The following is a 72,089-nucleotide window of genomic DNA, read 5'->3' on the forward strand; positions in this document are numbered from 1 at the left end:
CATTTTGTCAAAAATAAACCTTATCTGAAGCTTGAGTGAGCCGTGCTAAAGGAGAATGTGGTTAGGGAAATTCCTACCATTAAAACTTTCCTAAGTTTCAATGGTGATGTTTAGATGCCATCCATACCATTAATAACATCATTCCTATTGGGATGAATTGGAAACAAAAATATTAGCATAAATCAAAACTTATGTGGCCCCACAAATATTTTAACTGTGAATGTTTAATTATCATGTTTTCGGCTCACTTGAGCTTTGGATACGGTTCATTTTTGGTAACATGTCTTAAAATGAACTCACAAAAGAGATGGAGGGAGAGGATTTCTCACAAACATCACAGAAGGTCCCGCCTAATTTCCCAATGGAGAAACTTTCTGTGAAAGGCTTTCATAGGAAATCTGCGTCCTGCTTGTCCGGAGCAGCGGCCATGATGTATAGGTTTTATCCACCTGCATTCATGTTACCATATCAGTTTAGAGTATAAGCTCAAAAATGAGGAAAATCAAAGGCTCAAGTGAACCACCATGATTAAACACTAGTAATTAAAAACTTATTTAGGGTCACAAAAGTTTTATATCCAGGTACTTTATATTTTTCCTTCATCTAAGCCTACGTGGCATTATGAACAAGTTGGATAGTAAATAAAAATAATGGTGGGCCTAAAAAAAAGTTTCAACAATGGGCGTCATCACTACTTACTGTGGTGTGGTCCACTTGAGCTTTAGATCTATACCTCATTTTTGGTCTTATACCCTAAAATAATATGATGAACAATATAGATAAAACATATACATGATAATGGCCCCCTTAGACCCCCTTGCCTGTGCCTAGCTAGGGATACGGCGGGGCGCGGATTAGCTACTAACAGGTTGAGTAGCGAGACTCGCTGCTAAAGTGATGTCACCAAGTTTCGTAGGTCTTACTACGATGTATGTTTTGTATCCACATCTTTCATCCATTTGGAGAGATCATTTTAGGGCAATATTGTCACGCCCCAGACTTGGTAATCGGGTTCACAAGGAACCCGATAGCCGGTTCTGGCCGCAACAACCTCCATAATGCCCCATTCTTGGCTCCTAAAGCAGGTTCTGATCTTGGGATCATACAAAGAGGATTTTCATAACAATATAATCATTCCAATAAGAGTGTATCCAAGATCACAGCAAGTAAATCTCGAAAATAACAAAAGGACACATCACAAAATTCACTATAAATTTGAACTTTTACAAGTATCCATAAGGTCCAAAAGGACATACATAAGATGATAGAAAAAGGAAAGGAAGGTCCGCAACATTAGGATCTTCAAACTCAACTCTACTCCACACTCTACCGCTACGACGCCTGCCTATAATTTCCTACACGCATCAATCGTGCATAAGCTTATAGAAGCTTAAGGGTGGTGAAGGTGTGTGATAATAGTGCACAGAAGAATAATAGGAGATACATAAAGGAAACATGATCAAAGCCAACACCACTAGCCTTACCAAGGCTGTCATGAACGCAAGAAGTTATACCAAGGTAGTACAATAATACAGGAAGTCATACCAAGGCTATATAATACAATGAGTACTATAATGCAATGAGTACTGGGCGTCATGCCAAAACTTAACATGAATACTATGCAATATGCATGAGGCTTACACAGACGATGCAAACGCAATGTGAAGTAATGTCAGTGCTCATGTCCAATCCACATATCAAGTGCATTTCCATCATAAGAAAATCACCAGGGTCCGTTACACTGTTGGATGACTTCCGCTCTACAGACCCCGTACAGTCAAACGAGCGTAAGAGACCTCACTACTCGCCTGTGGACAACCAATCACCAACAAGGCCTGACGGTAGCAAACTCATTCACGAGTTGGTCAGACTCAACGTAGCAATGCCTCCTTATATCAGGTGAGTAAGGTCACACTCTTATCTAACCGACTACACGACAGTGGGAGTCGCGACCTAACGGTATAAGGCTCTCGTGCGCTCATATATTCCACCCAGTCACGGCGTTAGAGCATATCCTTGGTACCATGGAAGTTTTGAGAATTTCACCCATAGGCATCCTATATACCCTATATGCTCAGATAACATTTTCGGTGTCCAATCATAGCCATCCACGATATAACTGTGGAGGCTACAGCCCTGATGAAGAAAGGGCGGTAATTGTTCATATGCTATGCAATGCTAGATGCATGAATCACACAATCAACCATGCATCAATTTCAAGCATCCAACGTGCTCAAGAGGGAATACTGCGTCCCTCGGAGAAGGTAACATGCAATGCCTAATGGCACAATATAACCACACACACACACAGTATCAACCAAGCATACAATGATGTACATGGGTCATGAGGATGAATTTAATCACACTATATGGCGATATACAATGTATATTACATTCCTCCTTTCCAAGAAGGAACCAAGACTAGGTACTTAGACAATATCCTTAAGGAATCCAACTTCCAGTGAGGGCCCATTTACCTGGGGTAGCCCACGAGACTAAGTATACAAGCTACAGGTTTAAGTAATATAGAAATGAGCCTAACAAGAGTCTAAGATGAGTATCCAATCACTCTTAAATACAACCGAGCCTAGAGGGGTCCATAATGGGGACATTTAACCACCATTCCACAAAAAGGCATATTAACTATGAACTATATGGATAGCAAGTCCAAGGCCTACATTTAAGATAAAAATAAAAGTAACCACATACATATATTACCCATAATAGGCCATAAAAAGATATAATACTACTTTTAACAACATGGGCTCCAAAAGGGGAATTAAGGCCCAAGGCTCAATTCTCAATGGCCATAGAATCCATGAATTAAGTTGGACTTGGTGGGCAGCCCGCGTACACAATATATGACCCAAAAAAATAAGTTTAAGTTTGGATGAAATGGGACCAACTACATCAGCCCAATAACTAGCAATTTAAGTGGGCAATCAAGGGCCCAATACTATCCTTATCTCAACCCATAAGTCCATCAAAATTGTGAAAGTCAGCCCAATATATGGTTGGGCCAAACTAGGACGTCCCAACCCACTCTGGGCCCATGGGATGCCCCAAAAATCTGATATAAGATGGGGTCCTCATGTGATCACTAAAAGAAACTCAAAAGAATGCACTGATTAAGCCCAAAGATTATAAGAAAATATAAGCATGTAACACGTACACAAGTTTTCAATATGGTAGGCCACGCAACCAAAAAAGTTTTAATCATAAAATTGTACATCTAAGGCCCTTTGATAAACTTTTGGCCCGTTTGACTTCCTGGCCGGACCTGCTAAGGTCTAGAAATTAGTTAACTATGTAGAAATAATCTCATGAAGGTCAACTATATTCATTGGGGGATCCCACCAGATGGAGAGTGTGTATATATCATGAAAAGATCAAGTAGACCTGCTACTAGATTGTGAGTCCAGCCGCAACCCAAGGCAGAGAGTACTTCCATGATCAGGCAATCCAAGGCTTGAATGGCCTGGACCAACATACGTTGAGGTAGGCTCTACATACATCTATATTTAGCCTCAAATAAACGGCTCAGGGTCTATGGTGGGCCTTTAACCATCCATAAAAAAATCCATGGGCCTACTTTAGGATCACCCAGTAGGACATCCAACCTCAACTGGGTCCCAAAAGGTAGCCCGCTACGCAAATAAAGTAAGGTTTAAGGCCCAAGCAATACGTGGTCTAATGGGCTATACACGAGCCCAACTCATAGACAGTATGGTGGGCCCTCAAGCAAGGTTTGGGCCTAACCATCATAAGTCCACATATTGTGGTGGGCCTCATGGGCGGCCCAATAGTTCATCCACATGGGCAAATTTCATATTTAGCACAAGTGAGTTGGGCCTCACCTTTTAACCCAAGTGCAAGGTCAATTTAATGGGCAACCAATGGCCCAACTACTTGTATATTATAACCCTTAAATCTATCATAATAAATAAGAAAGTATAGGCCCAAGATCAATGGACCTATCTAAAAGGATTTAGTCTACAAGGCCTAAAGAACTAGTCTATCAATCACATGCAACATTCCTTTAAAACTCAACTTGGGTGGGCCTGATATGGGCCTTAATTACACTCAATAATACTGTAGAAAAATGGTAAGATAATTGATTTAAATTTTCCTCAAATCTAGTGGGCCGTACTGCCCTGAAACAATATTTATAGGCAACAATTATTAGGCTTATTACCAAATTCCAACCCACCTAAATTTCTGGGTTAATTGGAGTCCAACAATAAAAGTATTTCTTAGTATATTTAATCTTTGATGGCCCACACACATCACTGTGAGCCTCACCAGATGAGAGAGGATATGCAGCACATATGTCAAGTAGGCCAGGCCGTTGGAATGTAAGCCCAACAGTAGCCTAAGGCAGGGATGTCCCATGTGTAGGTAGCTCTATGGGCCCGAGGTATCTGGCCTAAAAATCCACCTAGTGGGCCCCAATTGAATATTAAAATAAAAAGGAGAGGATGATAAATCCCCTAAGGACCCCACATGGATGGATGGTGAGATATACAACACATCAAGGTGGGCCCACTCCCAACTGCACCACGGTCAGCTCAAATGTCCGTTGGGTCTGAAATTTTTTAGGGTAATATTTTCATAGGTGGGACACATCTCCAAAAAATTTTAAGATTTTTGCACACTCATAAGTATTTTAATTTATTTACAGAAAATGGTCTGCTCAAAAATTCTGATAATCCTAGATGTCCCAATATGGTGGGCCGGTCCGGCCCTCACCACGGTGTGCACAAGGGTCCATTGGCCCCAAAAATTTATAGGTGGATCCTACCATGAGTGGGCCACCTCTATGCAAAATTTCAGGATTTTTAGACAACTAAAAATATTTTATTTCATTTTAAGAAAATAATTTGTCTTGAGATTCTGCCTGATCTGGACACTACAATATAGTGGGTCGGTTCAGCTATTTTCATGGTGTGTACAGGTGTCTATTGGCCCTGAAATTTTGTAGGTGTGTCCTACTAGATATGAGTCATTTCCCTGAAAAATTTTAGAATTTTTAAAATGGTAGAAGTATTTTATTTAATTGATACAAATTCCGGACAGCAATGTTTTTCAAAAAAAATCTGCTACTGCACAATGTCGTTGTCCCAATGATTGGCACCTCATGGGGTGGGCATAGGTCTCTCAAATCACTGGGAAAATAGGTGGGTTTGGTACTCCCATGTATGGACAGCATGTGGGGTCCACTGGAGCGGCCCACTTCCCCAAATTCAAGGTACAATGGGTTCCTCTCCAACATGCAACATTGCTGGACTGTCCAGAAATTTCTAGACATTTAGCCTACTTTGGCCCATCCCATAGGCCTCAATCAAGGGTTAAATGATGTGAGGCCCATCCTACATCAAGGTGGGGTCCATACCTTAGAAAAAAACTCAAAGAAATCAGGAATAAAAAGTCCCACAAATGGGCCTAAAAACAATGCCTAAAAACCATGCAGCAAATGGGCATGAAATTTGGACAGCAGCATATACTGTTCATTTCCAGTCCATGGAAAAATATCCAGAGGGATAAATGGTCAGATACATCAAGTGGAGTCCACCTAGATGGATCACAAAAATTTCAGACCCAAATCCATCCAAGAATCTCCAAGAAATCATGCCTTATGGGGCCATCCAACCCATGCATTATACATGCATATGGACGTCCAGCCTAGTGGGCCTGGGCGTCCCAAAATCTGATGGGTCTGGGACTTTTTTTTTTATCACATCAATGGGCCACTAATATTAGGAGAAAAATAGGGAAAAGAGATAAAAGGGAGAGAGAGAGAGAGAGAGAGAGAGGGGTGGTCAACGGTCAGGGAGGATTCCGACACTATGAATACTCCACCATTACAATCACACCTACATCTTACATGAATCATGCATGCATGTGATTTATACAAATTCATGAAATTCTGAGGTGGGGATACTATCCCCACCATGCACCTCAGGTCTAAATGACTCAAATAATCTACATTTAAAGAGAAAATCCATCATGGTGGGTCCATGGAGAAAGGCCCACCATGGAAACGTACATGCATGTAGCGGGCTTTGGTCTCACTTCATGGAGCTATGTAGGACCTCCACCATTGATTGGTGGGTCCTACATACTCTCAAGTGTGTAGAGAAGAACATGCAAGAAGAAGAAAGAAGGAAATAATTTCAATGCATCACCCACCTTAATGGATCTTCAAGATTTTCCTATCTCTATGCTCCTTAAGCTCCAAGGGCTATAGATCTATGGTTGAGATCACTTTTCAAAGGTTAGATTGAGAGGTTTTTAAGAGAAAATGGGCTGGAGTTGCTAAAATATGGAGGAGAGGTGGAATGAGAGAAATGAGAGGGGAGAGAGAGGAAGGGTTGTAGGAGAGTCATCATTGCTCTCTCCTTGGTTAGAGAAAGCAATCATAACCTATGGTGAAAATAACAAAGTTGCTAGGCTTAGACTAGGCTTGGTGGTGTTTAGAGTGGGTGGTGTCCAATCCATGCAATTTTGTAGTGTGTGTGTGGTGTGCATGAGAAATTGTGCCATGGAAATGGCCCATGTACAAAAAGTGGGCCATATGATGAAATGTTCATAACTTTTGATCCATAGGTCGGATGGACGCACAAGATATGTCGTTGGAACCACAACGACGATACGATCGACATGACATAGGTCTAGGGTCGATCTGAGTCGGGTCTACGTGACTGGACTCAAGAATGACCGCAAACACAATCCGAGGGTCGCGGGTCGCCGGAATTTGACCAGTAGGATCGCAGAACCAAAATGGATGGAATGCATACTCACACACACGCATGCATATAAGTAAACTAGGGTCAGAAATCACAAATCTACAAAGAATGAGTTAAATCCAAAGCTCCAGTGGACCCCAGCACAGAAAACAATAGGGACAGTGACACCCACCATTAAAAACTTCTAAAGGCCATAAAAGTTTTAGATCAAGCTAATGTCTGTGCGTTCCCTTATTTCATGGATTTTTTAACCTTTGAAGAGGTTGGATTTCTAATAAACATTATGGTAGACCTTAGGATAGTTTCCACTGTTTCCCACTCTCTCCATTGTTTTCTGTGGTGGGGTCCACTACAGATTTTTATCTACTCGTTCTTTGAATCATGCCCTAAAATAAATTCTCAAAATGGATGGACGGTGTGGATACAACATGTACATCATAGTGGGTGCACAGGACTTAGTGACGTACCTTCAGTAGTAGCCGACTCGCTACTCAACCTGTCAGTATCCGCATCCTACGCCGGTGTAGTTTCCAATCCGCTTCCACAAATAACTTGCCACTTGTAAGAGGCCTAAATCACACTGTCTTTGAAAAAGGAAGGGATTCGCAGGTGACCCTGCCACCATCCCTAGTGACAAGGCGAAGTGGGGCCACCATGATATATGTCTTTTACATCCATGTTGTACATCCATTTTATCAACTCATTTTAAGGCATAAGCCCAAAAGTAAAGAATATCAAAAGCTCAAGAAGACCACACTATCAAAATTGAAATTCTCTTATGGTCGGCTGTAATGTTTATTTGCCATCCAATTTGTTCATAAGGTTGCATAGACACGCATGAAGGGAAAACACAGATATGGCCTTGGTCCAAAACTTTTGTGGCCCTCAAGAAATTTTTGATGGTTCTTATTCAATCATCATTATTTTGTATGATGTGGTCTACTTGAGCTTTGGATCTGCTTCATTATTGGACTAATATCCTAAAATGAGCTGGCAAAATAGATACATGGCATGGGTAACATGCGGAAATCACAATTAGCTCCACAGCACCTATCACCAATCAATGGGCTTCCCTTTAAAAGAAGCCTCCAATATAATTAGGGGTCCTTTGGCACCGTGGATTGGAGGGGGTTTTAAATCCTCTTAGATTACACCTAAAATCATTTCAATAGTTGCCGGTGTAACATGTGTGTCAGTATACACTATCATTCTATTGGGCACATGGCCCACTAATGACCAAACATTGTCCATATTAATCAACGATTAGAAATCGTTGGTTAGTTACTCATAAATTATCTTGTGTTTATGATCCATCCAAGACTTAGAATTTGATCATTTTTAGGCAAAACATATATTACAGTGGGCTTATCACAACCATAGTGTCAAAAATTATATATCTCACTAATTAGGGATATTAAAGTTGATTTAGTAATTAAATTCAAACTCCTATAAATATACCATGCATAGGTATTTTTGAATTAAAATTGATTCACACTCCAGGGGTGCCAAACACACCAGGAGGATTGTCATCCAGGGGGTCTCCAATCCTGGGGTTCTGAATCAAGGGGGTCCAAATCCATGCTCCCAAACATGCCCTTAATCCATTCCTAATGTTTCCTGTGGTGTGGTCCAATTGAGTTTTGGATCATGCACTAACATGAGTAATAGAAATTATGAGAAGGGTGGATTTCTCATGGACATCTTGGTGGACCCCACATAGTTTGTGCCTATGGAAATTTCCTTAGTGAAGTGTACACGTGGCATATATAAGATCAAAATAAACCGACTAGGTTGTGCATCCCACTAGCCCACAGTTGCCAAGTCAAAATGCAGGATTTGATGAGCAATCTTATCCTCTGATCCGTGGATACTTGTTTATAGAAATAAGACCTTTAAATATTATTCATTTTTAACCGTTGAATAAATGTCCACCAATCTCATAATGAGATGATCAAATAAACCTTATATCTTGCTTATATTAAATTGGACAGTTTAAGTTGACTATTTATATGACACGTGTACAATTTTTCGAAATATTTCATAGTGCGTCTCGGATGCGGATTGCGTCCTATCCCACCCATCTCTAGCCTTTAATGGGCAGTTCTGTGTGCAGGCCCACTGTGATGTATTTGTTTATCCAGGCCGTTTATTTTTTTCTCATATCATTTTAAGGTATGTGCACAAAAATAAGGTAGATGTGTGGTCTAGTTGAGTGTTGGATATACCTATTTTTTGTGCACATACCTTAAAATGATCTGAGAAAAATAATGAACGGCATGGATAAACAGATACATCACGTTGGGCCCACCCACAGAACAGCCCCGTGGTGCGGGTAGGCCGCAATACGCGTCCGTGCATCTCACGCTGACAGATTACGATGGTTTTTCTTTTATAAAACATGCTGCATGTGATGGCTGAAGATGAGCGATTTATTTTATTTCATTTTATTCATTTCATTTTATTCCTATTGGTGGTCGGTGAAAAGCTCTTCTAAATAAATGTATAGGGTCAATTGGTGGGATGAGAGCGGCGTTTGTACATAAATGCACGAACATAGCTTATTGAGAGACGTCTTCTTTCCTCCTGCCCGCGATTCCATTCACATCATCTCTATGTCACGTCCGATGGATGCGGATTAGATAGTGACAGGTTGACAGGGTGAACAGCGAGTCGGTTAGTAAAGTGGAGCCACCAAGTTCCGTGGGCCTCGTTATAATATATGTATTGTATCGGCACCGTTAACTCATTTTAAGATATCATTTCAGGGGCATGAGCCAAACAATGAGTCAGATAAATAGGTACACGGACCCAACACAAAAAATGGTGGGGAGAGTGATTCCCACCACCCTTGTGTTTATTTAAAATCTAATCTGTTCAAAAGTTTTAAAAAAACATTAAATAAGGGAAAACGCATATATCAGCTTGATCTAAAACTTTGGTGGCCTTTAGAAGTTTTTAATGGTGTGCGTCACTATCCCCGCTGTTTTTTGTGCCGAGGTCCACTGGAGCTTTGGATTTAACTCTGTCTTTGGATAGTGCTCTAAAATGATCTCTTTAAATGGATGGAAGATATGGATACAAAACATATATCATGGTGGGCCATCGGAACTGATTGACATCACTTCAGTAGGAGTCTCCCTACTCAACTTGTCAGTAGCTAATTTGTGCCAATTCCATTCCATTGGCCCCACATCTAAAGATGCTACAATGATTAGTGACGTGGATTGCCTGCAGGCACCGCAAGAGGCTCTCCAAGTTCCGTGGGCCTCATTATAATATATGTGTTTTACACATGTTGTGAATTGATTTTTCCATCTCTATTGTTGGCTTGAGTCCAAAAATGAAACGGATCCAAATCTCTACGTTATAGGAAACAATGGTGATTGAATGACCAACTTCTTGGGAGCCACAAAAGTTTTGGATCAAGCTAATATTTGCGTTTACATTTTCATCTTAGTTTATATGATTTTATTGGCAAGTTGGATAAAGATAAAATTGACAATGGGCCTAGGAAGCATTTAATGGTGGGCGTTCAATCACTACTATTTTCCTATAATATAATCCATATGAGATTTGAATCTACCTTTTTTTTTTATTTTTTTTGGGTGAAGCCATTAATTGAAACAAAAAAATATGGATAATGTGGATAAATCACATACATCATGGTAAACCCCACAGGGCACTATCTAGGCAATCTGCATCCCATTATCATATTCGTCATAGACACTCGAGTTAAGAGGAGAGAGAAGAGGAGGAGGAGGAGGGTGATGGTGGTGGGTGGTGAGGATAACCACTCTGAATCCACGGAGCTTCTCTGGACTCCTCACAGAGACTTCTCGAATCCACGAGGAAAGAAAGCAGAAAATAGAAATAAATTCGAAATTGATTAATTGATTAATAAAAACAAGTTCACAACCCTTTAAATAGGGGTACCAAGCAATGTGAAAGAAATCAGAATCAAACTATAACTAAAACTCCTAGAATCCGCGACTTACTATAAATTGTAAACTTACTATTTATAGACGGTCGTGATGTCTACTAGTGCGCAAGGTTTTCGGCCAAAAATAGTAAGTGTCCTATTTAGCTTCACCAAACCGTTCTCCTAATTATTCTAAGCTCTTTTCACGTTGGGCGCAACTCCTAAAGCCCGACGGATGAAGAGTTATAATCAAACTAAAACTTATTATTTATAGTAAAAACAAAATTAAAATAGGGAAACGACCGTCGATCCAGGGGTTTTTCATAATTCCGGGTTGCACAACCCGATGTAGCGGGTTGGTTGGCTAAAGTAGTTCGTTCTACCCCAAAATCATATATTTTACGTCAGATAACTCATTCTGGATTGCGAGATATGCCCAATCTAAAGTCCGACGGTCCGGATCACTTCTGTCGTCGACCGGGCCTTTTCTGATCCATTTTGGCCATGAAACTGCCCGCGACCCACTCTACATCAATGAGGGAGGAAAGAGCGAGAGAGAGAGAGAGAGAGGTTGGGATTAGGTAGGCGTAGGGTTAGAGAGTCGGGTAGAGTTAGGTTTCGAATTAAGTTGAGTCTAATCGGATTGAGTTTCGGGTTGAGTTAAGTAGAGTTACTGGGTAACTCAAACTCGACTCGGTTTGAGTTCGTATTAGGCGAAGCTTACTCGGTTCGGACTGACTCACCCATTCAGTTCAGGTCTAGTCGGATCGGAACGAGTTGGATGAGTCGAGTTAGACGGATCAAGTTGTCCTGTGCCCACCTCTCGATGCGGTGACGCTACCACTAGCCAGGTAGCTAGTGGTCAGTGTTATATGGACCCCGCCATGATGTATGTGTTTTATCCACGCCATTCATTCATTTTGAAAGATAATTTTATGGCTTGATCTCAAAAATGAGGTAGATATAAATCTCAGGTGGACAAAACCAGGGGAAAACAATAGTGATTAAATGTTCACCATTAAAAACCTCCTAGGGCCCACTTTCATGATTATTTGACATCTAACCTATTGATTAAGTCACAGAGACTTGGAAGAAGGGAAAAAATATATATCGGCTTGATCCAAAACTTTCGTGGCCCTCAAGAAGTTTTTAACGGTGTGCGGTGTGCGTTCAATCAACACTGTGGGTCCACTTGAGATTTGGATCAACCTTATTTTTGGGTACAAGATCCACTCCATTCATCAGGTCGGCATCACCGTAAAACCTCCGAGGGATAACATGGACCGTTCATCAGATTTCTAAGACGATCTATTTCTACCATCGCGTGTGGACTATTTGATGACTGTAGCAGCATGATATTTGACAAGCACCTAACCTGATGTATTCCACCGCTTGCACATTTTCCACATCGTTCCGTGTGCTATCCCCTGAATTAATTACATGACACGCTATGCGCGTCTTTGAATACTTATACACGGCTTTTCAAATCTCACAAGTGGTACCCATGGATCGTTAATCTAGACCATTAATTAGCTGATTACTACTGTGGATGAACCATGTAATATAATTTTTTTCTTAATATTGAAATCCTAGCCATTAGATTTGCAGCTATACATCGAAGGTTAAGAAGTGAAATACAACAACGGTCCACTTTCAACTATAAAACGTCTTAGGATTGGTTGATGACATATTGCATGGGACCTTCACACCAATGGAGACGGATTGGCTAGTCGAGCCCCATAGCTGATGGTCGGTGCTCTGTGGACCCCACCATGATGTATGTGTTTCATCCATTTCTACATGTCATTTTATGGCTGGATCCAAAAAATTACAAGGATAAAAATCTTAGGTAGACCACACCAAAGGAAAAAAAAATAATGATTGGATATCCACCATTAAAATCCTCCTAAGGCCCACTGTATCGTATATTTGACATCCAATCCGTTGATTAGGTCATAAAGACCTAGATGAACCGAAACAATGAGTATCAACTTGATCCAAAACTTTTATGGCCCCCAAAACATTTTTAATAGTCAACATTCATTCAACACTGTTTCATGTGATGTAGTGATGTGGTCCACTTGAGATTGAGATATACCTTTTTTTTCTTTCATACCACAAAATGATCTATAAAAATAAATGAACAACATGGATAAAGCACATACATCATGATGGGGCCGACAGAGCATCGACCACTAGCCAATGGCTGGTGGCAGGGAAGCAGCCAATCCGTTACCCACACCAATGGCCTACGTTGCCCAAAAATGTCCCTAACTTGTCATGATTGGAACAGATAAAAAAAAGAAAGACAAACGATACAATACAGCGGCTGTACTTGTATCTTAGTTATGGCACATCCTTTTTTCTGAAAACTGCCATATGTAGAACATACGACCACTGGAAAAGGTGGGCCGCACCATGATGATCCTTGGACTCGGATTCTTGGGCGCCGATTAGCTACTGACATGTTGAGTAGCCAGACTAGCTACCGAAGTGAAGTGACGTCACCAAGTTCCGTGGGCCTCACCATGATGTATGTTTCGTATCCACGCCTTCCATCCATTTGGAGAGATCATTTTACTGCGGTATTCAAAGAATGAGTTAAATTCAAAGCTCCATTGGACCCCATCACAGAAAACAGTGGGGACAGCGAAGCTCACCATTAAAAACTTCTAAATGCGGCAAAAGTTTTAGATCAAGCAGATTTTTGTGTTTTCCTTTAATTCATGTCTTTTTTAACTTTTGAATAAGTTGGATTTCAAATAAATACTATGTTGGGCCTTAGGATAGTTTCAATAATGGGAATTACTCTCCTCACTGTTTTCTGTGGTGGGTCTGCTACACTTTTTTATTTGCCTCATGCTTTAAAATTATATTTCAAAACAGATGAACTATGTGTGGATACAACACATACATCATAGTGAGTTCTACGTAACTTGGTGACGTCAGATCATAGCTGCATCATGTATTCTTCTTGGGAATAAGGTTTACTTGTCAGTATAAGGTTTACTTGCCATACAACCTTATCTGATCCGCGTCCCAGAGTCTTCATGGGAGTTAGGTTTACTTGTGAGTAAGGTTTACTTGCCATACAACCTTATCTAATCCGCGTCCCAAAGTCTTCATGGGAATAAGGTTTACTTGTCAGTAAGGTTTACTTGCCATATAACCTTATCTAATCGGCGTCCCAAATCCTTCTCGGTAAGGTTTACTTGTCAATAAAAGGTTTACTTGCCATACAACCTTATCTAATCCACTCGCTATTCAACCTGTCAGTATCTAATCCGCGTCCCGGATTCTTCATAGGAATAAGGTTTACTTGCCATACAACCTATTGATTAGGTCAAACAGCCTTAAATGAAGTAAAAACATGAATATCAACTTGATTTACAAGTTTTGTGGCCCCGTGAAGGTTTACTAGTCGGTATAAGGTTTACTTGCCATACAACCTAATCTAATCCACGTCCCGGATTCTTCTTGGGAATAAGGATTACTTGTCAGTATAAGGTTTACTTGCCATACAACCTTATCGAATCCACTCGGTGTTCAACCTGTCAGTATCTCATCCGCGTCTTGGATTTTTCATGGGAATAAGGTGTACTTGCCATACAACCTATTGAGTAGGTCAGACAGCCTTGAATAAAGGGAAAACACGAATATCAACTTGATTTACAAGTTTTGTGGCCCCGTGAAGTTTTTAATTTAGGCAGTCAATCAACACCATTTCTTGTGGTGTGGTCCACCTGAGATTTGGATTTGTCTCGCTTTTGGGCTCATGATCTAAAATGAGCTGAAAAAATAAATGGATGGAGTGGATAAAATGCACACATTATGGTAGAGCCTAGAGGGCTTTTACAGCACCAACTGCACCAAAGTGGGTAATGAAGGGTCACCACGAATAGGATCCCGATGATCGTTTGACATTAAAATCGGCTAATCAATTCATGGGTCAGGAGTACAGCACCTTAAATCCAATAGACAGCCAATAGTACAACTCGCTTTATTGCTTAGGAATGTGTCACTTAGAGGTGGGCATGTTGGACCCGATCCGACCCGACTCGGTACCGCTCCTGTCACGCCCCAAACCCAGAAATCGGATTCGCAGGAATCCCGATCACCGAATCCGGTGCCGACAGCCTCCGTAGTACCCCATTCTCGGCTCCTAGCGTCCATACGCCAGATTCCGATCCTGGGATCCTACAAGGAGGATTTTTTATTTTTTTTTTATATTTAACTCATAATAAGCATAACCACAAGATTACCCAATTCACAAAGGCAATATCGTCATCACATATCCACTAATATAATCATTTGAGTACAATGCGGAAAGGAAAATACATATATCGAAATCAAAGCTCCAGAAGACAACTGCACGCTCCAAGCTGAACGCTACTGCAACCTAATAACACCTGCACGCATCTATCGTGCATAAGCTTATAGAAAGCTTAGAGGGTGGTGTGTGTGCACAAGGTAAGTGCCAAGTATTCAACGTAATGACATAATCATACAATGTCGAAATAGGCGCAAGGTCATGAATCATACGTTATCAGAGTAAGCGAAAATACTAACAAGTCCATAAGTCAAACAATATCAGAATACACAATACGGATCAACTATACAAGTGAGGAACAATATCAGAATACATGATGTAGATCAACTATACAAATGAGGAACAATATCAGAATACGCGACATAGATCAACTATACAAATGAGGAACAATATCAGAATACGCGATATAGATCAACTATACAAATGAGGAGTCATAAAGATTCAAATATCAGATGCTGAATTTAAACCATATAATCGCAGAAACACAGGTAACCCAAAATGTCATATGCCACGAATGTAATGTAATATGCGGTGCGAATGGAATGACCATGCTGGAGGGTGAAGTCGGGATGGTAGTACGTAGTATCGCAGGCTATGGGGTCCATCACAATGGACTTCTATCCAAACTAGTCCCATACCTAAATTGGATAGTCAGACCCAATGTGGTAAACTCCTGATCTCAGGTTAGTCGCGCGCCCCAACCGAAATCCTGGCCATTGCGAAGGTATACGTAATAAATAGTTGCGCACCACCAGCCCGAGTGGATAGTGAATGAATGAATGAATGAGTATGTAACTCCTGATCAATAAGTCCACATATCAGTACAGTTCCTTTCTGGGATCATCACCGGGGTCTATTACACTCCAAACCAGATTGCCGCCCCATCGCGCGCAACAAGGTGAGTGGAAGAGACCTCACTATCCGCCTGCCAATATCGGGCCCGGCTCGTCGATAGCGGACCCATTCCTCGAGCTGGTCAGACTCAGCCTAGCATTGCCCCCTCCTCTCGGGCAGGTAAGGCCGCACCCCCTTCCAACCGACCACGACACAGTGGGAGACGCGGCCTAATGGTATACGGCCCTCATGCGCTCATGCATCCACTCGGTCTAGACGTTGGAGCAACCTCTGGAACCAAGAGGGTTTAGGGACTTTCACCCAGGGATATCTATAGCACCCCATGTAGAACAAATTTTCGGTGTCCCATCTAGCCATCCACGATATACCTGTGGAGGCTACGACCCTGATGTCGCTAGGGCATACAGTAATCATAATGCAAGATGCATGAGTCATACAATCCAGTCATGCATCAATCTTGCGTACACCGTACGCTCATGTGAGATAACCTCCGCCTATCAGGGAGTCTTATAACAACATGTTCAATGACATATGCAAAGATCAACCACACCTCATAACAAACATGCAGATGATGCGTATGGATAGGTTTCATGATGTTATGCTGTCACATACTCATAATCGGTATCAATAACTGGCACCGATTGGCCTCGAAAATGTAGACATTTAACCAACATTACCCCCAAGGAATGGACTACATAGAGCCTCACATATAGTGGACCCACGCCTTACAAAGGGCCCGATATACAATGCCATGGGCCACACTCAAGAGCTTAATACGTATCACAATTGGCCTTTCACACGAGCCTAACATACATCACAATGGGCTCCATCGCCTGACCCTCAAATGCATCACAGTGGGCCTCATCACATAGACCTCGACGATCGGCCTCGACAAATGAAATCGGCCTCAACACTCGATCTCGACAAACAAAATCGGCCTATACAATCAGCCTCGATAAATCAGAATCGGCAAATTAGTCATGACAATCGGAATCGGTCAGAATGGGCTTAACAAGGCGGTCACGACAATCGGGATCGATCGATAATCAGAATCGGCAAATCGGTCATGACAATCGGATCGGTCGATAATCAGAATCGGCAAATCGGTCATGACAATCGGATCGGCCGATAATCAGAATCGGCAAATCGGTCATGACAATCGGATCGGTCGATAATCAGAATCGGCAAATCGGTCATGACAATCGGATCGGCCGATAATCAGAATCGGCAAATCGGTCATGACAATCGGATCAATCGATAATCAGAATCGGCAAATCAGTCATGACAATCGGATCGGTCGATAATCAGAATCGGCAAATCGGTCATGACAATCGGATCAATCGATAATCAGAATCGGCAAATCAGTCATGACAATCGAATCGGCCGATAATCAGAATCGGCAAATCGGTCACGACAATCGGCCGAACAAGGCCTAAGAGAAGGTCGCAACGTGGACATTAAACCATCATTGCCCAACAATGCGGACATTTAACCATCATTGCTCTCAAGGAGCGGTCCTCATAGGGCCAACATATAGTGGGCCCATGGTGTCACACAAGGGACTAATACACATCATCATGGGCCTCGCTTATGGGGCATATACACATCACATTGGGCCTCACTCATGGGCCAATGTATATAACATCGGGCCGCATCAACAGGTCGAATTAAATGGGCCAAGTCAAATGGGCCGATACAAATGGGCTAAGTCGAATGGGCTGGAAATACATCTTAATGGGCCTCACCATATGGGCCATAAGCACATCACGTCTAACCTTGCCCATGGGCCTCGAATACCTCACAACAGGCCATAACCCATGGGCTTCAAATACACAATAGGTGGGTCTCACAGGTGGGCCATGAAATACATCAAAGTGGGCCCGACAAATGGGCCACAAAATACCTCAAAGTGGGCCTACGTATATTCTTCATCCAATCTGATCATGTGGTCACAAAGACCTGGATTAAGAGGGAAAACAAATTTCGTATAGATCCAAAACTTTCGTGACCCCAGAAAGGGTTTCAATGGTGGACGCTCAACCTCCACTGTCTTCTGCAGTGTGGCCCACCTGATATATAGCATGGATATAGAATAAATACATCAAGAGTGGGTTCCACCATTCTAAACAGATGGACGACGTGGAACAAATCACATGTAGCACAACAGGATCAGTCCAAACAGTTCAGCGCCGTCCAACACTTCTGAACGATGTGGATGGAATAAAAACATCAAGGAGTGGCCCACATGGCAACGTCCAGAGATGGACGATGCATGTACAAAATACATAAAACAAGGTAGGCCCCATCGTCCAGCCGTTACTGGATGGTGCCGAAACACATATCTTCAAGGTGGGTCCCACGAAACTTATTGAAGTCAATACATCATATATGGCACGTGTAAAGTGCCTCAGCCAATCCATCCAGCAGGTGGGTCCCACATGGGGCCCACCACATATAATATTATTTTATTACTACTATTATTATATCTGCCAGCATATGGCTCTGGACAGATGGCATGACTATGCAATGCATAATCAAGGTGGGTCCCACCTATCCACACGTGTAGGATGGGCCCACCCCACAAATAAGTGGACGGTATGGATTACATCCATACCAGATGGGCCCAGAACATGCTGACGTCAACACACCAGCCGTATGCTGCTGGGATCCCCAAATGGACGGTACAAATAAAAGGGGTTTCCACCTGAGATTTGCATCTGATCCAGTGGATGGACGGTGTGGATACAAACAGGTGGACGGCATGGGTGTAGGACAGATGGACAGCGTTGATAGAGCACATCTACACGTGGTTTCCACATGCGTGTGGGTCCCACGGTAGCTGTCCAGCTGCAGATGGGTGGTTTGAATAAAAACATACCTTATGTTGGGATCCACGGATCTGGATGGCGTCACTGGGTGGGATGGTCCACCATCCAGATGATGGACTGTGTAAATATAACAAATACATCACAGTGGCCCTGGACAGCACCGTCCAAATAGACGGTGTAGATAAATACATCAAGGTAGGATGCCATTGCTCCCGAAATAGATGAACGGCTTGGATCAAAACACCGCTCAAGGTGCATGGTATCCATCGTCCCATGCATCAGGTGGATTTCCACCGTATGGACGGTGAAAAGAAAAGAAAAAAATAAAATAAAAATAAAAATACAAACATTAAAGGGGCCCCACCGTCCAGTAGAATGGACGGTGGATGATACATTCAGGTCAGTGGGTCCCACCGTCATTGGTGGACGGTTTGGATGGAATACATCCGCACGTGAGACCCACAAAATTGCTGTCGTCAGATCCTAGTAAGGTAGGGTCCACTTGCTGTTTGAAATGCAGCAGCAACTGCATTAAGTGCTCCACCCGATTCACGTCCACCGTCCATAAGTTGCACGGTGTACATGAAACACGTCCGGTCAAGGTGGCCCCCCACACGCTGCCATGGTAGGGTCCACGTTCTGATGATGGACAAACAGGATTAAATGCATACATCATGATGGGGTCCATGCAGTGGACGGTGTAGATAAATCCCATACAGCATGGTGTACTCCCATGTCCATGAAATGGACGGTTGGGTGGAAGATATTCACGGCAGTGGGCCCTTCAACTACTGGACATAGTCCAGCAGCGTCCCGGGCTGCTGGCCTAAACAAAGGACAGTGTGGACCTTCCACTCCCATGGTGGTCACAAGACTTGCTGGCCAACCAGAAGGACGGATAGGGTGGATAAGATCCGCACATCAAGTGCATCTCACTGTCCAGATCTGCTGGACGGTGTGGATTTCTCACACACACAAAGGTAAGCTCCATATGATGGATGGCATACACACATCAGGTAGGCCACACATACCATCAACACCACAAAAATAATTTAGAAACAAAAAAGAGAGAGGGAAAAGAAGAGAGGGATCGGTTGTGGGAGGGGCCCCGCCACTATGGGCCCCTCATTGCAATGCATACATCAAGATGGGTCCCACCATAAGTGGGCCCTCAAACCATTAAAATCACACAAATTAATTCCTAAAAAAACACCCACCTTTAGATCTCCACCTCCTTCTTCCGCCAACGCATCCTAGAGCTCCGATGGTTGAGATTCAACGGTCAAGATGTTCTTTGGATGGTAGAGATGGGAGGTAGGAAGTGGGCCACAAATGGCTTCTCATGGAGAGGCTTGCTTGGACGATTCTTGCTTGGAGAATGAGAGAGAGAGAGAGAGAGAGAGAGAGAGAGAGAGAGGGAATGAAAGAGAAGTGATGGGAGAGGGATGGATGAAAGGTGATGGGTGTACTTGTTGTAAGGGAAAGTTGACTTTGGAGGTTGCTTGGGGATGGGGTTGTACTTTGACATGTGAGGTGATGTGTGATTGATTGACGAGATTGATGGGATTTGATGTGATGTTCTCTTGGGTTTACAACAGCGCGGTGTTTTCCTCGAGCTAAATGCGGGCCCACATCTTCTGTCCTGGGTATCACCTCGGCGGGCGAGACGCGACATCGGAACCGCGGCGACGGCGCGGTCGCTAGGGTACAAGTCTCGGGTCGAACCGACTCTAAAATACAGGGTACAACTCAGGATCACGCACCACTGCTATTTACAGGTCGTGGATCACCAAAATTCGACCGGGAGGACCGCGAAAGCCTACGGAACGGTACGAGCTAGGACACGGGTCTTACAGCTCCAAACAGAACCGATGGCCTAAATCGGCCCTGATCGAGTTTGTCAATTCAGATCCGATCATTTTCGGGTCGGGTTCGGATAGAGGTCTATCCGGACAGAACCGATCCGAAAACTCGAACCGAAATGGTCCGAACCGACCTGACCCGAATGTAAATATATCTCTAAATAAAAATTTCATCGCCTAGGCTTTTCATACGGCGCCAAAAAGTCCTGCCCAACTCTATCTCTATATCTGTCTATCTCTCTCTATATTTGCCTCTCTGTCTCTGTTGAAGAAAAAAGTAAGAAGAAGGCTAATTAGATATTCTTTGATAGACCAAATCCTCTTTTTTTTTTGCTGTTTGGTTTTGTAGCTTCATGGTATTTCTCTGTTGGAGAGAAATGTATACAGAGAAATGGTGTATAATTTAATTCAAAAGAGACAGAGTCGTACTCGTAGCAAGTTGACGGTCACACCCGAAGTTGACGGAAGCAGATTGGTTGGATCGGCCGGTGTAATGGGTCTGATCACGAGGTATGTGTTATATCCAAACCGTCCATCCATTTGGTCAGCTCATTTTAAGGCTTGAGACAAAAAATAAGACAGATCTAACCATCAACTAGACCACACTTCAAAAATTAGTAGGTGATTGAATGTCTGCCATTGAAACCCTTTTTAGGGTCACATAAATTTTGGATCAATATGAAATTTGTTTTTCCTCTTCATTTGGTACTTAAGACCTTATGAAATTTATTTTTCCTATTCATTCAGTTACTTGTGACCTTATAAACAGATTGGATGTAAAATAAACGTTATAATAGGCCCTCAAATTTTTTAACGGTGAAAATCATTATCTGTATTGCTATTTGTGGTGTGGTTCAGATGATCTTTGGATATGATTCATTTTTTTGGATAATGCTCTGAAATCATCTCTAAAAATAGATGAACGGTGTAGATATAATAAATACATCACTGTGGGGCCCACGTAAGATGTAACTTTGATCTCCTTTGAACCGTTCTCACAACTCGGAGATCGAGGAGCGTCAGTGCTGTCTTCGCACAACACGTACCAAGAGCAGCTATAGCCTATAAGCTAGGGAAGCGGACTGCATACTAAGTAACTCAGTACAGTAAGTGTACTGAGTAAACTCCGTGGGACTGTGTCACTCGTGCATTGTATCCACTCCGTCCATTTCTTTTAACACATAATTTTAGGTCTCTATACCAAAAATGGATTATATCCAAACCTCAAATGGACCACACCACCGGAAACTGTGTGAATTGAACATGTACTGTTGAAATTTTCTTGGGGACAACAGAGGTTTTAGATCAAGCCGATATTTGTGTTTTCCATTCATCCATGTCCTTCTCATCTTATGAACAAGTTGGATGAAAAATAAACATACTGGGGGCCTTAAAAAATTTTCAACGGTTGAAATCAATAGTTCCACTTTTTCAAGTGGTATGGCCCACTTAAACTTTGTGTATGCATCAATTTTGGGTTGAACCCATAAAATGATCTAGAAAAATGAATGGACGGCGTGGAAAAACCACATGCATTCGCAGTGGGCCCAACTAAGTTTACTCGGCACGATAAGAGCATACTACACGAACCAATTTCATAGGCTAGCTGGTGCTAGCTACAGATAGCAATTATAAAGCTTCTCCAAGAAGCTATATCACCGATGTAAAGCTTCTTCAAGAAGCTACATACCAGTAGCTTTTATTCAACTGAGTAAATTATGTGGGCCCATCGTGATTTTTTTTTGGTTTATCTACATCGTCCATCAATTTTTTCAGATCATTTAAAGAGTTGATACTAAATTTTGAGTGAATTCAATAATCAAGTAGATCGCACCATATGAAACACTGATATAATAATTTTCATGCCGTTGGAAAAAACGAACGATTCAAGCTTTGTCCAATCCGATCCGACTCGATTTTCCTGACCGGGTCGGACTCGGATCGATTCAGGTCAACAGACGTTTGAATCTTTTCGAGTTAGATGATTTAGACTCGGTCCCAGATCGGAACAAGTTCAGATCAGGCTCTACAAATTTCGAATCTGGTCGGGTTGGGCCGAATCCAATCCGACTCGGTCCGATGCCCACCTCTAGTGTCACTCATGGACCCCCACATGAATAGATGGTCCAATAATAAGAACGTCCATGTTTCAGATGCAATGGTATTCGTTCCCATAACCAGACTAAAATTATGATATTGAATATGAATCATTGAGATGTCTTTTCAATTGTCCGTGCAGTTCAATGGTTAGAATCATCCTTCCTGTGTACGTTTCTAGCTAGGTTTCTAGCGTGGACCGTCTGATGTAAGGGACCCGGAATGGGTACTACCCTGACTAGAGACTGACATTCCTATAAGGGCTTCGCAGGACCACCATGACGTTTATGTTTTATTCACGCTGTTCATTCATTTTTTGACCAATCATTTTAGAGTATATTCCAAAAAAAGAAAAAAACTAAAGTCTCAGTGTGAATTATACCAGTTAAATTTTTTTTAAGAACTATATAAATTTTAGTTCAAGGTGATATTTATGTTTTTTCTACATAAATGTATTTCTAACCTTATGAACAAGTTAGATGGCAAATAAACATTATAATAAATCTTAAGAAGCTTTTAAACATTAAGGGCATGTTTGGCCACCTGCATTAGGTAGGATTAGATGAGATTGTATTCATCGTCCCATCTAATCTACTATACGAGTGTGTTTGGAGAAGACTTTTTGAACTGGGATAGGTGTCTTTCTGTCTCCTACCCAAACTGCGGATCAAGGGGAAGGATTTAGCAATCCTTCATGGATTGGGAGAATCCTGCAGTTATTTACCTAAAGGCATGCGTGGTTTGCATTATACATTGGTGAATGAAAAGGGCCGGCTCCGTGTGGTCCTATCATGATGGTAATGGTGGAATCCATGCCGTCCAAAATGATATTCGGGTCATTTCAGGGCATCTACCTAAAATTGAAGTCAGGTAAGGAATGAAATGGATCACAATCGGGAATGAACCATTGCATCCTCTAGTGTGGTCCAGTGAATTTGTGACCTGTCTCATTTTTTGGGATCGTGTCGTCAAAAGACTTTTGCAAGCTCATGGTATCTTTCCCAAACATGACTTTACTCCAATCCCGTGGGTTAAAAGATACTCCCATATCTTCCAAACATGACATTAAAAAACATGCGAAAAACTAAATCCATAAACAATATCTTACACATATATTAATTACTACCTTTTCAATTCCATCCACTTTAATCCCACCTAATGCAAAGTGGTCAAACGGGCCCTAAGAGTTCAATCTCCATTACTTCATGCAATGTGGTCATTTGAGCCTTTAACATGCCTCCGTTTTAAACTAATACTCAAAATTATTTGTCAAAACAAATGGGACGTATACATCATGGTTAGCCTGACAGAGAATTTTGTATGGACTTTGATTTGAAAGCCCAAGCAAATAAGTAAAGAGTAAGCGCCCCTATCCAGTCTGAAGCCCGACTCTTTGGAATCTGGTAACACCCAGCAGAAAAGAAGATTAAAAAGTAGAATCTCAGCCCATTCAGTCCTGTGTCCCACTTGTTGAAATTTCAATGATTTTAGCAAAAGTGGAGACTTGACTGTAGAATCTTGGCCCAAGCCATCCTCTCTCAAGCTCCCCACGCCTTAAAATCTCTCACATATGGGGATGGAATATTTGTATATTGTTTTCAATGTTGTGGCTCTCACAATGAATGCGTAAGCTTGACCTGACATCCCCTTATCATATTGCCAGTCCAGTTACCTTCAGGCCCCACTCCTCAAAATCTCCCTCTTATTTGGGGATAGTTGTATTTTGTTTTCAATCATGTAGCTCTCATGATGAATGCATGAGCCTGACTTTCGGGGCATTCCCTTATTATATTTGCCGGTCACCTTTAGATGAAATATACATGCCACACCATAGAAAGATGTGGACAACCATTCAAAATCTGCCACAAATTCATGTGTCACTAGAGAGAGAGAGAGAGAGAGAGAGAGAGAGAGAGAGAGAGAGAGAGAGAGAGAGAGAGAGACCAAAACCATGCATTTACTTAATGGCTCTTACTAAGTTTTATGTGATTAGGGAATTAAAACCTTCTATATATTAAAATCTGGGCTCAAACCCAGTCTCAATCCCCACTCCTTGGATTCTAGAAACATCCCAAAAAAAGTATACTTCAATGTAAAAGTAGAATCTGTTCCCAAATTCATCTAGTCCCATGCCCCACTCCTTGAAATTTTGATGCTCTTAATAAAGGAGGAGACAGTGACATTAGAATTTAAGCTCAAACTCATCTTGTCTCAGGCCCCACTTCTAAAAATCTCCCTCTCATCTATGGATGGTTATACATCGTCTTCAATGTTGTGGCTCTCGTAATGAATGCATGAGCTTGACTTTCTAGGCATCCTCTTATCATGTTGTTCGTCACCTTCAGATAAAATACACATGCCACACCATAAAAAAATGGACAACCATTCAATTCATGTGGTGAACCATGTGAAGGTTGCATCAGCCTATTGACATCAAATTTTGAATACATCGTGGCCTTTTAGACAAGTTTGTGCTGTGTTCACACTTCAGTGGCATACCTGTCACCACACCTTTTGGGGGTGTTTGGCGCATGGGTTAAATGGGATTAGGTGGGAGTGGGTTTTAAGATCCCGTGGATGGTTGCAATGTCCTGTTTGGGACTCACATGAGATATGAGTTGTGAAGCCTCTTCTTAGAATTAGCGTCAGGGCAAGAGTTTCTGCAATCCTACCTTAGGTTTCGTGTGGCTAGTCATCAGTGCCATGTGGACCCCACCATGATGTATGTGTTTTATCCATGCCGTCCATCCATTTTGAAATATAATTTTAGGGCTTGATCCCAAAAATGAGGTAGCTATAAATCTCAGGTGGACCACGCCATGGGAAAACAGTAGTGATTGAATTACACCATTAAAAACCTTCTACGGCCAACTGTCCGATCCACTTGAGATTTGGATCAAACTCATTTTTGGCTTCATATTATAAAATGACATGGAAGAATGGCTGGACAGCATGGATGAAACACATACATCATGGTGGGGCCCACAGAGCAACGACCGATAGTGGCAAGATGAGTAGCCAATCCGCTTCCCAAACATGAAGTGGGATGGCCTCCAAGCCATGGGATTAGCCGACAATTCCTGACACAATGTAATCATTACATTTTGGTAATTCCATCCCACTTAAACCCATCTAATATTTGGTCCTAATTACCAAGATATAGACTGATAGCTCTTCATCCTCTTCAATTGGAATAGATCTAGGAGAGATTCCCTTGTTTGTGAGATCAAAAGCAACATTCAATCGATGGGTCATCATGAGGTATATCTAAACAAAATAATTTTTTTAAATAAAAATGACTAGATCTAAATGGGCATCCTAACTAATTAATTAATTGTATTAGAATTTTTTTAAAAGCGTAATGCTCATACACAACTAGTTGGACATTGCATTTTCGTCCAACTAGCTGTGCATTTAATTAAAAAAAACAAATTCCTCTTTTATATAATATATATGCTTACATTGAGGGATTTTAGAATGCCTGTCATAGTTATGTAAAGTGACACATGTTAAAGATCTAGGCCACTCATCACTTACCACTCATTAAAGAGAAATTATGTACCAAAAACTACCAAACTACACTTGCAAGGAAAGTATAAGTGAAAGTATGTATGCATGTTAAATCTGGATTGTTGGACTGTTTTATTAGCAACCAACACTTTTCATAAGTATTTGACATGATTGATCATGAGATCATCAAATTCTTTTTTGTCCTGGCATGTTGACGTGTAATCATCTAATGCATGGATCTGATTTTGAGTTGGATGGTCCAAATCTTTAATAACATACAACCCATCTTACATTTACCCTACCTTCACACGTCTCCTCTTCCTAAATATTAGTATAAAGTTTGCATGAGCTTACAAAGGATAATTGGGCATTGCTTTCGCAAGCCTAGAAGGAAAGAATTCATGTGGAATAGATCCATCCCATCCATCATGTGGGCCACCTCATGTTTGGACAAGGGCTTAAAAATAAGGTAAATTCAACACTCGTTAGGCTACACCATGGTAAATAGTTAAGTTAGCATTCCCACCATTAAAATCAACCAAATTGTGTTTAGCCTGCTGGTGTTATATATATATATATATATATATATATGGTTGTTGTGATGTTTTACAAAAAGTAATGCTTGTGATGGACCAACCTATCAGACGGGTTGGATGTCATATTTACATAGAAGGTTGGATGGTACGTGCTAGCTGGACATTAAACAATACTCTAACCTGGACTTTTATTGGAAAAAAGAGTTTCAGCGGACGCACTATCTTAATTTTTTATGGGGCTCACCTTGATATGTGTGTGATCCACTCCAACCATTAGATGTGTAATCTTATGTTGGGTACATAACCTAAAAATCAATACCACTTGTGATTCAGTTGGACGTCCACCAAGGAAAATAGTTGGAATAGAGACGTCCGCCATTGATTATTGTAGGGCCCATCACATAGATTATATCAAATCCATTCCAATCATCATATGCCACCCTAAAACTTAAGCCTAGGGCCTAAATACAAGTCCATTTATCTTTGAAGTAGGCCACATAGACATAAATAGTTTAGAGGGTGAGCTTTTCTTTATCAACTATTTCCAGCTGCGTGGTCCATCTGAAACAAGGATGGATCTGCTTTTTGAAAATTAGGTGTAAGGTGAAGTCACCCGCCTGATGTTTGGGGTAGATTTAAAATTAACACATGGTGGGATGATCCGAACGTTTCACGCTTTTCCAGAGTTAGTTTAAATCACTTCTCTACCGGCATCACGAGGATTAATTACCAGGACGCGGATTGCGTCCTACCCCCGCCCTGGCGGTAATCCGTCTGTGCAGGTTCTGTGGGGCCCACCGTGATGTAAGTGTTTTATTCACACCGTTCAACACTTTTTTCAGATAATTTTAATATATGAACAAAAAAATGAGGAAGATCTAAACTTAAGTGGACCACAAAGTGGGGATTGAACGTCCACCGTTAAAAACTTCTTGGGAGCCAGAGAAGTTGCGGATCAAGCTGATATTTGTGTTTTCACTTCATTCACGTCTACATGACCCTATGAATAGGTTGTATGGTAACAAAAAAATAACGTTGGCCCTTAGAAAGGTTTGGATGGTGGGTGTCATTATCAGTGCAGGTTCCTTTAGTGTGGTCGGCTTAAGCCTTGGACTTGCCTATTTTTTGGTTTATGTATTAAAATTTTCTGAAAAAATCATTGAACGGCGTGGATAAAACACTTACATCATGGTGGGCCTCATGGAGCCCTGATCGAACGGATTATTGAATCTGTAATCCATCCGGCCAGGGGTAGTACGCAATCCGCGTCCTAATTACCAAAATCACGCCACTTCTCTTCTCTGGCAAGCATTACGAGTATTAATTATCATCTTAAATTACTCCAAACGGTAGTGTGTTGGGAACAGGTACCACATGGACTCCCACATCTGATTTTCTATGGGCCCACTCTGAAATGTATTGAGATCCACTCTGACCATTATATTTAAAATTCAGTTTAAGATATAGAAACAAGAAATTAGGCTAACCTGTGATTTAGATGGGCCACACCGATGGGAACATTTAGGAAAGAGAAATCCACCCTCGATTTTTACAGGCCCTTCACGATGTAACTATGGAATCCATTCCATCTATTAGATGCCACACAAAAACTAAGCTTGGTTTCCAAAAATCAGCTCCATACATGATTCACGTAGCCGCACCAAAGGAAATAATTTAGTGGGTGAACCGTTCTATGTACAATGTTTCCAATCGTGTGGTTGATCTGAACTAAGGATGGGGATGAAATTTGATACCTTGATCTAATATTAGGTGACATACTTAATGGTTGGGGTTGATTTTACATTAACACAACGAAGGGGCCCACTCAAGCCGTGGCCCCTTTCCATGTCAAAATGAAATTAGTATGCTGTGGAACATTTACTTTCATTAATTAAGTGGGATTTTTTTCATTAAATGCATGGCTAGTTGGACGAAAATGCAATGGGCGCCGATTAGATAGTGACAAGGTCAGTGGCCAAATCGCTACTGAAGTGACGTCACCAAGCTCTATGGACCCCACCATGATACATATGTTGTATCCATACCATCCAGCCATCCGTAGAGATCGTTTTATGGCATTAAAAAAAGAAGAGATAGATTTAAAGTTCAAGCAGGCCCACCACCGAAAACTGTGGGATCAATCACACCCACTGTTGAAACATTTATAGGGCCCACTATGATGTATTTTTTAGATTCAACCTATTCATAAATTAAAATAGAGATAAATGAAGTGAAAAAAAAAATATTAGCTTAATCGGAAACTTCTGTGAATCCTAAGAAGTTTTGAACAGTGAATGTCACTGTCCCCACTACTTTTTATAGTGGGGTTCACTTGAATTTTAGATCTATCTCATTATTTCTATCATGCCATAAAACGATCTCTCCAAATGGATGGATGGTATGGATATAACACATGCATCATGGTGGAGCTCATAGAGCTTGGTGAGGTCACTTCATTAGTCATTTGGTATCTAATGCACACCCTAATGCAATGTCCAACTAATTGTGTGTGCGCATTACTCTTTTTTTAAAATATTTCATTGCATTTTAAAAATATGCCTAACAAAGTCCATATCCACGTGATAGGAGTCCCTCATCTCTCGATCTAACTTGACCCGACTCGGTACTTCTGATTGGATCAAATTCAATCTGAATCAGTCAAGTCAGGCATGCTAGACTCGGGTGCCTCGGTGTTGAGTTGGATCGAGTTCGGGTCAGGCCTATTTCAAAATTGAAACGATTCGAGTCAGGTATAACTCGGTCCGACTGGACTCGATGCTGAGCTCTATCTCTATCCTACCTGTTGACACTTATCCAGGAGGTTCCTATCTCAAAATTTACTCGCGCGATTCCTATATCTTACGTCCCGGCCACGTGATACCGCCGCATTTGGGAATATACATGAATTCGGGATACTGACGGAAACGACAAGCGGCAGCATTCTCCATTTGTCGCGACTCGACCGATCGTCCAATCCAAGTTGATCTCTACTGTCGATTAACTTCTACTTAAATGGTGCGATTATCTCCATCGTGGCATAATCCAAGCCGTTAAGATTGTATAGAAGTTGATAATCCATGCACGGACCCAAAAATTGACAGCTAGGATTATATGTCTTCGTAGTCAGGGTAGGGAACCCTCGAGTACCGAGGTCGGTACTCGTCAGTGCTTTTTAGGCCCCGTAATGATGTATGTGTTTTATCCACGCCGTCCATCCATTTTATCAGCTAATTTTAGTGCAATAACCACAAAAGATGCAATCGAAATATCCGGTGGACCGCAGAGCAGAAAATAGTGATGATTGAATACCCACCGTTAAAAAATCCATATACGCCACAAAAGTTTTGGATCAAGTTGATATTTGTGATTTCATTTAATCCATGTCCGTGCGACCTAATCAACAGTATGGATGGTAAAGAAACATTACAGTTGACCCTAATAAGTTTTCAATGGTGGTCGTTCAATCACCATTGTTTCCTGTGGTGTGGTTCACTTGAGTCGTGGATCTACCTCAGTTTTGGGATCATGCATTAAAATAATATCTAAAAATGGATGGACGGCGTTGATAAAATAAATGCATCATGCTGGGTCCCACATAGCACCGACCAGTAGGGATCACACCCGAATCCGAATCTCATTCGGGGATACTTCGTATAATCCATGCGACGGATTTGTCAGTGGCGATGAACCAAAATGTCTCTACGTATTTCCGTCACGAGGGTTCTTATTTACACTTTTCCACACGCGTGTCGACTGCTGCCCATCAAACAGACACACACGTGCCAATATCTGAAGGTTGTGAAGATTTATCTTTCCATGTGATTGGACCGAAAAAGAGAATCAGTCAGATTCACAGCCTAAGCAGGCCAAAATGTAGAAAGTAAATCCTACCCGTCCATTTATTTTGTAATTCTATAGTTCATCTGAGGGGTAAAATGTCATAATTATTATAATCAAATATGGAAACACCGTTTCTAATCTTATGGAAGGTTCAGATTAATCATACATGTTACAAGTTCACACGTGTATCCGCGCGTGGATGTGAAAAGCTACAGACGCGTGTAGATTTGGAATTAGACGTCCGCCGCTGTCTGGCGAACTCCTCAAAGCTTTGAAGCTGCTCCTATAATTTTCTTCTCATTCTCTTCCTTTCTCTGAAACAGGAAAAAATGAAAGAACAATCTCTAGAAATGGAGTCCACACCAGAATCCCCAACCCTAGTCATCTCAGAGCAGATCCGTGTTAACGGAACCATAACGGCAGCATCGCTCTCCACAGACGGCAAGTTACGGTGGAAGACGGAAACCGGCACGGACCGGTGCTTGAATGTCGAGAGCGAGGTTCTAGGGTTTTCAGCTGAAGGTTCTGGAATCAGGGTTAGGGTTTTTGCGGAGATGGAGCGCGGGTTTTACTGCAGCGGGTCGCGAGGCGATCGAGCTAGGAAGGATTTTGTGCTCGAGCCGTTGACGGAGGAATCGAAGCGGGTTTGGTGTGAGAAGTTGACGGAATTCATCGAATCGCTCGGTGAGTTTCTTATTTAATGATTTATTTTCTTGAGGAATTGGGTTTTTCATTGGTTTTGGCATTTTGGGGTAAATTATGAATTTTTTAAATGTGAAATGTGTTTTTTTTTTTTTTTTTTCAAAATTTTCAGAGAGCTGCTTTAACAGAAATAAAAAATGTTTAAACACACGTTGATGTTTGAATTATGAATTGAAGTGTTCTGAAAATTTCATTTTTCTAACATTATGAAATATTTGATTATTTTTTGTCTGTTTTTTGGGGCAGAAATTAGTATCAATTTTTTTTTACTCATGCTCTGCATTATTCATTTTTATTTTTAATTTACTGGTTGTTTCATCATTTCTTGAATTGTATTCTCCCGTTGTTTTTTTTCGAAATTTCTCTCATTTGTAAACACCCCCCACTATTGTTTTCTTGAAATGTTTTGAATTTCTTAAAATTTGGAAATATTTGTTTTTACTGAATTGTCTTTGTTCCTGATAGCATCCGAAGATCCTAATTTTTGCACTTAACAAGAGCTGTATTTTGATTTCTAAAAATTTCTAGAATTGTCTGTTTTTTTTTTCCCTGGTGCTGAGCTGTATGCTTTTGTATTCTTCCTTCTTTTTCATTGGCATTTTAGTATTTGATCTCTCTCTCTCTCTCTCTCTCTCTCTCTCTCTCATTCTTAAGTCAATTATGTAGGGACCTCTAAGCGTTTGTCGGATTAAAAATTCAAGTGTCTTGAATTTCTTTCCTAATGAGATTATTACACTGCACTGTATGTGCTCCTTATTTTGAGCTCTCAAAAACAAGAACCGTGCTAGTGTACCTCGCACTAGATTACTCACTAGGTTACTTTCGCTAACTGAGAGCCATGTGGGTGGAACTTTCACAAGATCCATCGCGTCCATCAGGTACGCTCACTCTTTTTCTCCATGGAGCCCCAAAAATTATGATGACCTTCAGGTGGGCCACACCATAGGAAACAGTTGGGATGAGACACCCACCATTAGTTTTGTGTGCTGCCCACTGTGTTGTTTATATGTCATCCAAGCCATTCATCTGATGTGCTTCATTAGGATGCAGGAATTACCCAAAAATCGGAATATTCTAAAACTCAGGTGGGCCATACCACGTGAATTTAGTGGTTTTAAGTATAATTTTATGGGGTGGACCACCTGAGTGTTGGTACCTGATTTTTGGGATTAAGGCCAAACAAGGGTGGTGCACCTGATGGATGGGGTGGATTTGATGCACATTAAGTCATTTCCCCCATGTTAGAGAAAGTAGGGGGTGGCCACACTTAAATGTCTTATCAATTAGACAATCTTAACCATTCAATCAACTACTGGAAAAGAATATTGCCATCAGTCAGCATCAAACAAGAAAAGGTCCACCAATTAGATAGGCATGGGAGTCCAATAAGTGCGGTCTGTGGGAAGTGGTGCATCCATGGAGGGATGCACCCGATGGGTTGTCCAGATCAACGAAATGCACCAGATGAGGAATTTGATTTCTTGTACTCAGGGTTGATTTCCCTTTGAAGGTAGCTATTATTTCAATTTCTTCCGGAACCATTTCGATGTCTAGAATCATAAGATCATCTAATGTCTGTTTTCGTGATAGATTCTGTCCTTTACTAATTGTAGTTCCACCTCTGTTTTTGTAACAGGGCGGCCAAAAAGGTTGTTTATTCTTGTGAATCCTTTTGGTGGAAAGAAATGCGCATTGAAGGTTTTTCATAGTGAAGTTCAACCATTATTGGAAGCTGCTGATATCCACTATATATTGCAAGGTATGTAAAATTCAACTGTTTTTTTTTTTTTTTTGTTTTTGTTTTCAACATTTTCTTAAAGTATTTTCTTTTACACATTTTCTTGTTTGCATTTGATGATTGTGTCTTTTTTTTTGGTCATTTTTTTTTTTTTTTTTTCCGTTTTTCACTCCTTAAACATTTTCCTATCCAATGCTATTATTCAGAAACTCAATATCAGCTTCATGCAAAAGAAATTGCCAATTCTTTGGATCTTTCAAAGTATGATGGGATTGTCTGTGTCAGTGGAGACGGTGTCCTGGTTGAGGTAAGTGATCTATTCTGAAGTTCCAAGAGTTATAATTGATTCTGAAATCAAAAGATTCATCAAAGTCTATGGAAACTCTAGATTCTTAATGAGATTGGAGTTTTGGATTCGGTAACTAAAGCATAGCCAAACTGATCAACTTGGTCCAGATCCAGCTCATGATATTTATCATTTTCTCTCATTCTCTTTCCTTTTCTTATACACTGCACATTGTGTAGTAGGTGGTAAATGGTTTGCTCCAAAGAGAAGATTGGGAGGCTGCTATAAAAATGCCCCTTGGGGTAGTTCCAGCAGGTTTTGCTAGCTTATCCTCATCAAGACTTTAAAACTTTCAAATTCACATAAAAGTGATTATTCTTTGCATATGCATATTGTCAGTTATTCTTGACATACACTGCCATTGTAATTTTGAAACTGATCATGTAAATGCCTTGTTATGCAACTGATGTCACTGTCACTGGTATTGTGACTAGGGTTACTTTGGGATTTAAAAAAAAAAAGTAAAGTCAAATTCATTTGGCTTTCTTGTTTGGAATATATAATATTTCAATTTATTAGAGATGAGGCAAAGTGATTCTATGAAGCTAATGTTGTTTTCTGAAATTGCAATGACAACTTTGTTCAAACCAAAATGATTTTATGAAGCTAATATTTGATATATTAAATAATGAGAAATGCTCCAGTGCTCGCAGACAAGGTAGTCCATAACATTAATGGTGGTGGTAATGGCCACTGTTGTTACTGTTACGATACGGGGCGTAATGGCCTTTTTTAAAGGAAAAAAAGGTTTCATCCCTGTTGCAGACCGTTACGGGCCATTTTTTCTGTAATGGCTGTTGTAACTGTTTCAGCCCCGTAATGCATAACGGTTGCCACTGCTACCATTCGGGTCATTAAGTAAGCATACCTTGCTCTCAGTTATGGTGCTGTTAGTTGCATTGGGACACAGTCTAATTGATCAATTTGAATTGTCAATTAAATCAAGAGCACATTTCATAGGCTACTATGCAAAATCACACTGCTCAAATGATCCGATTGATCCTTGATTTGGCCTTATTTTGTACAACCATCATTTTCCCAAGCAAGGGACGGGATTGTTACAGTCGTGTAACAAAAAAAAATCTTTAGAATCATAAGGTATTGTTTGGCACCTTGTAATCAGTGGTAATTGTACCTTTTTGGTGTGTTTGGTACCATGTAATCGGTAGTAAATGAAAAGTTGCTTTTAGGTGTGTTTTGAAATTCCTTTGTTTTGCTGTGAATCCATTCGGTTTGTGTGAAATACCTTTGCTCGTTGCTCTCTTTTTAAAGGCAGGAGAGTCGCACGAATGACAAAGGTGTCGCTAAGCTATTAATTTGCTGCACAAGTGGAAGGTATCCCAAAATGATTACGTGATGATAATGACTGTAACTGTTATACATTACTAGTTCATAATGGCCGTAATGGCTGTTATGGAAAAAATGCCTCATAAAAACCCTGTAACGGTACGTTAAGCGGCCAAAATAGGTTTTTTATTATTGTTTTTTATTTTAAAGCTATAAGGACCGTTATGGCCCATATCTATAATGGTGATGAAGGTGGCCGTTATGGCCACTATTGTTGTTATGAAATACCTTACACACTTGGCACATTGATGATACCCCGAAATAATCCAATTATCAGGCGCATCACTAAAATCCACCAATAGAATGATCCAAAATGTCCAAACACTGGCCATCTAATGGACGGTTAAAAACCATGACAAGTTGGGATCCTTATGTTTGTGGTCCACCCAAGGTTTCGGATTTCCTCATTTTTTGGCCAAAATATATATTTTAATGGGTTTTTACAATCTTTCTATGAAATGCCACATATGTACACTAATTTGGGGTATTAAAGTTGTATTACTTAATCAAATTGATATTCCTGTCAATATACTTCAAAATTCCAATGCATTTCAAATACAGGTTTCCAAACACAATTTTTGTATTCCAATTACAGGCTGCCAAACACAAGTGAGGGTTCCAATTCACATTGATTACATGACAGTTGTGATTTGGATTCCAATTCACATTGATTCCATGATAATTCTAATTTGGATTTCACTTCATACTAAATACAAGCTACCAAACGAGCCCTAAGAAAGTATTCAATAATGGTAATGGTGGTGGTAACCAGTGTTCGAAATGTCGGTATCGTATTACGTATCACATCCTTGGGTTACAGATATGTATCGGTTATCGCATGGGATATATCGTTTGTATTGGGTAATTTATCACACTTTTTGGGAAACATGGGGAAACATTGGGAAAATGGTTGAATTTTTCAATGAAAATTCCGGGATTGTTAGAAAAGACCTTAATACACACTTTTAAATTATAACATCTCAAAGAAAAGTGCACATAATAGGTTTCCTTTGTATAGGGTCTTAAGTTATGCGTTGTTTGATTGAACTATATTGAATGCATAATATTTAGAGTGTATGTGATGATCATTTCATCAAACACTCATAAATACTTCAAAATTAGTCTCAATTGGCAGTTGGTTGAAGAGAAATTTAAAAAAAAATATATTTTAATAATTTTAATTAAAAAATGATTTGTATTTTTCGAAAATTGACAAGGACTTGACAAATTAGTAGATCAGCCCTCATACATGCTTGATTTCATGTTTGGTGCAACCTTGCAAATAATTTCGGAGAAATTGGGAAAATTTCAAAATTTCCCCAAACAAGACCACCTACACTTAAATTTCAAAATTAGAGTGTATGTGATGATCATTTCATCAAATACTCCTAAATACTTCTAAGTTAGTCTCAATTGACAGCTGGTTGAAGGAAAATTTTGAGGAAAAAAAAAAAAACATGGAGAACATGAAGAACCAATGAATATCGAAATCAAAGCTCCAATGCCATGATTTTTTATGCAAAACATGACGAAGCAACAAATTTGTAACCATTTGATACTGATTTAACATAATTTCAACAAAAAAAAAAGGGATCGGAAATTGAAAATGCTCACTGTATCGAACATGTGGGATATATCGGCACTACTTATGCGTTTCGTATTGCGCAGGTGGGATACAAGATATATCGTGGGATATATTGGCTGATATCATCGATATTTAAAACATTGGTGGTAACAACCAGTCTTATGGCCGTATGGCTATTACAATACGGGCCATAATGACTGCTACGACCCCATAACAGCTGTTATGCCCCGGTAATGGTCGATTTTTTTGTTTCTATTTTAAGGAAACGATGCATCGGCTCTATATCAGCCCATTACAGGCCTGTATATGTCTGTTATGGCCCCATATCAGCCTGTAATGGGCCCATAACAGCCGTTATAGGCCCATTACAGGCCTTTTTTTTTATCCCCTTCAAATTGGGTGTTCTGGTTCTATATCGCATGACGGTTACCACTGTTACTGTTACGTAACGGCTCTTACAGCTGTAATGTAACCATTTTTTAATATCATGATCATAACCACTCCATGATGGGCCCTAATAAATAGATGGATCAAATTGTTGATTGGACCTATTTTCTTGTAAACAATCTTGAACATCCATACGCAAGACCATTGATCAAATGGTTAATACTTTTTACATCTGTGTGATGTTTGCATGATAGTCCATTAAACATGTGCTGGACCTAACCAATAGTCCAGTTCAATGGATCATATTGGCCAAGTGTCCCAATGTGACTAGGAGCACTACAACTTATAGTGCTCTAAGAGCACTGGAACATTTCTCTTAAATGACTATCTTAGTGAAGTGATTATTTATCTCACCATTGGTTTCATGGCTCAGTTACACTATTTTGAGTGCAGGTACGGGAAATGGCATGGTGAAGTCACTGCTGGATTCAGTTGATGATCCTTGTACTGTGTCAAATGCTACTTTTGCTATTATTCGAGGTAAGCTCTTAATGCTTAGTTGGATCCTTTTAAATATTGCTATGTCACTTATGGTACATCTAGTTGGGTGTTTTTCTATATTTAGGTTTCAATTTTGTAATGCTTTGATAGAATATCTTTTTCTTCCTAAGTGGCATGGTTGGATTCCAATAGCTGATTTCTTTCCTCATATTTCCCTGCATTATGCTTGGATTATTTATTTATTTTTTTTATTATTTTTTCTTACTTTTGTTCTGTATTGATACAGGCCACAAACGTTCTCTGGACGTTTCTACTGTCTTACAACGGCAGACAAGGTTTTTTAGTGTCTTGATGCTTGCATGGGGTATGCACTCAAACTTTCATATCGGTTTTCAATATTAAGTGTTTGATATATGAATCAAATGAAAGGCTATGTCTAAGCTGCCGCCAGTCCTTTTTGCATTACATGTTATGTTCTTAGATGCATATATCTCCATTTACTCAATTGGTTTTCACATGAACTTGTTTATTATTGGAACCAGACTAACAAATGGTTACTTGTTCTTCTAGGTTTTGTGGCGGATGTTGATATTGAATCTGAGAAGTATAGATGGATGGGAAGTGCTCGTTTAGACTTCTATGTATGTATATGATTTCAGATCTTATCTTCTATTACCAGTTTTTTAGTTCTTTATTTTTGGGTTAGGTTTGTTAGAGCTATATGCCTATTAGAACTCAGCAGTTTCATGGTAGCATATGATCTTGTCGATTTTTCAAGTAGGCAATCATATACTGAGCATTCATAGTATGGTTTTGGATGATGGGAGTGTTATATAATGTGCATAAATTGTCAAATGTTTGAATAGTTTGTGCACTCTTTTCATGGGAATCTCCTAACGTTCTTGCTATTTTAATTCGTCTACCATGATGCTTGCTTGATCTTTTGTGCGTGACTAGGGACAACCTACTCAGCAGCATTTTAAATTTCAACATGTGCTTGACCAATGTTATACTTGATTTCACATACAGAGCATTTTGCGGGTGATACGCTTGCGAAAGTACCACGGTTGCATTTCTTTTATTCCTGCACTGGGCTATGAAAATTATGGGGACCCTATCAACCAAAATGATGGGGCCGGTAGCAATTTCGTAACATGGAATCAAAACCAAGAGGATAATGATAAAGTTCAGCTTCGAGGCTATCAGGGGCCTCTTTCTTGCTCAGAGGATCTGGAGTGGAGGACTATCGAAGGACCTTTTATTTCAGTCTGGCTTCATAACGTGCCTTGGGCAAGTGAAGATGCCATGCCCGCACCTGAAGCCAAGGTTGTCTTTCTTTCTCAAAAGCATCCATACTACTTTTTCCTCTTTGCTCCCTGTTTTGTTTACGTATTAGAGGGTATTCTCTGCTATCAATTTAGACCTTTTGGGGAGCTGATATTACTTGGACATGGCTCAAGTGTTAGTGTTGGACAGGCATACAAGTCAGGCGTTGCTAGGGCTACCAATGGGCCAGGCTTGGGCTGAGCAAAATAAACAATTTGAATAGGTCTGGCCTGAACAATTCAAAATCCAAGCCCAAACCCACCTGGCCCATCCATTCATGCCCCTACTTGCCGTTTGTCTGCCAAAACAATCATTACAAATGCACATGAACATATCCCAACAATGTTGTAATCATCATCATCATCGTCATCATAATCATCTTAGATTGTCTCTGAAAAGTTTGCGATTGACTTTTAAATGCTGGATTAGCAGAAGTTTATGAGTGGCTTCCCAGTAGAAAAATTATTTTTATGGGCAATTCCCACTAGATACCAACCTTCCTCAAATACCTGTTCTCTTGGAAGTGGCCATGAGAGAGGCTCATATTGACACCATTCACATGCCAACACAGTCATGCCTATTTTTGTACTGTAGTGCAATTATTACACGCACAGCCCAGATGATGAGCAAGAAATGTTAGAGTCATTTTAGGAAATATATTTAAAGGGATCTGTTATGATCAGGGTGTCCCAAATCGGTTACGTATCGGCCGTAACGGCCGATACATAACGGTAACGGTGGGACCCGTTACGCGATAAGGGGTCGAAACGGCCGTTATGGAATTCTGTGACCGTAACGGCCGTTACGGGGACGTTACGGGCCATAACGGCCGTTACAGACCCGTAACGGCTGTTACGGGCCCTGAAAAAAAAAAAAAAAACAAAAAACAAAAAAAAAAAACCTTACCTTTTTTTTTCCTTTCTTTTCTTCTTCTTCTTCTCTTTCTTCTTCTTCTTCTTCTTCTTCTCGAGCAGCTGCGGCTGCTTCCTTTCTTCTTCTTCTTCTTCCTCTCTCTCTCACTCTCTCTCTGTCTCTCTCTCAATCTCTTCTTTCCCGTTTCCCTCTTTTTTCTTTTCTTTCTTTCCCTCTTTTTTTCTTTTCGTTTCCCTCTCTCTCTGTTTTTTTTTATTTGCCGCAGCTGACTGCGATACGTGTCACGCAAAGACGAACGCTGACACTCCTCGAGCTCCAAGTTGTATGAACGGTTCAAAGGAGATCAAAGTTATATGGGCTCCACGGTGATGTATTTATTACATCTACACCGTTCACCTATTTTCAGAGATCATTTTAGAGCACCGGCCAAAAAATGAATTATATCCAGAGATCATCTGGACCACACCAAAAACAGCAGCAGGGATAATGATTTTCACGGTTAAAAAATTTAGGGCGCACGTAACGTTTATTTTCCATTCAATCATATCAGAACCGAGTGGGCCTCACCATAATGTATATATTTTATCCATATCATCCATCCATTTTACATCGTCATTTTAAGGCAGGATTCAAAAAATTAGTAATATCCAAATATCAGGTGGACCACACCATAGGAAATAGTGGTTATAGAATGCTCACCATTAAAAATTTCCTAAAGTCCACTGTAATGTTTATTTTCAATCTAACCTGTTAATTGGGTCACATTGACGTGGATGAAAGGAAAACACACATGTCTTGATCTAAAACTTTTCTAGCCCTCAATAAATTTTTAATGGTGAACGTTTAATTATTATTGTTTCTTATGGTGCAATCCACTCGAGCTTTGGATGTGCCTCATTTTTGGGTTCATGCCCTAAAATTATTTGGCAAAATGGATGAATGGTGTAGATATAACACATTCATCACGGGTGAGGCCCAAAAAACTTTGACACGTGTGCTGCACTTTACATCCGAGTCCCTCCTAATTTAAACCTTAAAAAATTGTACAAGAGACATATATTAACTTGAAATTTGACAATTAAATTATGGACTGCAATTGCTAACTCACAATGCCAAAATCAAATTATTTGAATAGTTTTAATTGTTAATTTGTGAACTTTTATTTTTTAAAATAAGGCCTTTTGATTTTTATTTTTATTTTTATTTTATGATTCACTATCCAATAAATGTCCACCAATTTATAAGTGGGATAATGACAATAAATGGCATGAATTTGAGGCTAATTTGGAGAATAAATTGGTCCTCCAAGTCAGCCCCAAATTGGCAACGCCATCTACCTGAATTTAATTTAATTTTTTTAAAGAACTATTGGGAGAAATGATATCAAGATGTTAAGTATATAAATTACATATTTAAAAAATTAAATATATGAATTTTGTAGTCAAATTCAAGTTACCTGGTTAAAAAATTAATCAAACAGTCCGATACAACTTCTCACCAAAGAGTGGACCGTTACACCACCATAAACATGTTCCAATTTATAAATGAATGCATATTTGGAATGCTTAGAATATTCTGGATTTAATCCATATTTTTTCATATTTTTTTGGCAAAAAAAAAATTTGCGCCGTTACAGGCCGTTACGCCCCTGTATCGCCGTTACGCCCCCGTATCCGTATCGGTTTCGGAGGGCACTGTTACGCCAACCGATACCGATACGGGACACCTTGGTTATGATGCTGAACACAAATATGGATTATCATATGTATGAATCAACCACTGACTAATTATACAACCCCTGAAAAATTCAAACAAGAACAGTTAACTGAATTTTTATAATGGTTGGAATTCTTAAATCTATGGGTGGTGGAATTACACATATGGTTAGTATATACTGGTGTTTCACTCCATCACAAGGTCCTCATTTAAAGTATAAAATGGAAAAGCAACAGTCAAGGACACCAATTCAATTGGGATTGGGAATGCGTAATTTCATTATTCTTTAAGTCCTCTGTGAGGAACTTTTCAAGAAGACACTCCCGAACATGTTTAACTTGGGCTCTACTTTCTGTTGTTCTTTTTGGGTTTGAGTTGGTCATCAGGCATTTTTCTTGGTTATTGTGCAGTTCTCAGATGGTTATTTGGATTTGATCATTATCAGAGATTGCCCGAAGACAGCCTTTCTAGGATTGTTGACAAAGATGAACGATGGAGGCCATGTCAAATCACCCTATGTCATGTATCTCAAGGTGCGCTTAATTAGAATTAATTAAGTACTTGGTAATTACATTTGTTATAGAATCACTAATTACCTTGAAATGACACGATCTTTGGTTATGGGGTTATCGCCATTATTTTATATATTGTATCAGTAGCGATTTCAAGGCTGGTTTTAGAACATTTCTTACCATTTGCTATTGTAATGTTTTGTTAGAAAGAAAAAGGGCCAGAAATGCGAAATTGTTCTATGCAATTCCAGCAACTTTTTGCCTTGATTTCCACGAGCTTACAACATTATACCTTCTACTATTCTATTTCTATGCTTAGTTGTGTGATCCTTCTAACTAGGCGCCACTACCGCTTCAGGTTGCACTTTAGACTCATGCTCCACTTCCAACCTGAAAACACTTTTAAACAGACGCATCCTGGCTCCCGCATCTGAATCTGTTGGCGTTTTGCTCCACGCATCATGAGCTTTTAGTCCTAATGTCTGTGCATTTAAAGAAATTCAGACCTTTTCTTTCAGCCAACAAATAATGTTTTGCACATTGGCTAGAAATATCAACTGTGTCACGATATTTGGTCATTGATTTGTGACAAATGTATGGCCAATATTGTTAATTTGGTTACTTCTTTCAAAATCATTCTTAGGCATTTCACACTTCTTTGCTTAATAACACTCTTTTTGATGTATTTTCTTAAGATTTGTGAGGAAGAAAAAGTTTGACTGAGGCAACCATCAAATATGGGGTCCATTATCATAAAAACTCACAAGTTTCTAATTGATTCAGCAGAGTCAAACTCTGGATTGGAAAGATGAATTTGATCTCCGAGTTGACTCTAGAAGTCTTCACAATTTCTTTGACTAGGTTCTAAAATACTTATTGGTTGACTTGGAACTGATGTGAGTTGACTCAGTTTCCCCAGTCATCATGGATCATGTTTAATGAAAGTTGGTGAGCTTTCAATTGACTGTTTTGGTTCAAATTGGAAATCAAAATACTGGTTTCAGGTTAAGTCTTGAGTTTCTCAACTCTCAAGTGAAAATTATCTTAGTCAGGTAACCATTTTAGCATCAAGGGTTTCAACCTGTAGCTCAATGGTGGACAGAATGTTTTTCAATATTGAGGTCTTAGGTTCAATCCCAGTTTACCTATCAAAAATAAAATGAGGGTTCGTTTGTGGAATTTCGTTTTCTTTCAGTAAAAGAGGGGAAAATAAAAAAATAAAAAATCTTCGTCCCAATCAAAGCCAGCAAGAGATTTGAGCAAGTACTCTGTTTCATATTTGGGTCTCTCTAGCATTTGAAGCATAGGTGCTTTATTCTTTCTCCTTGTGTTAAAATTGCAGGTGAAAGCATTTAGATTGGAGCCAGGTCAACAGGCTGGGGACCCAACCAAAGGGGGTATCATAGACTCCGATGGGGAAGTTTTGGCTAGAGGGGAAGGGACATACAAGAGTGAGCAAAGGGATCTCATGGACTATGGCCCCATCCAAATGACTGTCGATAAAGGTTTAGCTTCCTTGTTCTCTCCTAGATGATGAAAATGTGATCTTGGCTCTCACTTTAACTATTTATTCATTTTCTTCCTCAGAAGTATTTGTTTTCATGTATTCATTAATGTACTATTGAAATCTGTATATACAATGAATGCATTAAAGCTAAAAGAGGATAAAAAGAAATATATCAAACAAATAAGACTTTATTTTTTTTAAAAAAATTATTGGTGAGTAAGAATTTTATTAGAAAAAGGGGTCCCAAAGGCTATTACACCAAAAACGTACAGCTGATCAGATGAGATGGGTGAAACCACCTGAAGAAGGTCATACAAAACCTGGCCCATCTCCAATGCAGGACGTCTTCCTTCCCTTGATCAATGACTGCTAAAGCTAGCAGTTGCATCAGATTTGAAATCTTCCTCGGTGAAATGCCTTGTAAAAGTTGGACTCCGCACTATATTGCTTTCCACCCTTCCATAGCAGTCTACTCTTCATTCCTCGTGTGTGGCCAGTGAATGATTAATGGGACGCAGTTTGTTATGCTTCATCACCGCACCAAACATTGTAGCAAAATCTGTTGTCCCTTCCAACGCCTATATCAATTGAATCTCCTTGATGAACCTTGGTTACCATTGTCAAAATTCCTTTCCAACAACTTGAAGCTCTGTATCTACTGGATGAAAGCGTGTATCAACCAAAACCAAAACCTGCTTCCATAAGGCATCAAACAAATAAGAAACTTCTTTTATAAGTTGCCAAATCCGTCTTTCAGGACTTTATAACTGTAATTATATTTAAGACGCTGCTGAAAATGTAGCTCGTCATGTGCTGCTAGGTAAACATGTCAAGATGCATGCCTGCATGGATGCACTTGTGGGAGAGACTTTTTTTTTTTCATTTTCCTTTTATATGAATAACTATGGTTGTATATGGAATGCAATTTTTGTAATAGTAAGAGTGGTGATAAGGAATTGGTTATGATTGCTGATGAAAAAGTAGCCAAAATGACCACTTTTCACATCTTGGGTTGATAATTCATGAGAGCATAGAGATTGAGAAGGATGTTACTCATACAATTCAAGTTGGGTGCAAGAAGTGGAGATGTGCCCTGGAGTTCCATGTGGTTGCTTGCAGTGTTCGAAATATCGATACTATCGGCCGATATATCGGCCGATATTATCGGTATTGCACCACGGCGAGACGAAACACCCCCGATAACACCCGAAAGATACAAAAAATCCAAAACTTTAGATATCGTACGATATTATCATCGATATCGTGCGATATATCGTCGATATCGTACGATACATTGTCGACATCGCCGATACAACCCACCCCGATTTAGATATCGTGGTATTTCCGCCTCCATTATTGTCGGAAATCGACAAACAGAGTCACGGACAGTCACGGGTGCGTTTGCAGGGGACTCACAAGTCCCACTGTAGCCAACAACCCACGACGATAAAAAGCCGATGCCGTAGGTGGTGGAGAATAAAAAAAAATTTTGAATTAGGAAAAAAAAAAAAAAAGAGGGAGAGAGAAATCGGAGACATACCTGTAGCCGTAGGTTGTAGCAGTGATCGGAGGTGGGCCATTCGACAGGTAAGTAGCCTTCTCCCTCTTTCTTCGAATTTTTCTTGATATTTTCTTCAATTTCTCGGTTCCTTCGCTGATTGGAGCGTGCCTGTGCGGATTTCTCGGTGATTCGGCGAGAAATCAGGCCGGATTTGAGGAAACGGAAGAGAAATCCTCTCCGGAACCCTCGCTGCGTGAAGGAGAGGGAAGGCTCTCGCGACGGATGGGGAAAATGAAGGAGACGTGCGGGAGGGGTGAAACAGGGATCGGCGCATCCTGTGGTTTACTGAGCACGTTCTTATCGTACTCAGTAAACTCAGTTGGGCCCACCTGTAAAGTATGTGGTCTATCCACGCCATCCATCTGTTTTCCCATCTAAATTTAGGGGTTTATCCCAAAACTTAGAGAGGGGCAGTGGATCATACCACATGAAACAGAGGTGACACCGATTTCCACCGTTGAAACCTTTCTGGACCATACAGTGATGCTTATCAGTCATCTAAACCGTTAATAAGATTATATAAATGTGGATGAAGGGAAAATATGAATTTAAGATGGATCCAATCATCCAAGACTTCTGTGGCCAAAAAGGGTGTTTTAACGGTGGATGTTCAATTCAACTGTTTTGTAAGGTGTGGCCCATTTAAACATTATATATGGTTTATTTTTGGGCTAAAGCCCTGAAATTATCTAGTAAAATGGATGGACGGAGCAGATAATATACATAAATCGTGGTGGACCTCAAGAAATTTTTAATGGTGAATGTCACTCTCTCCACTGTTTTCTGTGGTGGGGTCCACTCGAGCGCTGGATCTGACTTATTTTTTGGCTCACGCCCTAAAATGATCTATTGAAATGGATGGACGGTGTGGATAGAAAAAATACATCGTGGTGGGACCCACGTAACTTGGTGATGTCACTTGAAAAAATATTTCAACTGTGGAAGTTCAGTCCTCACGTTTTCGGCCCACTTGAATATTAGATCCTGCTCATTTGTGGTCTCATGTCCTAAAATGAACTCACAAAATGGATGAACGGTATGGATTTCTCATGAACATCATGGTGGGCCCCACTTAGGTTCCCGCGCAGGACGAAATCGAATTGCGTGCTGAGTTACTCAGTACGCTTTTATCGTACTGAGTAAACTCAGTTGGGCCCACTGTTAATGTATATGGTTTATCTACACCGTCCATCCATTTTTACTGATAATTTTAGGGGTTAATACCAAAATTGAAGTGAATCCAAAGCTCAAGGGGACCATTACACGGGAAACATTGTGGAATAATGATTTCCACCGTTGAAATCTTCCTAGGGTCCAAATTAATTTTTATTTGTCATACAACCTGTTCATTAGATCTCAAAGACATGGATGAAAAGAAAACACAAACATCAGCTTGATCCAAAACTTCTTTGGCCTCCAAAAAATTTCCAATGGTAGAGGTTCAATCAAACTGTTTCCTGTAGTGTGGTCCACTTGAGATTTTAATTTGCTTCATTTTTGGGCTCTAGCTCTAAAATTATCTGTTAATATGAATTAACGGAGTGGATAAAATAAATAAATAATAGTGGACCCCACACAGTTTACTCAGTACGCTAAGGGTACTGAGTTACTCAGTACGCAATCCGCTTCCGCGCAGGACTTTGCTGTAAAGAAATCGGATTGCGTGTACGCTATTATCGTACTGAGTAACTTCGTTGGGCCCACCGTGAATGTATCTGGTCTATCCACGCCGTCCATACATTTTTTCATCTTATTTTAGGGGTTGAGACAAACATTTAAGCATACCCAAAGATCAAGTGGACCATATCACAGGAAATAGTTGGAATAATGATTTCCACCGTTGAAACCTTTATAGCAAGGTGTCCCGTATCGGTATCGGTTGGCGTAACGGTGACCTCCAAAACCGATACGGATACGGGGGCGTAACGGCTCGTAACGGCGCAAAATTTTTTTTTTTGCCAAAAAAATATAAAAAAATATAGATTAAATCCGGAATATTCTAAGCATTCCAAATATGCATTCATTTATAAATTGGAACATGTTTATGGTGGTGTAACGGTCCACTCTTTGGTGAGAAGTTGTATCGGACTGTCTAATGAATTTATGAACCAGATAACCTGAATTTGACTACAAAATTCATATATTTAATTTTCTAACTATCTACTATCAATGGTATATATATTAGAATGAATGTAATATGAAAATATCTTACATTTAGGTGTTTGCAATTATTTTTGAGGGCCAAAATTCATGCGTAAATAGAAAAAAATATAAAAAAAAAATATAAAATGGCACTCCAAATATGTAAAATGCACATTAACATGTTCTACTATGATTAACACATCATATGACATCATTAAAACAGCAAAAGAGTCATTAAAAAATGATTTTTCGAATTTTCAAAAAAAGGGCCGAAATAAATGCGTAAATATAAAAAAATATAAAAAAAATATAAAATGGCATCCCAAATATGTAAAATGCACATTAGCATGTTCTACTATGATTAACATATCATATGACATCATTAAAACAGCAAAAGAATCATTAAAAAATGATTTTTCGAATTTTCAAAAAAAGGGCCGAAATAAATGCGTAAATAGAAAAAAATATAAAATGGCACCCCAAATCTGTAAAATGCATATTAACATGTTCTACTATGATTAACACATCATATGGCATCATTAAAACAGCAAAAGAATCATTAAAAAATGATTTTTCGAATTTTCAAAAAAAGGGCCAAAATAAATGCGTAAATAGAAAAAAATATAAAAAATATATAAAATGGTACCCCAAATCTGTAAAATTCACATTAACATGTTCTACTATGATTAACACATAATATGACGTCATTAAAACAGCAAAAGAATCATTAAAAAATGATTTTTCGAATTTTCAAAAAAAGGGCCAAAATAAATGCGTAAATAGAAAAAAATATTAAAAAAATATAAAATGGCACCCCAAATCTGTAAAATGCACATTAACATGTTCTACTATGATTAACACATCAAATGGCATGATTAAAACAGCAAAACAACCATTAAAATTTGATTTTTCGAATTTTAAAAAAAGGGGCCAAAATTCATGCGTAAATAGAAAAAAATATTAAAAAATTATTAAATGGCACCCCAAATCTGTAAAATGTACATTAACATGTTCTGCAATGATTAACACATCATATGACATGATTAAAACAGCAAAACATATTACAAAAAGTATAAATACCTATTTTTGACGAATTTCTGAAAAATGGCCCACCGAGCTTTGATTCAAAAAAATCTGTAATATAATGTGTTTTTATTTCAAATACCTAGCTAAGGTTGGTCGAAATTAGTAGTAGAAGGAGTGAAAAACAGTTTGGAAGCAAGAGGTTTCAAAAAAACAGCAAAAAATGAGCTAAAAATGAAAAAAAAAAAGTTACCGTTACGGCCGTTACACCCCATAACGGGCTCGTATTGGCCGATACGGGTACAAAAAATCGTATCGGCCGATATGGCCCCGAAACGGGTAACGGTTCGCACCGTTACCGTTACGTATCGGCCGATACGTAACCGATTTGGCACACCCTGCTTTATAGGGCCCACAGTGATGTTTATTTCTCGTCCAACCTGTTCATAAGATCACAAAAACATGGATGAAGGGAAATCACAAATACAAGCTTGATCCAAAACTTCTGTGGCCCCCAAGAAATTTTCAATGGTAGATGTTCAATTCACACTGTTTCCGGTGGTGTGGTCCAATTGAGGTTTGGATATACTTAATTTTTTGGTTAAAGCCCTAACATTATTAGGTAAAATGGATGGACGGAGTGGATAAAATACATAAATCAAGGTGGACCCCACAGAGTTTACTCAGTATGCTTAGCGTACTGAGTTACTCAGTACACAATCTGCTTCCTGCTGTAAAAGGCGAGCACTGATGCTCCTCGAGCTCCAGTTGTACGAACGGTTCAAAGGAGATCAAAGTTACATGGCGCCAAAGTGATGTATTTATTATATCTACACCGTTCATCTTTTTTTTAAAAGCCCAAACCATCTGTTTTTCAAACTATAAATGCATTTGATCGGTCCGGTCCATCTTAAATATCCAATTCCATCCGTTGGTTTGGACTCCAATGTTGTTTCTGATCATCTGACGGCCACATTTTTTCAATGTTCAGATCATCAAATCAATGAGAATTTTTCACTATGGTCATCCACAATGGGGCCCACAGTGTGGACGGTCCAGATTGTTGTTTAAGCTTGCCAACTACAGATGCCTTCCAAAAGTAACCAAGGGCATATACCATAGTATAATCCATTTCATGATGCGAGATATATCAACTTTTTATATTAAATACGGTTACCTTCGGAAAAAAAAGGAAAAAGAAAAAAAAGAAAAAAAAAAGAAAACAAGTTTTTCCCATCTATTTTGAAAAAAATGCTCCAGCGCCTTCGGAGTACTGTAAGTTATAGTACTTCTAGTTGCACCATGATACTTGAATAGTCCAATCTATTGATCTGTACCGTCCATTAGATGCACAATACATGTCATTGAATACCATGTAAAAATCACACCAATCGGGCAAATCTAAGCGTCTAATGCCATGTACATGTGTATGGTGCTCTATGGACTATTCCTTAAAATAATCTAACAAAATGGATGAGTGTCATGGATATACAGCACATGCCCCAAGGTGGGCCATAACAAGTACTAATATAATATTATTTTACAGATAAAATATGTCGGGAGGTAGAGGAGGTAGGCAACCTGATATAGGGTGGACGTACGGTCGGCCCATTCCCGATAATCGATTCGGGAGTATATGTAATTTGTGTGGCCATGTATCGAGGAGTGGTGGGGTAACCCGCTTAAAGGAGCATTTAGCGGGAGGGTATCGCAATATTGTGGATTGCCCGAAGTGCCCACAGGATGTGCGAGAACAGATGAGGACCATATTGAAAAAAAATGTGAAGACAAAAGATGAACGACATGCACGGGAGAGGGAGATTAGGGAGGAGTTGGGGCGGCCACCATATGCAGGTGAGGATGATGTAGTGGATCTCGATAATGATGATGATCCCGAATACAGACGTGCAATTCAAGAGTCCATACGGGATCAGTGGGAGAGGGATCAGGATAGGAGGTGGGACACAAGTAGGCCTAGATTTGAGGGGTCTATCCATGAGCGTGGTGGGGGGAGTGGAGCAGGGGAGAGTGTTAAGGGTGGATCAGGGGAGGGTACTAGGCGGGGAGGAATATGGGGCATGGGCAGGAGTAGTAGCATGCGAGTACCGGATCTACCTTCAGATCCGAAGATGTACAAAGAGGTAGGAGGGACACAAAAGAAAATAAAGGAGATGTTTAGTGGAGGGGATGTGAGGAAAAAAGTTGAAAAATTCATAGCAAAATTTTTTATATACGATCAAATCCCTGCAAATGTTGCAGCAAGCTCGCACTTTAAAAATATGATAAGTGAAGTGCAGCGTGGGGGTGAGGGTGTGCAGCCTCCCACACCCGCCCAGATCATGGGAAAATACTTGGATGATGAACATGCAGAAATGAAGACATACGTTGATTCGTATCGGCAGTCATGGGAGATGTATGGCTGCACCGTCATGTGTGACGGTTGGACCGGACCGACGAAGATGTCGATTATAAATTTTATGGTCTATTCCAGGGGAGGGGCGGTGTTCCTAAAGAGTATAGATGCGAGTAGTAAGATCAAGGATTTTAACTACATTTACAAACTAATGCACAACGTCATGCAAGATGTTGGGAGGAGAAATATTGTGCAGTTTGTTATGGATAATGGGAGTGCATTTGTTAAGGCGGGGAAGGATATTCAGAGCAAGTATCATATGTATTGGACCCCCTGCGCAGCCCATTGCATCGATCTCATGCTGGAGGCGATCGGGGATAGGCCATCGGTGAAGACTGTAATTACTGATGCACGGCTCATCACAAACTTTGTATACAACCACAGCTGGTTATTAGCCGCAATGCGCGAGAGGTGTGGTGGGGATATAGTGCGCCCCGGAGCGACGCGGTTTGCCACAAATTATATTGCCTTAAGTAGCCTTCTCAAACACAAACAGGGGTTATGAGAGCTTTTCGCTTCTCATGGTTATGTAGAATGGAAAAAGAGGTTGACAAAAGTAACCTATAGAGTTGAGGAGTTGGTGCTGGGAAATTCATTTTGGGATAAAGTGCGTTGTGTTGTGGGTATTATAGAGCCTATTTATGTGGTGTTGAGGATGGTGGATAATGAGACAAATCCGTCGATGGGGTCGTTGTATCCGTCTATACAGCTGATGAAAGAGGCTATCATGGTTAAAGCTCCCAATGCATATTAGTGGGTGCATGCAATATTAGACGATCGTTGGGAAAGGACGCTTTCTCACCCACTACATCAGGCCGGTAAGTACCTATATGGATTTTTTTTCCCATATGCAATAATAAATGAGGGTTGTATTGATGTGTATATGTTGGTTTTCAGCATATTTCCTAAATCCCAAATACCACTACAGTCGGAACCTCTTCGATGATAATTCATTAAAAAGGGCTGTGCATGAGGTGTACAATCACTTATTCCCCGACTGTCCAGGGAAAGACACATTTGGTAGTGAGGTAAATATGTTCCGCACTTACATTCTCCTTATCTTCATCTCAATCATTAAACACTTATTCTAATTGCTATACACCATCAACAGATTATTAAATTCCGCGATGCAGTTGGGATGTTTGGATGTCACTCTGCAGTGAAGTCAAGGAACGCCATGATGCCATGTGAGTCACTGTAGTAAATTTAACTTTTATATTATTTTGGAAAATCTAAGATAATGAAAGAATCTTATGATATGCAGGCGAATGGTGGTGCATGTATGGGACTGACTGTGAGGTTTTACAACGATTGGCTGTCCGTGTGCTTGCACAGACGGTGTCCTCGTCACCCTGTGAAAGGAATTGGAGTACATTCTCCCTCATACATACAAATAAACGTAATAGAATAGGGTATGAGATGCTTCAAAAAGCTAGTGTATTGTCACTACAATATGAAGTTACGAGAGAGGTTGCTCCGCTCGGAAAGAAGAAGAAAAGCACAGGAAGACCCACTGGACCTGATGATGGTCGGACAGTATGCATATGCTGAGGATGCGGAGGATGACCTAGTTTACCAGTGGGTTAGGTCGGATGACTTAGATACCTCGGATGGGCTACCAGAGCCACATATTGCTGCAGAAGCAGAGACATAAGGGATTAATGTTGACAAACATGTGGAGCAGCAGAGGTCTCCTGATGAAACATTCGACCCATTAACGAGGAGTCCGGAGGGCAGCCCGCGGCAGTCACTATCACGCGGGACATGTGGCGGGGAAACATTATCTGACACCGAGACTGAGTCAGAGAGTGATGCAGGAAATGAGTCCGGTGATGATGATGGCGGCGATAAGGGTGACGATGACTCTGATGACAGTAAGGATGATGATGATGATGGTGGTGGTGGCAACGAGGATGGTGGCGACACGGGTGGGAGTCAGGATAAGAGGCCTCTTAGCCCTTGTACCGGGGAGGAGAATTTCGATCATTCCACGCAGGACCCTGACCATGGTTCTCGTCCAGGAGAACTACGACCTCGTCTTGTTTACAATAAAACATACACGCGTCAAAAGCTACTGCAGAAAAAGAAGACTCATAAACTTTCAGATTTTGAGGAGGAACTGCTAGCAAAATGCATGAGGGACACAAGCGTTCGTGGCAAGCGAGGTGGCTCTAGATTTGGATCACGGACGAGGGAGGGGAGCTCGAGTTACAGGCCACAACATGAATCTGGATCACAAACACTGGAGAGTAGCTCGAGTTCTGTGCCACAGTATGGGCATGGATATGGACCTAGTGGATATGCGACGAGTGATTCTAGCAGTTACGGCACATCATTTTTCAACCCTGGTCAGGAGTTCACTTCTACATATGGGCAAGGATATGAGCAGCAGTATGGATATGGCCAACAATATGGATACCAAGGAGCTTCATATGTGCCCTTCCCAGATCCATATCAGTTACAGCCTGTGACGATTACACAGTACCCACGAATGGGCGTATTGATTCAGTTTGGAGAGGATGAGTACCAGCGTTATGTAAGGGAGTATCTTAACTGGTACCACTCTACTATGACTTGGGCACAATATTGTCGAATTGTGGAGCAGCAGTACTATGCCCAGCCTCGTCGAGATGGAGATGATGATTACGAGCCACCACGCAACTCTATGTGGGTCTAGACCACAACTAGTCCCCATCATTGATATGTATATTTATCAAATTTTACTTCTTCAGTTCTTATTTTGCTTTTCAATGAATTGGTTGTGTTTTCATACATGACTATGATATATTTATAAATATCATTCATTCAATTTAAATATAGTTGCATTAGTTCAGTTAAACACCGCATAACTTAGGACCCTATACAAAGGAAATTTATTATGTGCATCTTTTTTTTGAGATGTTATGATTTAAAAGTGTGTATTAAGGGCCTTTTTAACAATCTCCAAAGTTCCATTAAAAAATTCAACCATTTTCCCAATGTATCCCCATGTTTCCGAAAAAGTGCGATAAACTATGCGATACAAACGATATATCCCGTGCGATAACCGATACGGATCTGTATCTCAAGGGTGCGATACATTGTGCGATACCGATATTTCGAACACTGGTTGCTTGTACTAATCAAATTGAAGAGGAAATATTTTAGGATAGCTAAAAGACCAATCATACTTTATGGGTAGAATGTTGGGCAATTAAAGAACAAATGTTTATAGGATGACTTGAACTACATATTTATAGGATGCGTGGCTAAAATGAGGATGCTGAGATGGAGAGTTGTAAAACTAGGCAGGACAGAATTAGAAATGAATGCATGTCAAGGAACTTGGGAATAGTACCAATTGGTGGGGATGCAAAGTCGGACAGGTTGGGTCAAGTTGAGGGTCAACCCAGGCCCTGCCCTGCCAGATTCAAGAGGAGTTAGCCCATGGCCCAAGCCAACCCTAGACCCAACCTAAGCTACCCAATCCAAGTTATTAAATACTCAAACCTATCCAAATTCTGGTTGGGCTGGGTTAGATCAGGTTAACACCTGTAACTGGTAAATTAACACATAAAATGAATTATATAACACCAATAACAACATTAAAGTGACACATTAACTATCAAAATATCACTTAAAAATTGCATAACAGGATATCCTATCAGGGGTTATAGGCAATTCACGTCCACTTCTAACATGCTCACATGACGCTTTTTCATTTAGTCTTGTTAGGATTACAGGATATTCTTGTAACCTGGTTATATAGAGCAATCACATCCAATCTTACATTGAGATATGTTGAGAATTAGACATGAGTTTCCTCAACAGCTATTACACCGGGTTCTATCTGCAAGACAGGCTTGTGATGGCCATCGTGATTTTCGTGTGAAATCCACTCTGCCCAGTGGTTTCGCAACATGATTAGAGCTAAAAAATGAACCAGATCCAATATTCAAGTAGGACACACCACAAGAAACAGTACAGAGTCAATGCCCACCATTGAAACTGTATTGGAGCCGACATAAGTTTTGGTTAGGTTGACATTTGTGTTTTCCATTCATCTTGGTGGTAATCACCTTATGAAGGGGTTGGATGGTAAATAAACATAATAGCGAGCTCCAGGAAGGTTTCATTGGTGAGCATTTTCATCCCCACTGTTTCCTGTGGTGCAGCCCTCTTGGGTATTGGATCTGCCTCATTTTAGTTCTCATCATAACATGAGCTAGCTAGCTGGCAAAGTGGATTTCACGCTGAGTTTCCAATGGACCCCACAAGACTGTGTTGCAGGAAATCCATGTAACAAGCTTTGTAAATCCACTCATCCAAAAATTACCACACTAGGATAAATGGATTACCTAGAAAATTAGGACATTAAATGATTTGTGGGCAAAACCATGTGAATTTGAAGGTTTTAGGAATAATTTTATACCATTCTCTATGGTGTGGCCCTCCTAAGTGTTCACAACCCCAAGTGCAGGGTCGCAATGTAGTAGTAATCTCGGTGAGACCGAGGTCGAATCCACAGGGACTGACTTGTGTGTCTTCTGAAAGTAACTAGAAGAAGACGTAAATCTAAATTTGAATTAATTGACAGAGTAATTATGATTAAAGTGATTAAAACTAACAAATTCAAAGGTGGTGACTAGGGTTTCCAGGGATCTACTTGTAGAGATCAGGGAGATCTATGCTTGATTCAAGGGCACAACTGTTATCAGAGTCCCATCTTATCCGATTGGAAGATATCTCAGTAAAACCAAATCTGAACTTCCTTTGACCTAATTATTAATGGATGAGAGGTGTGAGAATTGGAAGTGATTCCATCACAAAACCATGCCCATGAGACAAGGCAAACAATAGGATTTACCAATCCCACAACCAATCATAAGAGAATCATGAAGATTAGAAGGATTCCATCACCCAACCATGCCCATGGGACGATGGTGAATAACGGGATTTCCTAATTTCACAATCTCAATACATGAAAAGAACATACTCAAAGCTATCGCAGATCTATTGTAATTTAAGTCACAACAAACCATTAAAAAGTATTTCTTATAATCAAACTAGAATCAAAGATAGTTCAACTTAAACATAAATCAAATCAATAGAGAACATCCCATCACGCTACAAGCTTCACCTCTTAGCCCTAGCTAAGAGGTTTAGCCAACCATAGACATGATTGAAGTAGAATCTCTTACGAAAAACATAAAAACAACTAAGGAAAGGGAAGAAAAACTCTTGGCGACGGCTTCTCCACGCTTTTGCTCCACTTCACAAACCCTAGAAGATGCCTAGGAACATCCTAGGGAGTCCTATTTATAGTTGTGGAACTCTAACTTTCGCACCTAGTTGGAAAACTCTAAAAATCGCCTCAAATTTACGCAGTTTTCCAAAATGGGCTTCACTCTGCGCAATTTCACAGAATGCCCCAGCGTTTTATAATATGCTTCTTTAGGACACTTTCAGGAATATGTTTGTTTTTAGGACAATTTCGGGATTCCTTTTCTTCACTTCAAGTCTTCAATACTCTTCATTCCTCACTTGGTTTTTTTGGATCTTTGGCATGCAAATTCTTCATTCTTGGTCTCACAAGATCCATCACTGGCTTTGGTGATTATTGAGAGTTAAATTCATGCTTTTAGCATCCTTTTCAATCCAAACTCTTAAATTCACCTTGTAATACAAACATGATTAAAATAGAACATTAAACATTATCATGTTCATAAAACCAAGTAATAAATGGGGGATACTATGTAATATTTGATCCTCAACACAAAGTCTTGCGTTTGACTAATTTTTAGGATCCATGGTGAAATTGTGATGGTGCATGACAATTTCACAGATGGGGTGGATCTGATTCATTGGTTCAACGTGACACTCACTTCGTGCAAGTAAGACTTTCAGCATGCCCACTCAAGTCAGGTTAGGCCAGCAAGTGCCTTCCTTTTCACATGGAGGTGGTGTCAAATCCAACCACTTGGACCTTAAGTTACCATCCATCCTGAATATCCCCTGCGACCTACCATGTATATGTGACATCTAACCTGTCCGGCAAATGTTTTAGACTGTGGCAATTGAACTGAGGGGTATGGAAAATACTGTGGAGGTAGTGGATCTGAAATCAGTAGAGCCATCTCCACGTGGCAGGATGACATATCTATCAATCATGATTGGACATCTAGTTTTCCATTTGTGTATATTGGAAATGACTCCCTGTAAACGTTTGGTATAAGCTTCAATCTAATATTGTATTTTGTGCTGGATCCTTCTTCGAATTCCCTTTTAGTGCGTGTGAGGCATGCTTTAGATAGTGGTAAAATTTTGCAATCTTTCATTATTCTATGGCAACTAAATACATAGAGAAAAAGATAATAACAAAAAAATGATAACATTCTAACAAAACAGCAACAACCTAACAATAGAATAGGTACAATAATGCCACGTGTCCTGAGCCAGCTGAGACTTATTTTCAAATCATAACATTAGAAAAAGATAACAACAGAAAACAATAGCAGAAAATAATAACAAAAGATAACATCCTAATAAAATTGCAACAACCTAAGAATAGAATAGGTAGACTCATGCCACATGTCCTTGCCTAGCCAGGACTTATTTTTAAATCCTAACATTAGAAAGAGATAATAACAGAAGATAATGTCCTAACTAAATAGCAACAACCTAACCATATAATAGGTAGATTAATGCCATGTGTCTTCAGTGAACTGTTATTTTCTCCTCTTAACAATATCAATGATATGGTCCTATCCTTCCAATGTGTTGCCTTCAAAGTGATGTTGATAACAGTCAACATTCACTGCAGAAAATGGAAAGAATGATGATTATTGTTAGATTATTTTATTTTATTGTTAGTTTTATGATACTAATATAACTATTTTAAATATTCTTTATGATTATTGAACCGACCCGACCTGAATGAACATTGAGTCGAGTTTTGGGCTTTCAAGCTACGGTCCATGCTGCCCATAGGCATTTAGAACCCGAATGAAATCTAATGATAATAATCCCTGCGAAATCTAAATCACAAGGAAACCATCAGCTGTCAGCCACCAAGGCTCTGCCGTTTGCTCCACTTATGTTGTTGCTGCTGCCACTGCTTCTTTGAAATGATGTTCTTGAGAGGCCCCTGATATTGACTTGGTATCATGTTGCTATGGATTTTCATGGAAAAGGGGTTGAAGGCAGGTCAGTGCATCCATGTCATCCCACTCCAATGTGTCCCACCACACCCTACTCCCTAGGATATTTCCACTAGGGACAGACGATAAGCCAAAAGTGAAAGGGAGCTTCTTCAACATCGGACAGTTTTTTATGACGATCCTAGTCAGTGAATTGCAAACCAATGTCGCACCACAAATGCTCCTCAACTCGCATAAATGATCCAATTGCAAAATCTTTAGATTTGGGAGTGCTATTTCATTTGGTGAAGAGCTACTGCCATCTTCTCCTGCTACCATCTCCTCCATGAGACGGCATTCCTCGACCTTGATTACTTCAAGATTTTTCAGGTTCTGGAACAGCCCCATTGAGAATAGGTTCTTCAAACAATGGCACCATTGGACATGCAACAACTTCAAGTTGGCAAGGGTCTCACCTTGCACAGGGCTTTTGCAGATTGTCTGTAGACTGCATAGGTCGCAAAGGGTCAGTTCTTCCAAGGTCTGCAATGTGTTGTTCGTGGCCCCTATGATGCACTCAACATCATGGCAGGTGATGATGGTGCATGCCTTCAACTGCTTCAAGTTTGACAGGCACGACAAGGTGGTGATGCCGTTGCACTCTTGGAAGTTCAGCTGGAGTGTGTTGTCGGGGAGCATTCCTTGGAGGTTCAGCTGGAGATTGTTGTTAGAGGGCATGCGGGGTCCGTCTTCTGCACCATAAGAGTGGCCGTCAATCTCTATCGAGTAATCCAGCCTAGAGGAAGTGAGAGCAAACGGACCATGGCCCACCCAGAAATGGAAGCTTTGGAGTTTCTTCCATTGCCCAGAGTTAAGGTAGTTGAAGAAGGTGGCCAAGTTCGCAAAGGAGAGGCCAAGATTTACCAACTGACTCAGCTGTGTGATCTCGTCGATTCCATCTCCACCTCCCCACCGCCACAAGCTCTGGTAAGTCGACAAATCTTCCAGAAGGGATAGACATGGTATAGCCCGAGGCCGGAACATTTGCAGACTCCTTGTATTGGAGAGGTCGAGGCGTCTGAGATTCACCAATGCTTCCGCTCCTTCCGGCAGCCCTTTGATGCGTGTGTTGGAGAGGTCCAACGTGATTAGACCTGTCAACTTTGCTAGAGAAGGCACCTTCTCTAACTTGGTACAACCGCTTAATAGCAGTGTGCGGAGGTTCTCCAGATGAGAGAGCGACAATGGCAGCGATTCGATGATTGTATGCGATAGATCAAGAACTTTAAGATTTGGCATGGATTCGAAGAAAGAAGAGGGGATGTTCGCCAAAAGTGGGTTCTCTCGCAGCAACAAGGTGGAGAGTTTGTTGTACCTGGGTTGATCCCAGAGCACTTTTATGTTGGTTTTCATCAGCGATATCCACTCGGCTTCTGCCATCCATTCCTCCACCTCCGGGGACTCTATCAATCTCTTGCCAGCTCTAATCAGGAACCGTGGGCTCTCCTCGGTGATGCTGATGGCCATATCCCTAACAATGTCATGCAACTTGATGCAGTCGATGTTGTGGTTTTTGACGATGCTGCCTACCATGCATGTGTCTCGGAGTTCATTCAATATAGCTTGGCCCTTGTTGATCTGATATTGTCGATTTCCTGCTCCGTCAATTAATCCCTCGCAAATCCAATAATTTATAAGTTCTTTGGTGGGGATGGCATGATCCTCGGGAAACAATGCACAGTACAAGAAACAATTTCGGATTTTCTCATCCCGTAAGTGATGGTAACTTGACTTTAGTGGCTCTAGAACATGGCATTTGAAGTCTTGAATTTCGGTGGCTTTTGAGCTTCTCAGTGCATTCAAGGCATTACTCCACACACCAGCATCATGAACTCCCCTCAGGGCCCGTCCAACCGTGATGATTGCAAGCGGCAAGCGACCGCATTCATGGCACACGAGCTTTGCAATGGCTTCAACGTCAGTAGAAAGCAGTGTGTCGCTGTCGAATTTGTCTCTGAACAAGTTCCATGCTTCGTCCTTGGTAAGCAGCTCAACTTTAACGTTTTTCTGTGTCTCCATGCTTCGACAGACTCCTAGCAACTGAGTAATCACGATGAGCTTGCATCCATTTTCTTTGTTGGGTTCTGGAATTCCTACCATTTCGAGCGGAAATGCTTCCCACATGTCATTCAAGATGAGGACAAACTTCTCCCTCCTCTTCAAAGCAGTGTATATCTTCATCGATCTTCTGGTGTTGTCATCGTCCCCAGATAAGTCTAACTCAATTGCCCTTGCAATATTGCTCTGTACTCCGGTTAAATCGGTTGACCCATTCACCCAAATAACATTGTCAAAGAGATGACCGTCGATGAGGTGGTTGTTGATGTGCTTCATGATGGCTGTCTTCCCTACCCCACACATACCATGAACGCCGATTTTCCCAATCTCATTATTGATCAAGTAATTCCAAATCACAGACAGCGTCTTACGGGCAGTTGTTTCACCCACTAATGGTGTTGTGTGCAAGGCCTTACAAATGTTGAGCAATGGCTCAGCCACCAACCCGTCCGAAAAGCTTCCCTTCTCTTGAAGCTCGGCCACCTTTTCAATCATGTTCGTAATGGGCATTCCCAGCCTGAAAGGTGAGAGCCATCCCCTTTCTTCCTGGAGTCTCCGTACCATGCTGCTCACTTCATTTGTGATCTTTCTTACATTTTTCTGCCATTCGTCCACCTCATGCTTCCGTTTCTTCCCCATTCGTACTTCTTCAAGTTTCACCCTCTTCCTCACATCCTTTGCACGGCTGTTCAGTTCCTTCGTTTTCCTTTTCAGAATCTCCATATTTTCGGAATACCTATACCATGCCGATACTTTCTCCGCAGCAGCATCAAAGGTGGCTCCAATAGTAGCTTCCATGGACACTGCAGCACAACAGAAAGAAGCTGAGACATGCTCAAATTCAGAAGGATGAATAACAAGATAAGGGCTCGTTTGAATGCCCTTAGTCCAAAAGGCAGTTGATGTTGTGCATTTGGATGCACTTTCCAAATCCCCATATCATCTTCCACTTTGGACACTAAAACACCGACTTTGCAACGTGTCAATGAAGTCAATCTCCCTTTTTCTGAGGAAGTACATCCAAACATGCCCAAAATGTTGGTTACTTCAATGAAGTTTACAGGGATGGATGGGATGATAAGGATACAGTCCCTTTGGCAAGGGATGGTCAGTCCGACCATCTTTGGCCATAGGGTGATGACATTTTTGTCCATCAAATGTCCATTCATGGCCATTTGTCACTGGAAACCATTTCCATCAGAAGGATCATCCGATCAGTGTAGCCTCTTTTATTATTTTAAGGTTTTTCTCTTTTCTCAGTGTCCATTGATTTGGAAATATAAATTTGATTTTAACTATATCTAAATAACTAAAAAGTAGGAGAATCTCACTAAAAACTTGGAATCTTTCTCAACTCTTCACTCGGTCACAGGTATAACCCTGCATGGTCGATGATAATCTGCCCATGATGTGATGAAACTTTTAAGACCCTATGGGCTCGTATGATCACAGGTTATGGCCATCATTAGTGGAGAACAGTCTTTCCTGATGCAGGCTGCATCATTTCACGTCTACATCCAGTTCAGGCTTCATGGCTAGATTGGCCATTTCTTGAATGGGTAGCACGACAAACCTATATGATGGTGTAATGGACCACTGAGTCACATGATGGTTCCACAGTATTCATTATGTAAACTGTGGTTAAGTCACTAGATTTGCCATTTCTCATATTCTCTCTTCCCCACTCTCTCCATGTACATTGTATGTGCCATACCCCTTGGTATCTTTTAAGTGCCTAGGTGTGTTTGGTAGACATTGAAAAATGAGTTCATCTCATCTTTGCCTGTTTGTTTTTCAATTCCCTGGGTAAATGAATTGTAAATGGGTAATTATTATTTACTCCTGTATTTATGCTAGTAAGCTGCCTTTGACATTAACTTGATGTTGACCGTGCATTGAAATTGAGGAAAGGTGATTTTTTTTTTTTTTTAGTTCCAGTAAAACATGTGGGATCCACTATTATTTATGTGTAGAGTTGTACATAAACTGATTTAGCCCAGTTAACTTGCTCGACTCAACTTGACTCGGAAAAGTTTGATTTGACTTGGCTTGAAACTAGGTTCGAGCTGATTTTTTGAGCTCGAAAAAGTTTAAAGTTGAGTCCCAGTTAGATCAAGCTCAACCCGACTTGACTTGGAACTTGACTCAAACTTGACTGGGTTCGAATTGATTCGACTCGGATCAGTTTCACTTAATATAAATATTTTATAAATATTTATATTTAAATAAATTATATTATATATTATATACATTAAAAATCTTAAAATCTTAAGACGAACTCAACTCGTAGGCTTGAACTCGAACTCGACCTGAGCTGACTGAGCCAAGCTGGGTTCGAGCTGGGATAGCATGTTGCCGAGCCAAGTTGAGCTAAGCCAAGCTTGGGCCCCACACTCATTTTTAACTTTCAACGGCAGGCGTTAAATTTCTCCTATTTCCTATGGTGTGGTCCACTTGAGCCTTGTATTGCCTTGTTTTTTTGGCTCATGCCCAAAAAGGAACACGTAGAACAAATGACGGGAGTGGATCAAACACATGCATACCGATGGCCACCATAATTTCTATCTGATAAGACCGCCTTTGCACCACGGTTTTTGAGGCCAAATTACATTAGAAATACTTTCTTTTCCAAACAACAGTAAAAAAGTAATAATTGCTCATTTACAGTGGATTTTGAAAACAAACAGGCCCCAACTATAATACGCAGCAGTGACAATTTTCTTTTCGGTGAAGATTACGGATGATGTTACTAACCAATAATCTTGATCTTTAAGACGTAAGTACAATTAACAAAACTCATTTTTAGGCATCTACCAAACAAGTCCTAGGCAAGGTGTTCAATTATGGTAATAGTTGGCATAACGACTTGCCATTCAACCATCATGTCATGGGCCGTAATAGTTGATTTTTTTTTTTTTTTGTTAAAAAAAAAAAAGAAAAAAAGAAAAAAAGGAAAAATAAATGAGAGCATTTCAGATAAATATATTTATTTATAGTTTTGAACATGTTTATGAAGGTGTAACGAACCATTATTTGGTAAGAATATTGTCTCGGGTTGCCTAATGATTTTATTAACCCGAGAAGCATAGACCGACTTCAAAATTTTTATATTTAATTTTTTAAATATTTGCAAATACCCAACCTAAATAAATGGTGCACTCGAAGTTGAATTGAAATTAATGGAAAAAATCAAATTCGCAAACCCTCAATGAAATTAGCAACCGAGATATCCGAATTAGACTTCGAACCTAAATCTGTTTGCAGATCACTCTGTAACCCAATCCAGAGTGACATAAGGCTTGATGGGGTTTTTCCTCCTCAGTTCAGAAGAGAAGTAGTGCAGCCTGTTGTGAAACGGATGTCTTAAATCTTGTTTCACCGCGCTGCTCGACCGCTCGAAGGGAGTTGCTCGACCAGTCGAGGCTCGCTCGACTCGAAGTCCAGCGTGATAGATTTTTTGGTGTCAGCCAGTCGAGGGTCAGGCTCGACCGGTCGAAGGGGTCCTTCGACTAGTCGAGGACCTGGCTTGAGTCGAGGGTTACGCAGATGCTGCGCGGATTTTGTGTGGACTGCGTAAATTTGAGGTAGTTTCGCAGAGGTGCGAAAGGAGAGTTTCTTAAACTATAAATAGGAGTCCCTAGGGCTATTCTAGGGTATGGTAAGGCGTTTTCACGACCAAGTTGAGAGAGAGAGAGAGAGAGAGAGAGAGAGAGAGAGAGAGCTTGTGGAAGGGAGGACTCTGCTCGTAGAGGTGATCTACTGCGTAGTCGACGTCTTAGCGCTTCTACGTCATCGTGATCGGTGAGATCTCTCCGTTTTTCATTATTCTCTTGTTGTTCATCCACTCCTACGTGAGTGAAGAAGGTTTGATCCAAGCGGTATGTGCTTGTGATCGGTTGTAACGTTCTACTTCATAGTGAATTGTTGCTCTGGACTAGGTCCCGTGGTTTTTACCTCTTTGAAGATTTTTCACGTAAAATCTCTTGTGTTGTGTGGTTTGTGCTGTGATTTATTTCGTTGTTTTATTATATCCCATAATTCTAGTGTTTTGGGAGACAAGATCCCAAAGGTTTTTGTGCAACACTCCCAACAAAGTGGTATTAGAGAGTTCAGGTTGGTTGAACGGAGTGGGATTAGTTCTGAATTATGGAAGGTGGTTCATCAAGGATGATCAGTCTCAATGGTTCTAACTGGACCATATGGAAGGCTAAGATGGAGGACTTGCTTTATTGCAAGGACTTGTATGCTCCAATTATAGGCATATCAGCAAAGACAAATGATATGTCAGATGATGATTGGAAAAAGTTGGACAGGAAGGCGGTGGGGTTTATTAGACAATGGCTAAACGATTCCGTATTCGACTATGTGTTTAGAGAAACCTCAGCCGTTAGCCTGTGGCTAAAATTGCAAGGGTTGTATGAGAGGAAAACAACCGACAATAAGATTTTTTTGATAAGACGACTTGTGAATTTTAAGTTCAAAGATGATGGTTCTATGGCTGAGCACATGAATGAGGTCAGCAACATATTAAACCAGCTCTCTGCTATGAAGATGATCCTGGACGATGAACTAGAGGCTTTGCTATTGCTTAGCTCATTGCCTGACAGTTGGAAGACATTAGTGGTGTCTCTGAGTACTCCGCGCCAGACGGAAAGGTGTCCATGAAACAGGTAACTAGTTGTCTCTTCAATGAGGAGACAAGGAGGAAGTCTTAGGGGTCTACTAAAAAAGAGACCCTTGTGACACAAGATCGAAAGAGAGGAAAGAACAGAAAGGGCGGGAAGGCCTGAGATAAATCAAGAGGCAACTCGAGTGTCAGGAAGGATGTTGAATGCTTGAATTGTGGCAAGAAGGGCCAGTACAAGCATGAATGTCATAAGAAGAAGAATGAGAAGAAAGGAAAAGGAAAGGAGAAGGAAGATGCATTAGACTCTACTGCGGTCGCTTCAGATAGTGACATTGCGGTTATTCTTTCTGCAGATCATGATGTTTGTCTCACGACTACGAGTCACGACACCGACTGGTTAATAGACTCGGGAGCCTCGTTTCATATGACTCCACGTAGGGATTTCTTCACAAGCTACAAGTCAGGTGACTTTGGGACTGTGAAGATGGAAAATTCCGGCGTATCGAAGATCATAAAGGTCGGTGATATTTGTGTGAAGACCGATGTGGGCTGCACATTGGTTTTCAGGGATGTGAGGCACATTCCATGCCTTCGCCTCAACTTGATATCGACGGGAAGGTTGGATGATGATGGCTATGAAAGCTAATTTGTTTGTGGGCGCTGGAAGCTCATCAAAGGATTTTTTGATCGCAGTCAGAGAGAAAAAATGTTGCATCCTTTATAAGACAAGTGTCAGTGTGTGCAAGGATGGGTTGAACGCAATGGAAGATTCAGCTACTGACATGTGGCACATGCGTCTAGGCCACATGAGTGAAAAAGGGCCTCAGCTACCAGCGAAGAAGCGGCTCCTTCCAGAAGTGACATGTATACCTCTCAAAACTTGTATTGACTGTTTATCAGAGAAACAACATAGAGTTTCATTTGTTAAATCTGCTTCCTATGTTAATAGAATGCATGCATTAGATTTGGTTTATTCTAATGTTTGTGGTCCTATGAGGACAAAAACCTTGGGTGGGGTATTGTATTTTGTCACTTTTATAGATGATGCATCTAGGAGGGTTTGGGTTTATGCTTTGAAATCCAAGGTCGAGGTCTTTGGTGTATTTAAAATGTTTCATGCTATGGTCGAGAGAGAGACATGTAGATCATTAAAGTGCATACGCACTGACAATGGTGGTGAATACATTGGTGACTTCCATGAGTATTGTAAGTCCCTGGGTATACGACATGAACAGATGGTTCCCAAGACCCCCCAGTATGATGGTGTGGCTAAGCGAATGAATTACACTATTGTAGAGAGAATCAGATGCATGTTATCTCATGCAAAGTTGCCTAAGATATTCTGAGGAAAAGTAATGCACACGGTAATATATTTGATAAACAGATCTCCATTAGACCCATTGAATGGAGTACTTGAGAAAGTGTGGACTTGACAAGATCCTTCATACAGTTATCTCAGGGTGTTTGGATGCAGGGCATCCATTCACATACCAAAAGACGAGAGGTCCATGCTCGATATGAAGATCAAACAATGTGTGTTCTTGGGGTACGGTGATGAAAAGTTCGGCTACAGATTGTGAGATCTGACCGAGAAGAAGCTCATCAAGAGCATAGATGTGGTCTTCTTTGAAGATTAATATATAGAAGATATTTGTAAGCTAGAGAAGACCCAGCCTAGTTTAGGTGAGCTAGAGGACATTGATTCGGTTACTCCTCCCGTAGTGCCTGATGATGGGGGAGTACAACAATGTGCAGAGGACGAGGGAGTTTCTACATAAGATGGACTGGGGGAACAACTCCCACTTAATCCACATGTTGAGCCACAGGTGAGGAAGACATCTAGGGATAAACACTCATCCAAAAAGTACTCGCCGCATGAGTACATTATGCTCACTGATGGAGGAAAGCCAGAAGATTATTCTAAGGTCCTAGTCGACAAGCATAAGGGGGAGTGGTTGAAAGCTATGCAAGAGGAGATGAAATCCTTACATAAGAACCACACCTATAATATAGTGAAATTGGCTACGGGCAAGAAAACTCTTAGCAATAATGTTTAGAAAGAAGATTGAGAAGAAGAATTCACAAACAAGGTTCAAGGCCAGACTTGTGGTGAAAAGGGTTTGGTTAGAGGAAATGTATAGACTTCGAGGAGATATTCTCACCAGTGGTGAAAATGACATTCACACGGGTGTTGCTTGGGTTGGCTGGTAGCATGGATTTAGTGATAGAGCAGTTAGATGTTAAGACTTCATTTCTCCATGGTGACATGGAAAAAGAGATCTACATGCACCAACTAGAGGGGTTCGAAGTTAAGAGCAAAGAGCACATGGTGTGTACGCTTAGGAAGAGCTTGTATGGGTTGAAACAAGCTCCAAAGCAATGGTACAAGAAGTTCGACTTGTTCATGTTAAAGCATGGATATGACAGAACGGAGTTAGACCACTGTGTGTTCACGCGCAAGTTCTCAGATGGTGATTTCTTAGTTCTGCTGTTATACGTTGATGACATGCTCATCATGGGTATTGACATTAAGAAGATTGATAGGTTAAAACAGGAGTTGGGTAAGTCGTTTGAGATGAAAGACTTGGGCTCGGCTAAACAGATTCTAGGAATGGAGATAACCCGTGACAGAAGCAGTAGAAAACTTTGATTGTCACAAGAGCGATATATTGAGAAAGTTGTAGAGCGGTTCAATATGAATGCAGCGAAGCCGGTCAGTACTCCACTGGATGGTCACTTCAAATTGAGCGACAAGCAGTGTCCAAAGACGAAGGCAGAGGTGGATGAGATGAGGAAGATACCCTACGCGTCAGCGGTAAGAAGTTTAATGTATGCTATGGTGTGTACACGTCCAGACATAGCATATGCGGTTGGTGTTGTCAGCCGGTATCTTACTAATCATGGCAAAGAATATTGGACAATAATGAAATAGATATTGCGGTATCTAAGAGGCTCATTCAAGTTGAGCCTATGCTATGGTGATGGAAAACCTGTGTTAGAAGGCTGCACATATGCAGATATGATATGTGACATAGACTCCAGGAAGTCTATATCGAGGTTCATATTCACGTTTGTAGGTGGAGCGATCTCTTGGCAGAGCAAGTTACAAAAGGTCGTAGCATTGTCGACGACAGAGGCCGATTACAATGCGGTCACAGAGACATGTAAAGAGATGCTTTGGATGAAAAGGTTCCTAAAATAACTTAGCCTGAAGCAAGAGCAACACGTGGTCTATTGCGATAGTAAAAGTGCTATACACTTGAGTAAGAATCCAAGTCAGCACTCCAAGTTAAAGCACATAGAGATTTGGTATCATTGGATTATGAATACTTTGGAACAGATGTGTTACAGCTTGAGAAGGTCCACTTAGACGATAATGGGTCAGACATGATGACCAATGCATTGCTCAAGGACAAGTTTGAGGTTTGTAGAAACCTAGCTGGTTTGAAGAAGGCGAATTCCTCCTGAGTCGGAAAGGGGGAGATTTGATGAAAATTTTCCTCCTCAGTTTAGAGGAGTAGTAGTATAGTCTATTGTGAAACGGATGTGTTAAATCTTGTTTCATCGCGCTGCTCGACCGGTCGAGTGGGCAGCACAACCGGTTGAAGTCTAGCGTGCTAGATTTTTTGGCGTCGACCAGTCGAGGGTCAGGCTCGACCAGTCGAAGGGATCCTTCGACCAGTCGAGGACCTAGCTCGACTAGTAGAGGGTTACGCAGATTCTGCACGAATTTTGTGCGGACTGCGTAAATTACGTTTCGCAGAGGTGTGGAAGAGGAGTTTCCTAAACTATAAATAAGGGTCCCTAGGGCTATTATAGGGTATGCTAAGGCGTTTTCACGACCAAGTTGAGAGAGAGAGAAGAAGCTTGTGGAAGGGAGGATTTTGCTTGTAGAGGTGATTTACTGCGCAGTCGACGTCTCAGTGCTTCTATGTCATCGTGATCGGTGAGATCTCTCCGTTTTTCATTATTCTCTTGTTATTCATTCACTCCTACGTGATTGAAGAAGGTTTGATCCAAGCGGTATGTGCTTGTGGTTGGTTATAACGTTCTACTTCATAGTAAATTGTTGCTCTGGACTAGGTCATGTGGTTTTTACCTCTTTGAGAATTTTCCATACGAAATCTCTTGTGTTGTGTGGTTTATGCTTTGATTTATTTCATTGCTTTATTATATCCCATAATTCTAGTGTTTTAGGAGGCGAGATCCCAAAGGTTTTTGTGCAACGCTCCCAATAGGGCCCCTAAAGGATCACCTAAACAAGTCAGAGCAACAAATTTCATATTAGTGGGAATTCGATTTGTGTTGGAACCTTTCTAGCAGTCATTTATGGATACCCGGGATCAAAGCAAGTAGCTTACAGGTACAAATTGCAAGTTTGCTAGTTAGCAAAATCCAATTTCTGTTACTCCAGGAAAAAAAATTCAACTATCTTTCCAAAAGGCTCCGCACTGATCTGTACGCTAGATGTAATGCGATTGGAACTTTAGAGGAATCAAATTTTCGTTAGCACTGATCTTTACGCTAGATGTAATGTGATTGGAACTTTAGAGGAATCAAATTTTCGTTAGATGCCTGGATTGCTTTCCACCATCGAGACTCGGTGAAATTACAAGTTTTACCATGCCTCTAACCTATCAAAGGGTGCCATGGTCTAGTAGCGAGTCAGAACATGCCAAGTGGCACTTTCACCTCTTCTCAGTTTTTGCTTAAGTGTCATCAACACATCTAAAATACTCCCTCACTCTCTCATTTCAAATATTTATAAACAAGATCACACTCTGAGAGAGAGAGAGAGAGAGAGAGAGAGAGAGAGAGAGAGAGAGAGAGAGGACAAGTGAACATCCCTCCCATTCAATCCATCCATTTTATTCCAACCATCAAGCTTAGAGTATAGTTTATTCAAGTCATCATAGCGGTTCAAATCAACCAGAGTAGGGTTGAAACTTGAGATCCATGATAATCTCCTCTTAAGAGGAGTGTTGTAGTTATCATTTTTTCTCTCAAATCTGCACATGTAACTCTAATTTTTCTCTCTCAAATCTCTCATGTGCACAAGTAGTATTCCAACCGTTCATTTGCTTTGCTTCTTAGTATTTGCACAACTCCCTTCTCATGCACCCCTGTGCTTCTCTTTGGGTGACTCCTAGACTGCTCTTTGAATGACTCCTAGGCATGTGCTCAGTGCTTTGCCAAATTTTCGGTTCCCAGCACATCAAAACCGTAGGGTCATTTAATATTTTATCTTTATTTTAATAATCCCTTTAGTTATGGTTGATGTGAGTAGTTGTCTCCGTAATTATAATTGTAGTTGAACTTCATTAGTGCTTCTTTTTTCCTTTTCCTTGACAACTATTATCTCTTCAAATTACAATCGAAGTTGAGCCATTGCGGCATCCTAAGTGGTGGTTAGAGTTGAGCAACAAGTTTTCTAAATGGCTTCAATTTTGTTTGTAACCGATTAAATAATAAGGTCATTCAGAACCCTAAAAATTTCAAAATCGCACAAAGTAGGGACTGCGAGTGAGTGGGGGCAGAGAAGGGTGCTAACACCTTCCTTCTCCGTCATTGAGGTTCTAACCTTACCATAGTTACAAACTAACTACAAGATGAGGAGTTTATGTTCCCCAATCTAAAGTAGTTCTACAGTATGTAGCCAACAGTAGATTCTGAGTTCATTGGCTAATGATGATTTTGAGTCAAACATACTATCACTGAATCAATACCACACCCCTCTGCACACTGAAAGAAAAGCTAAAACAATAGCGAGGCCAATCAATCCTACGCATGGAGGCAAGCGTTCAAAATATCTAATGTTAATGAATTAATCCAAATAAGATTCTATGAGCATGAATCCAATGACGAGACAATTACATGTTTATATTTATAAAATCATTTTACCATAGACAAACATAGTATAACTAATTTAAAACTACTCAAATACCCTCAAAGCAACCGGAAATTCATGCAATATGTAGAACTCATCATTCTAATATTTATCCTTAACCATTTCATATCGTTTCCTTGAAGAAATTTGAGGAAAAAAAAAAAGAAAGAAATTTGGATGAATACTATCAGGCTGATTTAGGGTTTCATTCCCTTAATGCATACTTTGACTATTTGGTCCTATTTTAAGAAATAAAAAAAATTAAAATTAAATTCCGATGAATATTATTGGGCCAATTTAAGACAACTCGAATGCCAAAAAGGGGGCCCAAAAATCATGCAATATGAGGAACATCCTACTAATGTGTATATCTAATCATTTGATAGTATATTACTTAAAGGATTTGAGAAAGATTAAAAAATAAAATTGCCACTATTCATTCCAAAAATGACACGAAATTGTAAAAAATACAATAAATAGAAAAAAAAGATTAAAATTAGCTGATTTAGCACATGTATGTGTGGATCTACACCCCATACATGTGTTTGGATAATTTGCACTCTCAAGTAATTTACAAAAAAAATAAAAAAATAAAAAAATTAAAATTTAAAAATTGCTAGAAATTTTATAAAAACAAGTAAAAATACAAAAAAAAAAGAAGATATAAACATAGCCAGCTCGAACACAAATCTAATTAGTTTGGTCAATTTAGTAATATAATGTTGAATCAATAAATTTTGCGGCAGAAAAAATGGAAAAGGAAAATTTACCTTTTTGTTTCTTCAAATTCAATGTTGGATATTCGATTCTTCAAAAATGGCTTAAATCTACTATTTTAGTTTTAAGGATTGTGCAAATCTAAATGATTTAAAAGTAGTTTTAAGAATCAAGCATAAAAAAAAAAAAAATGGCAGAGAAATCGCAAAAAGTTGTGTGTGTGTGTGTGTGTGTGTGTGTGTGTGTGTGTGTATAGGGGAAATGGTTCTATGTTGTCGAGCTCATGAGAACTTCCCATGAATTCGAGCTGTGTGGACCCCACCATGATGCATGTCGAACATCAACACCATCAGTTAGATGCACCATTCCATGGTGGGCCTCAGGCTTTTAAATCAAGTCAATCGATGACGTGGGCCACACAACGTACAAAAGTTGAGAGGGGTTACCCTCCCATTAAAGCATTTATAATCATTTGTTGGGCCCATGAGGTGTGGTTGAAAAATCCAGCCCATCCATTATATGTGTCCCACTTGGATGGTGGGTTAGACCAAGTTTCAGATGTATCCAAATTTTAGGTGGGCCCCACCAAGTGCTTTTATATGTTTTACGCATGTCTTCACATGATTTTAGATGGTATGGCCCACCTAAGTTCCATATACGACTGATTTTTGGGATTTTCCATAATGTAAAGGGGACCCATCAGATTTACGGTGTTGATGTTCGACACGCATCATAGTGGGGCCCACATAGCTCGACCTCATGGGATGTTCCCATAAGCTCTACGGCATAGAACCATTTCCCTATATATATATATATATGCATTTTAATGCACTAAAAATGAAAATATTCAAATTGTGGTTTTCCTTTGACGTGCACATTGAGGGTCCAAATTAGGGTTTTTCAACTTGAATTGAAAGAAAGCAACATTACAACAATTTTATTTATCATGAACGCTTGGAAACATCTTTTCCCTTTTTTGGTTTTTCTTTGCCATTTCTTCCCAAAAAGGGAAAAGATATTTCACAATCCTTCAAGGAAAGGCTATGAGAAAGTTAACGGCGAATAAAACCCTGACTGTCGACACCGTTATCTCAGCCCTTCAAGGGAAGGCCATGAAAAAGCTTAATGGCGACATGTGGATATCCTCTGATGCACTGTTTACAAAGGGTAAGAATTTTGAACAAGGTACAGGTTCTTCAGGTTCTAGAACCAAATCCAAGGGTAAGGGAAAATGCAAGATAAAGTGCTGGAATTATGGGATAGAAGGACATGTGAAGAAGGATTGTGAAAATCCTAAATCTAAGAGAGAAGAATCTGAGGCTTCATAGAGGGAGACTAATGCTTCCACGTCAGATGGATCGATTGGATGTGATAGTGATGTTTTGTCTGTGTCTACGATCAGACAGTCATACAATGATCG

At 40.4% G+C, this 72,089-nt stretch overlaps 1 protein-coding gene across 1 annotated transcript; it reads left to right on the top strand.

Annotated features, from left to right (window-relative positions):
• Nucleotides 1–30,791: 30,791 nt before the first annotated feature.
• On the top strand, nt 30,792–43,231 carry LOC131221896 (sphingosine kinase 1-like). The gene is made up of 10 exons (XM_058217195.1): nt 30,792–31,207; nt 32,862–32,984; nt 33,170–33,270; nt 33,492–33,564; nt 37,082–37,168; nt 37,416–37,493; nt 37,700–37,770; nt 38,159–38,455; nt 41,455–41,577; nt 42,899–43,231. Exons 1-10 carry the CDS (start codon nt 30,853–30,855, stop codon nt 43,088–43,090), a joined length of 1,500 nt encoding a protein of 499 aa, XP_058073178.1. The 5' UTR covers nt 30,792–30,852; the 3' UTR covers nt 43,091–43,231.
• The last annotated feature ends 28,858 nt before the right edge of the window (nt 43,232–72,089 follow it).

The sequence above is a fragment of the Magnolia sinica genome, chromosome 12 (assembly GCF_029962835.1).
Source record: "Magnolia sinica isolate HGM2019 chromosome 12, MsV1, whole genome shotgun sequence".
Classification (NCBI taxonomy): domain Eukaryota; kingdom Viridiplantae; phylum Streptophyta; class Magnoliopsida; order Magnoliales; family Magnoliaceae; genus Magnolia; species Magnolia sinica.

Excerpts from the sequence above, each read along its gene's own strand:
- LOC131221896 (XM_058217195.1), top strand. The coding sequence starts at position 30,853 with ATGAAAGAACAATCTCTAGAAATGGAGTCCACACCAGAATCCCCAACC. Across the intron at positions 37,169-37,415 it reads TACTTTTGCTATTATTCGAG|GCCACAAACGTTCTCTGGAC; the intron begins GTAAGCTCTTAA and ends GTATTGATACAG. Across the intron at positions 38,456-41,454 it reads TGCCCGCACCTGAAGCCAAG|TTCTCAGATGGTTATTTGGA; the intron begins GTTGTCTTTCTT and ends GTTATTGTGCAG.